The sequence below is a fragment of the Olea europaea genome, chromosome 18, assembly GCF_002742605.1.
Source record: "Olea europaea var. sylvestris chromosome 18, O_europaea_v1, whole genome shotgun sequence".
Lineage (NCBI taxonomy): Eukaryota > Viridiplantae > Streptophyta > Magnoliopsida > Lamiales > Oleaceae > Olea > Olea europaea.
In genome coordinates, this window is record NC_036254.1 from 24,044,650 (window position 1) to 24,116,738 (window position 72,089).

The following is a 72,089-nucleotide window of genomic DNA, read 5'->3' on the forward strand; positions in this document are numbered from 1 at the left end:
CTTTGGCAATTAGATAATATAATTATATTTAAATATTTAAAAAAAAGGCCAAATAAGGATTTAGTATGAAAGTAATTATGACCATTATAGTCAACAAAACACAACCAACCTTTCTCATTCTACCCCATGTCATCATAGCTATAAAACCAACATTGCTCATTCTATTCTATGCTCAAAATTCATAAGTAAAAATCAGCACAAAAGGGTAAGAACTATTGTTAATAAACGCAATTTATCTTATGCTACAGTTTCTCAAAATCTATTTATAAGTTGATGATCACTGTGAAGTTTTTCCTTTTTTATTATCATTTATCTTGATTTGCATTTCAAATTGATTTCTAATATTATGTATTTAATTGTATCACTAACTTTTTAATTTTGAATGACGGCAACATCACAAATGAATACATCATCGTCGAAATCATTAACAGAAATGAGGTTTGATTCATCAATAGATCAACAAAATAAGTTAGGTCATCAATTTAATTTGAAAAATATTAACTTTTTTCCATTTCGTTAATTGTTAATATATATTTTTGTCGTCATATCTTAAATTTGTTTTCATATTTTTAGGATTGATGTCACCAAACAAAAGTTGCAATTGTATTTTTATAAAACAACTAATTGCCTTTGAAGAAGAGTTGATTATAAAAGTATCCATATTCCGAAAAGGTTCCATCGAGATCTACAGCAACAAAAAATGGCATTGTTGAAGTTTTAAAACTAATTTTGTGTGATGATGAGGTATTGCATTATGTTAGGATAATGTTTCTTATAGAATTTTCACTTTAGACGAATAGTTTTTTTTTTTAATAATATTTTTAGGGTAGGAAGATTCAAGCTACGTTGTTTAAGGACACAACCGAAAAATTCTTTCCCATGCTTGAGAAAGAAAAAATATACCGACTTTGAAATTGAAAAATAAGAGCAATCAACCTCCAATATACAAATGTGATTGATGAAACTTCAGAATTACACTTGATCAATGCAATGTTCCAAAATTTAACAGAAAATACAGCTTCTTCTGATTCTATGACACAACATGGAATTCTTTCAACTAAAAATGAGTATGTTGACATCCTCAATGACAAACTAATTGGGTTATTTCCTGGAGAAAGTGACGAATTTATTAGCTTTGACGACGCAATAGATGATACAAACCAATTTTATCCAGAGGAGTTTGTTGCCAAATAGTATCCCACCACATAAGTTAATCTTGAAAAGAAATTGTGTAATGATGCTTTTGAGGAATCTGGACCCATCCAACGATCTTTGCAATGGAATAAGAATGATTTGTCGTGATTTCAAAAAACATATTATTCATGCAGAAATAATTGTCGGACAACATTCTTGAAAACAAATCTTCCTTCCACGCATCCTATTAACTCCAGTAAATGATGAAGGATATCCATTCAAATTCAAGAGGAAATAATTTCAATACGTTTATGCTTTGTAATGACAATTAATAAACATCAAGGACAAATATTGCCTACTGTTGGAATATATCTTCCTGAACATGTATTCTCTCGTTGGCAACTATATATCACACTTTCTCACGGAGTTTCAATACAAACAACAAAAGTTTTAGTAAAAGCAAAAGATAAAAAGAATAAAAGATGTGGGACCTTGACAAAATATTGTGTACAAAGAAGTATTATTGCAATCATATCATTATATTTTAATTTATTAAGCATTTTCACACTATTATTTTAAAAAATAGTATTAGTAATTCAAAAATAGTACATATATCATTCATCGATACATAAGGCGTGCAACGTACGTGCTTACTACTTGTAAATTTAAATTCTTATTAAAAAATTTTGTGATGATAGAATACTACAAAATCAAATTTTTATACTACACTTGGCACATACGTTGCACACCTTATCACATATTGAAAAAAAAAAGTAAGACATTAATGAAATAATTGAATTGTAGTGAGAATAAAACTATCCAAAAAATTATTTTCACTTGATGTGATATTTAACAATAAAGCCATGAGTACAGGAAAAATTTAACAAAACTTACACCAACACTAACGTGGCAAAATATGATTGGTTATTTTCTTTCCTTTTTTTTCTCGTCTTCCAATGATGTCACGCCATCTTTTATCTGTAAGAGTTTTCTATCATATAATTCTGTACTTGTAGCATTATTGGATATTTAATATATTATAAATTATAGATATTACACATCAATTTATTAGTTTAAAACAAATTAAATTCAAATTTTGCGATTCACCATAAATTTATCAACTAATAGATTAATGTATTATGTTGTAAGCGCTTAACGTTAGTCACCAATACCCAATAAATTATTTTTTAGAATGTGAATTTATATTTAAAATTAAGAGAATTTTGTGATGACATATTCTTGCAAATTTAAAAACTTTTATCAAGATATAAAAAATAAAAATAATAAAAATTCTCAAGATTAAAGAGTTTCCGATCCAATTCCTCCACCACCGCGAAACCCAGTTAGATTCAAGCACCAATCCTAAACCATCCCAGAGTCTGTGGGCAGTCGCATTCACAGCCGAATTAAACGGTCGTCCATTAACTTTTACTGTATTGATAAATTTGATTTCTTGAAATGCATATAGTTGAAAGATTTGGTAGTAGAATTTAAATTGAATTTTGTAATAAATTTAGTCCAGTACAGTAAGATGAATTAGTAAGATAAATATAATTCAAATTCAACATAATTTCAAAACGACTTGTTTGGAAAGTATGCAAATTATAACTATTTTTTTTGTCAAATCAATTTTTATTCATTCCAAAAATTCACAAGTATTACTTTTTCATCCACTCCTCATTTTTATCTATTTATAATTATTAACAATTTCCAAACATGCTTAAAAATTTGAATACAATGTAGAAATTTAAATGCAATAATTTTAGGGTGTGTTTAATTGCAAGCATGAAATTTACATGGAAGGAAACTAAATTCTAAGTAATTAAATTGCCTTGAAATTATTTCAATGAAAATTGTCAATTACTATATTTTGATTGATTTTATTTTGAACCTATAAAATGCTATACTTGTCTATTTTTTATTGGTAAGTAGATGTGAGAGAGAGGGAGTATATGAGAGAGGAAGAGAGAGTGAATTATCTGAAAAATAAAAACTACTCTAAAGAAAATATTTTTTTTTTTATTTTCAAGGAAAATGTGGTCACGTTACAAAAAGTATGAAAATATTTTTCATGAAAAAAAAATCAATCAAACGGCACAAAAGTATGAATTTGGGTAGAAAAATGACATTTTTCAAAAAAAATATTGTCAATCAAATTCGCTCTTAAAATTTTACTAAGTATACACCGAGGTTGATAGCCTCTCACAATGGAGGCCCACGATCTTTTTTTGGGCGTGGCCCCCTCTTATGAGGGGTCTGTACAATGAGGTGTCAACTTTGATATACAAACAACAAAACTCATAATTCTAAGTATTAAAATATTTGTACAGACAAAGTGTAGGCCTTAATTGACACTTCTCATGTGTCAAAAATTCAACTTTGGGGCTCGTTTGCTTAGGATAAAGCTACTTTATTAGAATGATTTGACAAAAAGTTTGACATAATTATATATGACAGTTAATAATTTGATGAAAAAGCTAATTGTATTTTAAACTATTCAATTATGGATAAAGCTACTTTATCAGAATGATTTGACAAAAAGTTTGACATAATTGTATATGATAGTTAATAATTTGATGAAAAAGCTAATTGTATTTTAAACAGTTCAATGATAAAATGTTACGTGACATTATGTTAAACTTTATATCAACTTTGATGTTAATGTAACATGATTGCGTTTGCTCATGTCTAAAATCTATACGTGGAGCACAGACCAATTAATGCACGCCAACAAACATAACATAAGAAGCGTGTCAGCAACTTTGTTCCATCCACAAAAGTTGTCGCTTGATCGCACGCGTTTCACTTTCATTTGGTTAACTCTTTACATGGCAATCCTAATCAATCTTATCGGCGCGTTTAGCTGAACCTCGCTGTCCCTCCGCCTTAATTCGTCGGGACAACGCGGAGTTACGAAATTAAGAGCTGCCGGTCCGGCGGTCCGGTTCTGTCCACTTCAACAACACGGCAATATATACACCAGCTGAACATATATATGTTCGCACGTTCTAGTTTCTAGATTTCAAGTTCAATTTCATTCAGTCAAAAATAAAAGCGACTTTCATAAAAATGTTGAAAATTTTCTTCGAAACAAGAATTCGACATGATGGTTTCAGCTCTAAAGCATGTAATCACCGGAGGAGGAGCAGATTCCGGCGGCGGAGAAATGAAAGGTGCCACGTCATCGCATTTCGTACAACAAGCTGCAGAGAATGTGATGCCCTACCTCCCCGATGCACCCACGTGTACTGCATGCAAAATTGTTGGCTGTTTAGGCTGTGAAAATTTCGAATCAGCCGAAAGTTCGAGGAGGAATCGGAAGAAGAAGAAGAAGTATAGAGGAGTGAGGTTTCGAGGGAAGTGGGTGGCGGAAATTCGGAACCCGCACAATGTAAAACGGGTTTGGCTGGGGACTTTTAACAATGCGGAGGCGGCGGCTAAAGCTTATGACAGGAAGGCGATTGAGTTCAGAGGTGAAAAGGCCAAAACCAACTTCCCATTATCTCATTACAATGTTGAGGCTCAAAGTTATGAGAATAATCAAGGCATTGATGGATTAATGGAGAATAGAAGCACAGGCAATGAAGATCACAGAGGTAAAGGTCAGCGGCGGAGCCAGAAATTTTGTTCAGTGCGGGCAAAATTTAATTAAAATCGAACTTTTAGATTATGGATTTAATGATATTATGACAATGTTAAAAATAACATAACGACAATACTAATACGATAATTAATTATCTTCTTCCTTATTCTAGGATCTAAAGCAAGTTGTGTAACATCAAAATTCATTTTATTCGATATCTTCACATCAACATTTTCTATGAAATATTTTCTTTTAAAGAACTCTGCATTGACACTTCACACTAAAATAAACCACAAGTGACAATTAAGTACTAATTGATAAGAAAAGAACTACTAATTTTTACAAATCGGTAGAACACCATAAAATCATTACTAATTGTTTAAATAATTGACAAAAATCAAAATTTCAAGAATCGATCACAAATATTACCAATATTCAACATTCACATAATCAAAATCCTTAATATTAACCAGAAAAATCACATGATCAAGAAAATCTTTGCTGCAAATTTGAGGGTCCAAAAACATGTGAATTTTAGGAAAGAAATGAACTTTGAAAATATTTCAAAACGAGAACAGATTTAAAGAAAATTTTTTAATTTCTTGTTGAGGGAAGAGAGTCAGAAAATGTCGCCGTGCACTTGATGTTGGGGCAAATTAGTGTATGGGTTGGACTTTAAATAAATGAAAAACATACCTACAACACACACACACACACACACACACAAAAAAGATCATGGGCTTGGGCCAAAAGTCCAGTGCGGGCATTTGCCTGCACTGGACTGTGCATGGCTCCGCCCATGGTAAAGGTAGTGTTGGAGTTAAAGATCAGATTGATTAATTATGTTGTGGTCAAAACAGCTTCGGCCCAAACGAGGTATATTCATCCTAAATATGAGGAAATACTTTCCAATAGCATGAAGATAATGAGAATTTGTAAGATTAGACTAAGAAATGAAAACATTTGAAAAATAGTCTTCAGACAATAGATTTTCCAAAAATACCCTTAGTTGAGAAATTACAATCAAAGCCACTACAATGTATAAAAATCTTCAATTAGATCTTCAAAGAAATATAGATCAAAAATCTTTAATAAATTTAAATCCAAATATCATACAAAATTTTATTGATTTAAAAAACGCAAAAGAAAATGAATTAAAATATTTAGAAGAAGATCTGAAAGATTTCTTTACAGAATATTTAGACCCAAAATTAAAAAACAAAAATGTTTCTATAGATTATGAAATAATTAAAATGGAAAAAGATATATATGAATTAATTCTTAACCTAAGAAGAAGGATTAAAGAATTAAATATAATTATTGGAGTAAAAATATTGATAAAAAATAGTGAATTCTATAAATTCTATTGTGAAATATTAAATACTTATGAAAACACTAATTGGCTCAAAAATAACCCCTCCGTTGCACACTCCGACGAAATGGTATCAGAGCCATGTTACGAACCAAAAATTATGATGAATATAGTAGATGAAGAAAATATAATTAAAGAATTTTTGAAAAAAGTTGAAAAACATAAAAAAACCTAGTTATCCCTACCTACCTAAAAACACTACAAATGAAAGTTTTGAGGATATACATAAAAGATTAGAAAATATAGAACACAATCTACAAGTAGGAAATGCTCTATTAGATAAAAATCTTAAAGGAAAAGATAGGATTATAATTAATCCACCTCAAGATTTTAGAGTAGCCCAAAAAGAAAATAAAAGGAAAAAACAAGAAGAAAAATAATATATGATTACAAGTGTAGAAGAAATAGAACAAAAATTCTTAGAATATCTGTTGCGAAGAGTATGAAGAATACAAAAAACAGTTAGAAGAATTAAATGAAAAATTAGAAATATAAAGATGAATATTAATCCATCTTCGAGCCAAAATATAAAAACTCTTAGAACTTATGAAAAATTTCAAGATGATAGTGATATAGAACCAATTGAATATTTTGAAGATCTAAGTAGTGAATGTAGTAGCATTTATGAATTAGATACATCCTCATCAGAAGAAGATTATGAGGAAATCGTGTATATGAATCAAGAGATACAACAATCAGAAATAGAAATAGAAACAACTGAAGAAGTTGAAGACACTATAGAAGGTATAAATCAAGAAATTACCTTTGATATTAAAAAATACGCAGGAATCACTAAGAAGATATTAGATCTACAAGAAAATGATGTATTCCATCAAGGATTCTTAGAAATTTTACCAAGAGTAAATAAAACAATTGTTAGTATGAATTATAAAGAAATGTCTATCAACATAAAAGATACCATAGGAAAAGCAAGAATTCCTATAATTACAAAAGAATGGGTAAAACAAAAGTTATCCAAAATCCCAGAAAATGTAAGAAATAAATTAAAATGTATTGAATTAGGAGGAGTCCAGATAATGGTAAAAGGATTCTTCAGAGAAGGTATGAATATACCAATAGAGATATATTGTATGGACAATAGAATCTTACAAGATCCTATAGATGCTCTATTAGAAACAATTGTAGGAAACTTAGTTTATCAGAAGATAATATTCACGGTAAAACCAAATTATGCAATATCTTTAAACAATGAAAATATTGATCAAAGTTTCAATCTATACTATAGAATTGAAAATTTGAAAATGCTGAGAAGAAGTAAGGCTGTTAGTATAAGCATAAAATCAATTTTTGCTTTTAGTACAACCATCGTAACAATTTTAAAAAAATAATTGATAATATTATCATACATAAAGATTTTTAGGAATTAGCACAATACATACCTCCTAGAAAATATCAAGAACATGAAGTCATTATACCAGAACAAATAATGCTTGATTTCCATAAGCAAGCTAAAGAAATTAATTATGAAGGAAAATTAATAAGAAGAAATAGTGTTAGCTTAAAATGAGATAATCTTATTGCAAGATTTCCCTCTAAACAAGACTCTAAGATGAGTAGATTCAAGAATTTAAGTATTGCTGAAACATCAAGTTTTACAATATTACATTAAGACAAGATATGTAAACCAAGAAGGGTATAAGAAGAATCTTTTTGTCCTCATAGATACTGGAGCAAATAAAAGTCATGTAAATGCTAAATTCGTTAGTCATTTAATAGAGTTTGAAATATCAGAACCATATATATTTAAGGATTATTTAGGAAATAATCTTGAAATCAGAAAATATGTTAAGTTCCCTCTTATACTTATAGGAGAGAATCAGAAATAATATACTAAAGAAATAATTTTATATAAAGATGAATTATATGGAGTAGATCGTTTACCTATTCTACTAGGAATGAACTTTCTTAAGAAATATAGTCCTTATAAAATATGCCAAGGATATTTAAAAATAATAGTTGATGATAACCCAATCATCATACCAAGAATAGATGAAAATATGAAATCATTGTTATCACAGAAAGAGTAATAAGTACTAATCCCATGAGTCCATATATTGAAATTACACTAAATATAAAAAGCTTTTGTAGAATTAAATTTCATGCTTATTTAGATACAGGAAGTACAATAAGCTTATGCTTATCAAATGTACTACCATCTGAATATTGGAAATACAATTCAAAGAAGATAATTCCTGCTACAACAGCAGGTGGGAATAAGGTAATATACAGCAAGTATGCTACTCAAGTACATTTTCTAATTTCCCTTAGAGAAGTATTTGTTGATATAATATACATGTCAACTACAATAGGATGTGATATTTTATTAGGACAAAATTTTCTATTAAAATATGCACCATTTACACAATATATTGATAAATTCACCCATTTTTGAAATTCACACACAAAGATTGAAAGAAAAACCCTTTTTTTCTTTTCTTTCTCTTCACCCTTGCAATCTCTGTTGTTTTCATTTATTTTATAGCCACATTTTTTTACCTAGCAGCCTCAATTCTATATATATTGATATGCAACCACATTTTTCACCAAATGTATGTATAATGTGACCTAAATGTCACTTTTTTTTAAAAAATAAAAATTGTCACTTTTTAATTAAAATAAGTGATGCAATATCACTTTTAAAAATTAAGTGTCTCTTTCTTATTAAGCCCCTGTTTGATCCCCATTACGTATAAAAATTAATGGGGGAATAATGTTTTTTTTTAAATGAGTGGTTGAAAAAGAATGAAAAGTTTTCGATTTACGTATAATATTATTTTATGAAAGATTGTGTGGTTGAAAATAGGAGAGAGAGAAATAAAATGTAATAGAATTTAATGTAATGGGACTCAAACAAGGGCTAAAAAATAACATACAATATTATTTTTTTACAATGTGATGTTTGTCACTAAAAAAAATTAATAGAAATCAATAAGGCGACTGAAAAAAAGTGACAAACATTAAAAAAAGTGATAAAAATAAAAAAGTCATGAAACTCAAAAAAAGTGACAAAAACTTTTTAAAAAATAAGTGACACTAATTCAAAAAATTGATAGAAAATAAAGATAGAAATTCATAATATATTAACCTGGTACTTGAGAGTTTGTCAGCTTTTCCTATATTATGCTGGTTGAATTTGTAAAAGAAGAAAGGAGCTTAACTGAAATCACACTTTGACTTAAGAAGAGACTTCGTCAGGTTCAAGCTTCGATAGAAATGTAAACCTTATGATTGACAAGATGGCAGGTATTAATCCAGATCATATTTGGGATGCGGGTTTGATTGCATTTCGTCAAATGCAGATGGTAGGTTTTAATCCAGATGCCATCTCAATCCTTATTCCATTAGTATCCTTTGTTTGTGCTCGAAAAAAGGGGCCGCGCTGTCTGGAAAGTCGGCCCATGCATTTAGTCTTACGAACCCGCTTCACGTACAGCACTGTACACAGCTTAGCGTACAGTGCTGACGTGGAAATTAAAAAAAAAAAAGGAAAAGTGGAAAAATCGAAAATAAACGATGACCCGGTTGAAACCAAATCTCTTCCAGTGGCCTCATTTCAACCCCAAATTCAAACCCATCCCCCACCGAGGAATTTCCCCCAAATCAAACCCGCGGCCACCATAAAAATTACAGGTGACAACCCACTTCAAGTGCCTCCGGTCGCCGTTTGAACGGTAGGAGAGTTAGATCGTGGAAGTGGAAGGAAAGAGGAAAGAAGGCAGGAAGTTTGTGAGTCGTAATTTTACCTTGTAATTTACTTTTTTTCCATCCTGTCCACTTTATTTTTTCCTAATTCTTGTTCGACGTGAGGTGGGTGTCATATTTCTTGTTCGATGTGAGCTAGGTGCCCGTAAAATTATAGCTGGGTGTCATATTTGTTGTTCGACGTGAGCTGGGTGTCATATTTCTTGGGTTATATGATTATTTCAACACAAAGAATTCTTGAATTTTCTCTTCTTCTTGCTGAATGTAAATTCCCATGAGTAGCAGGCAACTGTACATGATATCATGTCTGGAAACTCCAAGGAAGACAACGCATTCTTTACTGTTAATTTTGTGTGTTATTATCTTCAAGACAACCCAACAAATATAGAATATTTTTTATCATAAGCAAATGCAGTTCCTATAAACTGGTGGCAGTGACATTCATTTTGTCTATTTTTGGCTGCAATCCACTTTCTTCCCGTACCTAATTCTGTTGCTTTGTTTTTATGGCTAATGGGAAGAAAGTGAAGGCAAATGCAGAATTGTTGGGGTTCTTTATGTATATGTTTATTGTTAATCTTATAGCTTCAAAACTGTTATTTTGCGAATGCCTAATAGAATGTAAGTTGGATCAAATTCGATTCGATATCACATATGCTGCTTTTAACTTGGTGCTCAAAACTAATTGATGTTTTATGTGGAATACAAGGATTGGATAAAAAGAATGTGTCGAAGGTGATCATTTTAGTGTGTGTGTGTGTGTGTGTGTTTTATTTAATTTATTTGTTAGATTGTTGGCTAGATAGTTATGCTTCTGTAAATTTTGTGTATCTAATGCTTTTGAAATTATTTGTATAATTGTGCTGTGTTTTCGATAGTTGAGAAACATCTTCTTTGTTTTCGGATTTAATTCGAATTTTGCTGATATGCTTCCATGTTGGTACGGTTGTTTGATGTGGTTGAATTAGGTAAGTTCGATGGCAGGCAAGAATAAGGGAATATGTCATTCTTGTCGACAGAGGGGATGTACGATGCTGGAATGCCCAACAAAGAGAAGATGCCCAAACTGTGGTGAAGGTTTCATCAAATGGATGGAGGTTGAAAAGAACAATGACCATAAAGGGTTGTTGTTTCATTGCTGTACCCGTGACTATAGGTACTTCAAGTGGTGTAACAAATTTCCTGACGAAAAGTATCTGTTGCATGATGATGGTGAATCAAGTTGCATCACAACTGGAGGTGAAGACGTGGATTCTTTGTCGCATATGTTGAAAACGCTTGCTCAGTTAAGCGAGGAGAAAGACTTGGACATTTCTCTTCAAATAAACATGCGCAAAGGGAAACGAGTTTTAGAAAATGAAATGTAGAAGTTTTAGTATTAGGATGGTGATGCAACGGGTTGTATGTGGTGATCGTTCGAGAATGTATATCTAAACGTTTTCTAACTGTTTGTAATTATGCTTCCAGGAATGGTATGCTACTAGTTTGATGTGGCGCATGTGTTTTTTCTTCCAATTGAATGGTATGTAACGACTCGTGTATGTAAAATATTTTTTCTTTTTGCAAACAGAGATCAAAGTCTCTAACATCAAGAGAAGGGTCGCCATTTGGTACAAATGTTTTTCTTCAACGTTGTTGTAATTACATACTTGGCTGAAGTCGAAATATATTTTCTTGAAATATATTTTACGTTTCTATCTAGTTAATCCATATCTATTTGCTACATGAAGTAGCAAATTTCCGTAAGAAGAGTAGATTTTGGCGCTTCAATGAAATTCAGAGTTCTGAAACTCAAAGATGAAAAAACATAGCAGCTGCAATACAAAAGCATCACTTGTTATATCAACATGGGTAACTTGAAATTTAATCAAGCATTTATGTTTCTGATATGAACCAAGAATATCAACGAAAAGCCAGCCAGCTCACTCAGCAATTCGGAACACAGAATTCACTCTCTTTTATGCATAAACTCAAATCTTATGGTATGCAGTTCCATTCATTGACACAAATCTTGTGGTATGCAGTTCCATCCTCCATGGGTCCATCCTTCTAAAATGAAATATATTGGTATACAGTTCACCAAATAAAACTTAAACCTAAAAAGCAAATTCAAAATCATGCACAAAATGCACCCTGCAATCATATTTGACACAAATCTTGAAGCAGTTAAGCTAGCCAGACCTATATGAGTTCCACATCAGAATTTCCTAACCACAAACCTATTAACCATCTATATTTTGTCTCACCTGACTAACCCAAAATCAAAACTCATTACAATATAAATAAATGCAACTATCAGAATCCTATTTTTTATCTAAACTCGACCCAAAATGCTAATGTTGTTTGCCTCTCACATTCTATAATTTATTTAACACTGCAATTAAATCTAACTTAAACAAAATTAGAAGTAATAAATTCATCCGATTTCCATACATAAAAGGATCAAGACATTACAACAAAACAACGGCAACAAATATTCACATTGATGCCGAGAATAACAACACCCTCATCAAGGAACCGAGTCATATTTATAATCAGACATAAACTGAGGGAAAATGGCAGCTTGTTGAAGTGGGAAGAAAATAGTGACCAAGACTATTGAGATGCATCCCACAGATTGGGTGTCACTTCATAAGCCATTCCAGAACTTGGTATATCAACATGACTTGAAGGGCCTTCATCAATAGCAGCCTGAGGATCGGAATGGGCTCCACTGGACATCTAACCTGCTATATCACTGGAAGGGGCAGGTGGTCGAAAGGGCTGCAGTTACATGTTATCGACAGTTAGTTGAAGGACAATTTTACATGACATTGTCATATCTCTTAGTAAAAATACATAGCTTACAGTGTGAAAAAATCGAGGGAAAACACTCGTTGCGGAGGGGGTCAATAAATCCCCAACGACGCCCATGTGCGTTCCACCATAGTAGTACGACTGATTAGTGCCTGAAATAAGCATGAAATGTGCAAGATGTTAACGTTTGATCTATAACATGCTAAGTGCAAGATTGAGACAACTCTATTCCAGATTCTTTATGACTAGTTCATCATAAATTCCATTTTCTCATTTTACATTCTATGGTTTAAGGAGCTTAACCGACATTGTTCATTTTAGAAACAAGGTCGTCACACCTAGAGATGTATTTGTTAATAGAGGTTTTGTCAAAATTATTCCTCTATATATGTATATGTTATGCTTTTGTTTAATACCCATTATTAAGAATCTTGAAAATCGTCATGGATTGCAAAATAAGAGGATAACAACGTTATACTTGCCAACATAAATATTTACAAGTAAAATACTTTGTCAAAATACTTTGGGACCCATATAATTACCTTGCCAACTGGATAATATATTTGAAGACGACATGGGAAAGACTTGCGATGAATACAATTGCTGTGGTAGTGCGTGACGTTCCCCTTTGCCCTGCGTGATAGGAATAAATAAATATCAAACATACGTACAAGACATTGTGCAATATATTCAAATACTTACACATGTAACCTGTGAATACGGGGACGGCGTCGACGTCAAATATTGTGCATGCCTCGAGGTCTGAGTGGTCGGTGCACTGTGTTCAAGATTGCTCTTCGGGCCTCTCGACCTCGCCTACAAGACAATGAAAAAATTCTTAGTTTAAAGGAGTAAGTAAATATTTAAGAAGCTCTTGAGAAAATATTTAGCTACTGAATTTACCTTTGTTTTCTTAGAGCTCAACTCCAATGAGCCTTTAACAAGTAATTTCCTCGGGGCGCCCTTTCTTTTCGTGCATTTAGGATCTTGTATGTTGGCGCTGCCCTTCTAATACGATGCTCTCGAATCTGACCCCAAATGTAAAGTAGGCTGGGAAATGCTATTACTTTCACAGGCGGACTTTGTGGACTCTATGTTTTTAGGTTGCTGTTGAATCCAATCAATTATCGCAGCAGATCGACGCTCGTCATCGGTGGCCATGTTCGCCAACGTAGCGAACAAGCCACACATTGTACCATATCGTAACTGGATAGGAGTGCTAAGTAGACCGGCATAGTTCACAGCGACTCTCGTATGGGCTCTACTAACATCTCGTCTCCATTTCCTCAATATGTACCTATCCCGTAATGATGTGATGCCGTTACGCATCAACGCTGATATGGCATGTCTGCACAGAATTCCACGGAACTCGAATAAGTGACAACTGCAAATAACATCGCACTCCCTTGTACGAAATGTGACATAAAACTTTTTCTTCCTCACCGTCTCTCTGTGAATGACATCCTCCTCAAGCTCATACATCCTCTCCGATTTGTTATCCACTGCAGATATCACATAGCAATATACCTTCCCAGTTATCTCGTCCTGAACTTCCCGAAACTTCGAGATTGTGTAAACTGCTTGAAATTGTTTTTCCATTTCATATTTTGTTGCACAAGGCACCATTTGGGAAAAAGATTTAAAATCTGCCTGAAATTCCTTTTCAACTTTATTTCTTAATGCTCGTTCATATTGCTCAACAAATTGCTTCAACGACGTCTTCGAATGCACATACATATTAAAAAACGCATTCATACTCTCACTCCGTTGCGTTGTGGACACATCCTTGCCCAAAACGTTGTTTTCAAGTAGCATGGCACCCAACGACCCCTATTTTCATACAACCCCGACAACCATTCGTTCTCTTGTAAATTATATGTATCCAGCATAATGCCCCAACCTGCTTCAAATTCTTCAACATGCTGCGCATCTCGTACATTAATGCATGTATGGACGAAAAAATTGAACCTTTGTCAACGTGGTACCCAAACTTCTCAGGTAATTTCTTCATGATGTGCCATAAACACCATCTGTGCCTCGTATTGGGAAAGACTATCTCAATTGCATTTTGCATAGCCTTATCTTGATCCGTAATAATTCCATTAGGATGTCGACCATGCATGCACTGCAACCATGTCTTGAAGAGCCACACAAATGTGTCCGTATCTTCATTTGATAGCACACCACATCCAAGAAGTGTTGACTGGCCGTGATGATTCACTCCGACAAAGGGAGCAAAAGGCATGTCATACTTATTAGTGAGATATGTCGTATCGAAGGTCACTACATCCCCAAACTCCTTCTACGCCAGCCTACACCTATTATCTACCCAAAGCAAATTCTTAAGCCGTGACTCTTCATCCAAATCCATACAGAAGTAAAACCCCGAGCATTGTGCCTGCATTTGTGAAAAGTAGGATTGTATTGCTGCGGCATCTCCATCACCTAATCTCAAACGCCTCACTTGTTCAACATAATTTCGACAGTCTTTTTCCATGCAGGTCATATTCTCATACCCACCCGCTTCGACAACTGCAGAGTTATAACTCTTGTGCAGAGGAATTCCAGCCATATCATTCACTTCAAGCTTCCGTTTGACATTTGCATTCAACTCTCAATTATATCGATACAACCTTGACTTCGATGGACTTGTTTTATGATTGTGTTCAAGACACACTGTGCATATTTTCCATGTTCCATGAATATCTGCCGAAGCAGTGAGCCTTACTTTGCAATCTGTCTGAATTGTTGGTTGCGATTTCAAAGAACTGCTTGTATTAGTACTTCTACGGCCCTCACGACAACACGTCAACGTAACATATGTCACCACTCCATCCTCCCCCTTCCTCGAATTCCGTCTCCTAACCGAAAAACCAACGTTATATACATAGTTCTTATAAAATTCATATAGCTCGTTTTCATCTTTGAACTTCATACCCACCTCTGGCACAATTGTTCCACCTCCTCCCCCCTCTGGCACAATCGTACCATCTTCTCCTAATACGTCATCTTCCATGGTGACTACATTTTCAGTACTACACCTATTACTGGATTGTACAAGGACTTCGTCCTCCAATACTTCAACTCGTTCTTCTCCTACAACGCATTAAATGGGAACATTATCAGCTCCATAATCAAATTAACATCAGCAGCAACTGAATAATAATTTTAGTATTGAAGACTATCGAAGCATATATATAACATAGCGAGAATATGAAACAGAGACCTAAGCATAATTCACCATGCAATTTAACATGACATTTTCCATCTGTGATATTGAAGACTATTGAAGCCTACATATAACATTTGCCATGCATCTTTAATACAGAAACAGACAATCTGGGCCAAAATTTAGTATTCCCACAACCCAACACAAATATTTCCAATTCAACACAGGGATCCAACACACAATTACAGTAAAAAATCTAGCAGATTTCACAATTCGAAACAAATTATTCAAGGACAGTCCCCACCCTTCATTTGCCTGAAGAAGCTAGTATATGCAATTGCGTATTTCGGTGGTTGGATTCCCTATCATTAACATCAGCAGCAGCCCAATGTGCAAGATGCATTACCAAGCATACAGCAAAGTGGAAAACATACCACAGAACCACACAAAAATTTGCAAACTTACGGTTTACATGTCCAAAAAAAGGGCAGAATCATCTTACCTTTTTCTCCGTCGCTTGGGTGGGCTCGTTGCAAACGCTCGTCATCGGCAGAATCGAGCGACTCGCTGCAGACGCCCCGTTACTTGGGTGGGCTGGTGACCCGGGAAATTGCCTCTTTCGTTTGGGTTGCCGCTCGATTTTCCACGCTAGAAATTGTGAGAGTGGTGTGAATTGACCCGGGAAGTTGCTGTTGGAAGAATTTTGTGAATAGAGACGCCAAAAATAAGTATAAAGATAGGGACAAAGTCGAGGCAAGAGTTGGACTCTTTGTCCTTAAGTCGAATTTGCCCCGCAACGGTGCCTACGGATTTCGGCAATCGACTCCCAAGATACAACGGCTACACTTGTGTTTGTAGTACTCCAAAACACAAGTACAACGAACCAATTTAGGCTTATGTACTCCAATGATGAAATGAAAGAAAATCAAAATAAATGAATGATTTTGATTTTGGATAGAAGAGAGGATGAGAGACGTTTTGCATATCAAACTGTGAGGAATAGGACACCCAAAGGGTCCTATTTATAGACCATGAAAGGGTGTGGACGAAATGGTTGGGGCCAAACCATGCACCCTTTTCCAAACAATGCACCACCTTTATGAAAAGGTGTCTATTCACTGATGTTCGTCCTTTTTCGTAATTTCTCATTCATCCGATATTGGTTTTCGAAATGCCAAATATACCCTTCAATACATGACACCACCTTTATGAAAAGGTCGATCCCCGTTTGTGCGCCCCGAAGCGGCGAAGTGGCAAACAATTTTGCTTAAACGGATTGAGTCGAGCTTTTGAGTATTTGGTCGAAGTCGATACGAAGTCACTTTAATCGATTTTCAATTCTCGATTTATTTAACCAATATCCAACAGTTGCCTCTCACGTTTGGGTGGCCGCTCGACTTTCGCGAGAGTGGGTGGCTGCCGTGAGGTGGGTGGAGATGCTAGCAATCGTCAGAGTGGTGTGACTTGAGGGTTTCTCACAATCCGTTTCTCATAAAAACCCTGCTCAAACCCACTGACTTTTATTTTGTTTTGCCGCCAAAATCTCATGCCACATCAGAATTTTTGAAATGCTGTGCAAAAAGCATTTTCCTTAGTCTTAAGCATGGAAGTGATGTGAATCTCAATGCGTCCAATGCACTGTTGGCATTTTACTGTGACTGCAAAGAGTTGGCCTACTCATGTAAGATATTTATGAGAATGGTAGAGAAAAATCTCGTTTCATGGAACGCAATGATTTCTGGATGTGTAGATAATGGAGAAGCAGAGCAAGCAATGGCCTTTTTTCATCAGATGAGGTAAGAAGGTATTCACTTTGACATGATTACCTTAATAAGTATCCTTCCCTCTTGCAATGAGTGTAAAAATTTAGCTTTAGGGTTTACAATTCATGGCTATGCTGTAGAAACTGCACTAACAGCTGATTTCTTTAGCTAATGCTCTCATTAGCATGTATATTAACTGTGGAGAGCTTGACGTGGGATGTTTACTCTTCGAGCACATGCCTAATAAAAGTGTCGTTTCTTGGAACACTCTTATGACTGGCTATCGATATCACGACTTGCAAAATGACATCATTTTTTTTTGTTCACTCGAATGGTCGAGGAGGATCAAAAACCAAATTATGTTACCTTGCTGAATGTATTACCTGCACGCTGCAGCCTTCTTCAGGGAAAATAAGTTCATGCTTATACTTTTCGAACGGGTACCCACTCGATACTCCTCTTCTTACATCGCTCATGATCATGTATGCTAGATTTGAAGATGTAAGTTCATGTTTGATGCTGTTTCATATGGGAGAAAAAGGAATATATCCGAATTTTATAATTTAAGTTTAATTAACTTTAGCGATTAGATTAGGAAATACTTTAAGGACCAACTTGAAATTTTGTACGAATTTTAATATTAATTTGTAAAATTAGTCTGATAATTAGATATAGTTGAGATTCAATTGAGAAAACAGAGAGGGGATCCAAAGGATAATGGAACCTAGCAAAATGGTGGTCCAAGGGAAGAAAAGAAATTGAAACTAGGTTTGATTACTTCAACTTGAATTTAATAGCCCAATTTAATGATCTGACTGCTTACACATGAAATTTATACCCCAATTGTATCTAGTCCCATGTAATTAATCTCTTTTATTTTAATTAACGGAAAATATTGATTTTATGACTATCCTACTTGTACATAAAAATGGTACCTAAAGAATTACATAAAATGATGTCAAGGAAAAAAGTTAGATGAAAAAGTCGATTGTGTTTTAAACTGACAAATAATATAATGACATGTAACATTATATAACCAATTATATAAGCTTCATGTACATGTAGCAATATAGTTTATTTTATGTTTGCTAATTAAATAATTTTTATCAATTTGAAAGATAGCCGACCATTGAATGGTGAAATTTTGAAGTTCAATGTGCATATCAAAATTAAATTAACGCTCAGTTACCAGTATTAATTGAGACGTTTCCAGAATTTAAATGGACACTTCAGACAGTATAGATTTGTCTGGCATTTTCAGTATAAGCACGTTGTGAAATTTGAGGGTGGACTGTTCATTTTCATACAAATAACGGCTGGATAAAACTGGCAAAGACTTTTCGCCTACCACTTATTTATTCAATAAAGTAATGAAAAGAAACATTCAGAAAATATCTCAATGCAAGGACAACAGACCACGCGCCATATTTAGGCCACGTTTGGTGTAATTTAAAATGTTCTAGCAGGATAAGAACAAAATCCAAGTACATTGCATATTCATAAAATAATTTTCACGTTTTTTGAATGTTATAGAGTTAATAATTCAATTTAAAATAAATAAGAAATTAATTTAAGCTACATAAGAACAAATTATATAGAAATTATTTTATACGTTTTTTGTACTTATAATTGTTGAACGAGTAGTGGTTACTAATGAAATGCCTCATTAGAGTGACTCTTCCGTATTCAGGAGTATAATAAGTCAATTTGTACTAAATCCTTATGTAAGGAATTACAAAAGGATGGCGCACGAACGGTGTACTCCGGTACCGGTGGTGAGCCCAAAAAGCGGGAGGGAGAGCTGTAATTAGAGAGCAGCTCAAAGAGTGAGACTGCTGGATGTGATTCCAAGAGCCGAACGAGATCGGGTTATACTTAAAAAGTATTCCTTTTTTTTTTTTTTTTTACTCATTTATATCTAATCTATTTTTTCTGGCTTGGTATCTCTCTTATATTTGTCTTATCTTTGACGAAAAAGTGCATCTAGTGGCTGGCCAAAAGACCCTGATTGGCTACTTCGTTGGCCAAAAATAGCATTTTTCGGTGGTGAACTCGATTGCGGGAAGGAGAGAACGAAGGGGAAGGGAAAGATTCCTGGTTGTACAGTGGGACCCCTTTCTCGGCACCTCTTGCAAGATTCATATTCTTCCCAGCTCCCAACCTGCCCTTCGCCAGTTGGAAATGGAGGCAAGAGTTCGCATTGATCGGGTGAGATCGTGACGGTAAATGGCTCGCCATTTCCATCCACTACCCTCTCGATGACCGATCCCGAATTCCAGGAACATTTGGAACATTTCGTTTTTGAGCAGAAGAGCCGTTTGCAAGTAGTGTTCGATCAATTACGTATTAGTCAATATTCGATTAATTGGTCTGAGGTTATCGACAAAAAAGATTTGTCTAAGCCACTTTAGTACAATTCCCGCCTTAGGACCCCTACTGTGACAACAGCTACTACGTAATGACAGAAGCGAGAGAGCACGCAAAAAAGCGATCCAGGAATTTGCCTATGATTTTTTCAACTGATATTTCGATATAGAAAGATCTCTTTATAGGGGCGACCTTCACTCTTCTTCTTGCTTCCTAACCCTAAAAGCTCACTTCTTTTTTCTTAAGATTTTCGTGTATTTTATACTCTCCTCAGCTTGAACTCTTTACCTAGAAGATTCATGATTTCTTCGAGAAAAAATTCTCTAACAATTGATAAAATCAGATAAGTTTTAGAGGCCTCTGCCCTTCCATCCCTTGGATGGATAGAGAGGGAGGGCAGAATTGCAAAAGTCTTTAGCTTAGGGTAATTAGGTTGTTTCAGGCGAAAAAAAGGAAGTTTACAATGTTTAAAAAAATCAAATTCATATCAATATTATTTAATACTATATTAACTTTTAAAGTTAAATTCATATTATTTAAGTTGGAACTCACGGAAAGGGAATATAATAAATTTTGCAAGAAAAATAGCATTAAAGATATTTAAAGAAAAAGTACATATTATGCATATTAGTCAAAGTTGAACGTGTATTGCACGTTTTCTGAAAATGTTTTATTAGTGCTGTAAAAGTAATATTTGATGCCGATTTATTGGAAGTATTTGACGAGTCTTTAATGAATTAAAGAAAATAAAATTTATGATAGAAATTTAAGGAAAGGAAATTGTATTTTCAAAAATTAAAACTCAACTTATATGATTCAATTTTTTTTGTAAAGATGAAATACTACAAATGAACAACATTTTTATACTATATTTAACACATAAGAATTAATTGCTAATACATGAATTTAAATATTCATTAAAATTTTTTGTGATGATAGAATACTACAAAAACGACCTTTTATACTACATTTGGCACATAGGAATTAGTTGATAATATATGAATTTAAACACCCATTAAAATTTCTAGATATATAAATAAAAATAAATTCATCTATAATAATTCTAAATTTATGTAGATCAAGATTCATCAAGTCAATGATCATTGAATCTAGATTAATATGACTGTTAATTAATTTAGAATTGATAACACAAAATTTATACATGACAAAACTTTTAATAGTGTTTATTAAATATTGAAAAACGAAAAGTAAGATGTTAATGAGATAATTGAATTGTAGTGAGATTAAAATTGTCCAAAAAATTATTCTAACTTCATATGATATTTAACAATAAAGCCATGAGTATAGAAAAAATTTAACAGAATTTGTTCTAACACTAGCGTGGCAAAATATGATTGGACATTTTTTTTTTCTTTTTTTCTCATTTTTCAATGATGTCACGTCTTGTTTTGTCTATAAAATTTTTCTATCATAAAATTCTGTACTTGTAGCATTATTGGATATTTAATATATTATACATTATAGATATGACAAATCAATTTTTTAGTGTATAACAAAATAAATTCAAATTTTGGGATTCACCATAAATTTATCAACTAATAGATTAATGTATTATGTCATAAGTTAAGCACCAATATCCAATAAATTATTTTTTAGAATGTGATTTATTATTTAGAATTAAGAGAATTTTGTGATGACATATTCTAGCAAATTTAAACAGACAGTGTAATAAATTTCTATCAAGGTACAAATTCAAATAATCATAATAATAAATAAAAATTCTCAGGATTAAAGAGTGACATGCCCATAAATTTTAACAGTATTGATAAAAATTTGGTTTCTTGAAATGCATCTACTTGAAAGATTTTGTAGCAGAATTTAAATTGAATTTTGTAATAAATTTAGTCGAGTAGTACAGTAAGATAAATTTAGCCCTCCGTTTGGTACCCATTTTTTTTAAAATGTATTTTTCTCTCTTCTTTTCAACTACATATTCTTCATTAAAATAATATTACAAGTAAATCAAAAAAATTTCCTTATTTTTCAACCACACATTTCCCATCAATTTACTATTCCAAAATGCATTTTTACATAAAAATGGCTCCCAAACACAAATAATTTCAAATTCAACATAATTTCAAAACGACTTGTTTGGCAAGTATTTAAATTATAAATTATAAATATTTTTGTCAAATCATTTTTTATTCATTCCAAAAATTGACAAGCATTACATTTTTACCCACCCCTCATTTTTTTTTATCTATTTATAATTATTAACAATTTCCAAACATGCTTAAAAATTTAAATGCAATAATATTATGGTGCGTTTGATTGCAAGCATAAAATTTACATGGAAGCTAAGTAATTAAATTGTCTAGAAATTATTTTCACGAAAATTGTCAATTACTGTATTTGTTTGATTTTATTTTGGACCTATAAAATGTTATACTTGTCCATTTTTTATTGGTAGGTAGATGAGAGAAAGATAATATATGAGAGAGAAAGAGAAAATGAATTATATAGACAATAAAAACTACCATCCTCAAAGAAAATATTTTTCTTATTTTCAAGAAAAATATGGTCACGTGACCAAAAGTATGAAAATATTTTTCATGAAAAAACATATCAATCAAACAGTACAAAAGTAAGAATTTAAACAGAAAAATGATATTTTTCAAGAAAAATATTAAATATCAAATGCAGTCTTAGGGTCCGTTTGATTGCAGAGGTGGAATTTGGGTGGAAAGAAAATGAATTTCAGGGAATTGAATTGATGAGAAATTGTTTTCCTGAAAATTGTAAATTATTCTGTTTGATTGGTATAATTTTTCACCTGAAAAATGTTTAAATTAAAGTATTCTTTTATGTTCGTTTGACTTTATTTTACATGAAAATTATCAATTAAAGGGATAGAATTTACTGGTATTGGGAATGAAATTTGTTTCCATTGCCAAAAAAAAATTCAAGAAAATCATGTATCTTTGGGTGTTTGTTTGACTTTGTTTTACATGATAATTGTCAATTAAAAGGAAATATTTTTTTACAATAAATCTTAGCATTTGTTTCCATTACCAACAAAAAAAAAAAATGCTATAGTAACATGGAATTCCAATTCTCACAATTGGTTTTCCTTAAAAACCAAGAAAATGCAATTTTATGGAAATAAAACCCTATCAAACACTATAAAGTTGGAAAATTGAATTCTATTCCATTTTTCATGGAAAATTTTGGTGTATCAAACACACCCTTAGAGTTTTCCTAAGTATACACCGAGGTTGACAGCCCCCCACAATGAAGGCCTATGATTTATTTATTTTTTGGGCGTGACCCCTCTCTTGTGAGGAGTTTGTACACCAAGGTGTCAACTTGTTGTCAACCTCAATATACAAATAGCAAAACTCATAATTTTAAAGGCCTTGATTGACACTTCTCATGTGTCAAAAATTCAACTTTGGGGCTCATTGGCTACGGATAAAGCTACTTTGTCAGAATGATTTGAAAAAAAACTTTAACATAATTGTATGTGATAGTTAATAATTGGATGAAAAAGCTGATTGTATTTTAAATTGTTCGATAATAAAATGTCATGGGATATTATATCAAATTTTATATCAATTTTGATGTTAATGTAGCATGATTGGATTTGCTCATGTATAGATTAACAACAAACATAACATAAGACGCGTATCAGCAACTTTGTTCTTGGACGTGTCGCCTGGTCCCGCTTTTCACTTTCATTTGGCGTAAACTCTTTACATGGCAGTCCTAATAAATCTGTACCCTCAGACTTATTCAAATCTTGTCGGCGCGTTTAGCCGAATCTCACTTTCCATCAGCCGTCATTCGTCGTGTCAACGCGGCGTTACGAAATTTAGAGCTGCCGGTCCCGTCTGTCCCCTTCAACAACACGTATATATATTCACCAGCTGAACATATCTGTTCGCTAGTTCTAGTTTCTAGATTTCAACTTCAATTTCAATCAGTCAAAACGAAAAGCGACTTTCATAAAAATGTCGACTTTCATAAAAATGTCGAAATTTTCTTCGAAACAAGAATTCGACATGATGGTTTCAGCTCTAAAGCATGTAATCGCCGGAGGAGGAGCAGATGCCGGCGCCGGAGAAATAAATGGTGCCACGTCTTCACATTCCGAACCACCAGCTGCAGAGAATGTGGTGTTCTACCTCCCTGATGCACCCACGTGTACTGCATGCAAAATTGTTGACTGTTTAGGCTGTGAAAATTTCGAACCAGCCGAGAAATATAGAGGAGTGAGGCAAAGGCCTTGGGGGAAGTGGGCGGCGGAAATTCGGAACCCGCACAATGCAAAACGGGTTTGGCTGGGGACTTTTAACAATGCGGAGGCGGCGGCTAAAGCTTATGACAGGAAGGCGATTGAGTTCAGAGGTGAAAAGGCCAAAACCAACTTCCCATTATCTCATTACAATGTTGAGGCTCAAAGTTATGAGAATAATCAAGGCATTGATGGATTAATGGAGAATAGAAGCACAGGCAATTAAGATCACAGAAGTTAAGGTAGTGATGGAGTTAAAGATCAGATTGATTAATTATGTTGCGGTCAAAACAGCTTCCGCCCAAACGAGGTATATTCATCCTAAAGATGATGGTTCTAATCGTCTTCCATATCTATTTTCCTCTTAGCTATTCCAGGAGCATAATCACAAGATCAATGCCTCTGGCAATAAGACGTCGAGAAAACTCCATGACACGTAAAGTTTTGGGATATGCTGGAAGAAGAAAGATCTGGAGTAATATATTTTGAAGTTTTAGATTTTTTTTTTTTTTTTTAATCCATGTATCCCATCTTACACTAAACTAAATTCTCGACCCCCAAGACCTTTGCCCTTAGAACCTTAGGGGATAAATCGCGGGTTATACCTCAATTGGATCGCAGGTTCTCCCCATCGTCTGTATACTTCTGCGCACAAGAGATCCTCCTCCAAAGTGATTGCTCCATACCAAAATGTTGGCTGCAGGTTCCCACCAGGATTCGAATCTCCACCCTGTCGCTGAAAGCAAGACAAATGTTGATTGATCCACCAGTTGAGTTATGTTCCGGAGGCTTGAAGTTTTAGTTTAGTAGTATGTAACATGGGCGTTGGCGTGATTTTATAACTTTATTGTAAAATTGCTGGGCAATTTCCAAGAATAATTCGCAATCCAAGCAAAAAAACTAATACGTAGAAAAAAATTGTTGGGCAATTTGATAAAATACCAACAAAGCAATAAAAAAATAACACACCAAATTTATGTGGAACAATTGGGAAAAAACTGTAGGACAATTCTGGTCAAATCCACTATAATAAAATAGAGTTTACAATGCTCAAGTTTATGCTTAGCAAATTGGGAATACAATAATAATCAGTCTCCAAGACAACAAATAAACTCATCACAAACCTACAATTTGAAAAAATTTGTGAGATACCTACTTTGAATACTATACCTTTACCCAAAATATAATGCTTAGGGCCTGTTTGATAGGGGTGGGAATTCCATTTCCCACTGAGAAATTTCCAATTTGTACTGTGTAGAGAATTACCTATGTGAAATTCACATACAAAGATTGAAAGAAAAACCCTTTTTTTCTTTTCTTTTTCTTCACCCTTGCAATTTCTGTTGTTTTCTTTTATTTTGTAGCAACACTTTTACATCCAGCAACCTCAATTCTATATAGTTCCCGTTTGGCCCCCATTATTTGAATTTATAATGAAGAGAATAGTGTTTTTTTTTTTTTTTAAGATTGTGTGGTTGAAAAGTTTTCGATTTGAGCATAATATTATTTTATTGAACATTGTGTGGTTAAAAGTAGGAAAGAGAAAAAATTAAATTAAATTGAAGAGTTTAAAAAGGGGTCAAAGGGCGGCATATATTGATATACAACCACATTTTTCATCATATGTACATATAATGTGACCTAAAATACAATATATAATGGATTTGGGTCATTTATCTCCTCATGAGTTGGAAGGCCATATAACAAAAACAAATTTTATATAGGGCAACTTACAAAAAGACCCTTAAAATTAGGAATTTTTTGAAGAATCATATGAAAAAAATTTTGGAAGTAAAAAATATTGTATGATATTAAGAAGTGACACAATGTCACTTTTTCTTTTTCTAAAAATAAAAATTGTAACTATAAAAAAAAAAAAAAGTGACGCAATATCACTTTTAAAACTTAAGTGTCTCTTTCTTATTACAAAATAAAATACAATATCATTTTTATTAAAATGTGATGTTTGTCACTAAACAAAGTAATAGAAATCAATAAGGTGATTTAAAAAAGTGACAAACATTAAAAAAAAGTGACAAAAATTAAAAAGAAAAAAAAAGTGACAAAACTGAAAAAAGTGACAAAATTAAAAAGGAAAAAAAGAAAAAAGTGACACTAATTCAAAAAAATTGATAGAAAATAAAGATAGAAATTCATGATATATTAACCTGGTACTAAAGAGTCTATCAGCTTTTCCTATATTATGCTGGTTGAATGTGTAAAAGAAGAAATGAGCTCAACTGAAATCACACTTTTTAACTTAAGCAGAGGCTTCTTCGGTTGCAAGTTTCGATAGTGGTGTACACCTTTCAAAACAACCCCATTAAACATATCTATGAGACAATAAGTGTTCATTCTGTTTCAATTACATTTCTTTTCTCAAATTTTCCCAGACTTCAGGTCCTCTAGGATGAGAATTTACACAAGTCCTAACAAATTTTTTTTCTCTGAGCATGCTAATAGAGTGCTTAAGGCCAAATTTTTATCTGCTGTTTTTTCATCTACGAGCCATTTGTACAATGAAAGTCTAAGCTTCATCCTCTCAATTGTATAAGAGATATGTGATGGAAAAGGTATCAAAGAGGACACTGGGTAGCCCAATTCATATACAAGATAATCAATTTTTTATTCAATTACATCCTTGGATTGGTTGAGAATGAGGAGAGGATTTTAGCATCTTTATGACTTCCTCATGTTTCAAACCAGCATTTACTAAACAACCAAATCTCTCTTGAAGTTCAACACCTTTGCCTCGAAACACTTTGAGAGCTCGTTCTATTTCACTCAATTAGTTTTATCATGTTTTGAAGGTGCTTTCAAGATTAAACCCTTGTTTGATGCCCATTACCTGAAAATGAAAATGGGAGAAATAGTATTTTTTAGAAAAATAAGTGGTTGAAAAAAAAGGAAAAGTTTTCGATTTACGTATAATATTATTTTATGGAAGATTGTGTAGTTGAAAATAGGAGAGAGAAAAATGAAATGTAATGTAATTTAATTTAATGGGGATCAAACAAGGGCTAAATATCGTGTTTTACTTGAAATTCTTTTTCATGATATTTGAAGAAATAAATAATTATTAAAATAATATATTTTTGTCATGTAGTGGTTTTATATACGACTAATTAATAATTAACATTTTCTTTTATTCACGCCTCTCAATTAAATGAAGGAGCACTATTTAAAATTTCTTACCGGCTATTGAAAACCTCATGGCCGACTCTGGATACCTTATGATTCGATTAGTGCTAAACACCAATTTAAATATATTGGACATTTTAAAAGAAATTTTATCCCTTAATTAAAGATGTACAATAACTTAGTTAATACCTAGAAGAGTGCTCAGCACTAATTGAATTACATAGCATTATTCTTACTTCTTTTAATTATACTAATCGTTTGCCGGTGCTAAGTTAGTTTGAGGGTAAGGTTACTGTGTTAAATATGTTGGATTCTTGTGAATGACATGCGGTAGTGAATATTTGTAGAACCTTATTATATGTACATTATGGTGTACACATTATTTTATATTTTGTCACGTATCATTATTCTATTTGACAGTTTAAAATTTAAACAATTTTTTCATTCAATTGACACTTGACAACAATGCAAGTGTCAAAAATCAATATACAAATAGCAAAGTTCATATTTATAATGGCTACAATGAAATCGGCTTTTCAATATTCAGCATGTAATAAAATGTCAAATTTTAGTGAACATGATTTGAACATCTTAAATGACAGAATACGTAGCTATGGATAAAAATTTGGGGTTTCTTCTTGTATTGATATAACCATTGCAACAAAGAGTAAGTTTTACATCGGTACATTGATGAAATTAATCTACAAGGTCCTAAAGTAATGAAGCTTGGTTGTTTTTCTTCTAAGCATGGAACCACAAACACCAAGAATCTCCAAAAGAATAGATAAACAGTAATAAATTGTTCTGAACGAAGAATTTGCAAACACCAAAGGAAAAAAGATTGCATTCACAGATTCACCTATATGTTTAAAATGAAGAATTCTCACTTGATTATTGAAGTATTATATCGGACATCTCCTACAAATGATTACACTCATTCAGACCATATAGTGCAATAATGAAAATGAAAATGAATATCTACATGCGAGCCTAAGTTTCATAATAATGAATAGGGATGGACAAAAATCGACTGGACAGACAAAACCATCCAAACTGAATCGACTCGACCGATTTGGATCAGGTTTATGGTTATTTTTAAGTGGTTTAGTTCTGTGGTTGTATTGGCGGATTGGGTCGGGTTGATTTATGGGTCAAACCATAAAAATCGAAGAAACCCGTCCGGACGAACCCGCCTACTTAAAAAAAAAAAAACGAAAAAGAAAAACAAAAGAAATAAAAAAAAATCAATATCTTTACTCGTCATTCATACGACTCATAACCAAAAGAAAGAAGCCCTAAATGGCTAAATCTCTCTATTCCTTCTTTATCTCGTACTCCTGCTTGAAGCCTCAAATCTTCGACAGCGTCGACAGCCATCTTCATTTTTCAATTCCCCAAGCCGGTCATCGGATGTCCGGTGCTAAAAAACCCACAACCACAAGCCAGGTATATTATTTCTCTAGTCATTGACTCATTGTTCTGCTCTTGTTTATCTTCCATGTTTACTTCCACGCCAGCACTACTTAATGCATTTCTAATGCAGTCTTACTTCAAAGTTTTTGTAGAAAAATTTCACATAATATCTCTTCGGGAGCTTAAAATTTATCCACGGCCCTAATTTCTAAATGTTTGTCCAATAAACTTTCGGTAATTTGCTAGAAAATTAACGGATCTCAGTTGATTGATAAAATATCTGAGAGCTGGTTCAGTATATAAGATTCATCGATGTTACTAGGATTTTTACATGGTTTTCTGATTGCTGGTTGGAAATGCAATTTGACGAAATTTTTAGGGTTGAAAATTGAAACACAGAAATTGGAGAATATGTTGGTATATTGATACGTGTCTTGCAGTGGTTGATTGTAACCTTTTGAAGAACATTCTGCTATTCCTTGGAATCAAATTTTGGCTGTGGCGCCGGTTAGCTTTATCCCTTACAATCAACTTTAGGCTTTATTCACTAATGTTTCCTTTTTGTGTTGGTATTAATGCAAGTGGAAATATATGTTGTTGTTGTTTGATATTTGGAAATTGGAGTCAGAAGATAACTTGCAGTCGCAGACTGCACCATCCTTAAGCAAATGTATTCAGGTACAATGTTCTTCCTTTCTTGTAGACTGTACTGCATTAATAATTGTCTGCAATGTAATATATGTGTTTGGTTTATTCATAATCATAATTTCGGTGAAATATATTGGTAGATACGGATGTATATAATGAATGTGGCACAGAGGTTCCATCAAATGACACAGATTTGCAAAAAATCCCATTACACCAACTTTCAAGATGTTTTTGAATGACCCTTAATTGCAATACATATTGAACGGAACATATTTGATGAAGATGATTACTTCATTCTTGGATAGTACATTGTACAAGCATCAAGTCATGGTTCAAAAATTTACACAGGTTCTGAATAAAGTGGCTAGTTTTGGGCTTTTGCATGTAAATGTTCTTACTTTCTTCGATTTTATGTAAATTTTAAGAATAGGAGTAATCCTTGGCTTCTTCTTCTTCCTCCTGTTGTTTCTGTAGTAACATCAGGAGTGAGATTTAGCTATTTGTTATTGCAAGAATAGGAGAATAAAGAGTCTTTTGCCTTGTTTCATAATTTATGGTATTCTGAAAATGGAAAAATAATCTGATCTTAACTTTCAAGTTTTTAAGATTTTAGGACAATGTTGTTTCCTATTTAAGTTCCCATCAAAATGGTAATCCACATTGCAGTTCTTTTTGCCATGGAGTCTGCGAAGAAATCTCCTCAAGCATCTATATGATGTCTAGGACAAGGTTCCAGGATCCATATTTTTATTGTAGAAGAATATATTTACCCATGTTTCAATTTTTTGTAATTTTAAATTGCTGGCTACGAAAATTTTTCTCATTCGGTTCCATTTCCAAGTGTAAATGAGTGAAACAATGGGGGGGTATGAGTTACTTTCCTGTACCACTTAATATGAAATCGACTGGAGTCTCATTCTCAAATCAAGCCCTTTACTGTGGTCATTATTACTTGAAATAGTTCACTCACAAATTTTGTGTGTAATTTGCAGGGTCTTCATCTTCTGTTGTGAATATTAAAGACCTTGAATTGACTAAAATTCTCAAGGCTGCTTACAATGCTATTTTCCTTCTCTTGATGTGTCTTATTTTGAATCCAATTCAGCTATTCTTCTTCTGCAGCCTCCAACAGTTTCTAACAACAGGTTTTAATGTTTTTTGCACAACTTGAGGTTTGCCAACAGATTTTTGCCTCAGTTTTGTAAATTTGTAATTAAATATGTAATTGGTATTGGATAATTATTTTGATGCATATTTGGTGGACTATACTATTGTATATTTGAAATTTTTCTAATATTGGAAGACTATATTAATGTTGCTTTAAATTTAGTATTTTTATTTCTTTAATATTTGTGGACAGGTTATTCCGAACTAACCAACCTAATCCAACCCAACCAATTCAATCTTTACATGAGTTGGGTTGGGACAAAAATCGACCTGACCAGACCCTACCAGACCCAATCCAACCCACGCCCACTCCTACTCGTAATGATGAATAAAAGGATGAGAATTAAAAATGATACATGAACTTTAAGATATTAGTACGAAATACTAAAAAGAATAGAAGAATACATCAAGTCAACTTAGAAGAATACCAATAACAAACCTCTGAACCTGCAATCATCTTTGAAAGCAAATAAATTCTATCGCACTGAGGTGTATAATACAAATTCAAAGAAACATAATACAATTGTTTCCTAAAACAATGTAGCCACTAGAGTAAAAGATAGAACCGAATGTGAATATTATAGATAGAGTACGGAGCAATGTACAATAGAAATCTCATTTAATTGAAAAATCAACATTTTAGACAACATAAATTCTCGCTTCATTAAACTATTATTATATTTAATATCTCAAAGAAAAGATTATACTCATTTAGAACGCACAGCGCAATCGTTTAAATGACAGTGAATATTTGTATACGACCGTAATGTTCACATCATAATTAATAAAAAATAACAGATTCCGAACAATCAACTTCCAAAGTTGGACAATGTTTGATAGAAGAGAATACAATAACCCTAAACGAATGAAATTGTTGATGAATAATCGGAACGGACCAAAGGTAAAAAATTGAGGATAACAAACACACCAGATGAAATAAGATCTCACACAGAACATAGAACAGACCACAATTATATTAAGAAGAAAAATGAATATGGAAGAAAGAAGATTGGAAATAAAAATGAAGAACAATAAAGAATGAATTAACGAATTGAAATTTATTCAACAAATTGACATGTTCAGTTGTCAATAAATACAAGACAACAAATTAGAAATTCAAGAACTGAATGGGAAGGAAAAAAATATACATTACTTGGCAATAAGAAATGAAGAAATTGTTCTTTAGCTATAGCATGTTTGAAGCTAACAACGAATTTGGGAGGTGAACGAAAGAAAGAAATTAGAAAATTGTGGAAGAAACTAGTTCAAGAAGTTAAAACAGAATTATTTGTTATTTCCCGTACTCTTCAGCTTATTGTTCAGCTTCACAAGAAGCAAGAGGTATAGACCACGTTTCAATTAACACAAATATGAGGAAAAAAAAGGGATGAGGGCTCATGTTTTGGGAAACGAAATAGAAATTAGTTTCTATCATAAGATACTTTGAAGTTATAGATGAACTTAAAAGGCATGAGCCTTAAATTTCTGGTATTTCCGTAAGAAGTAGATAAATGGGCAAGTGAGTTCGTATTTCAATGTAAAGAAGGTATTTTTGTTCCTAAGATAGTACATAAATCTTTTAAAAAATTTGCAAACAAAGTTCGACAATATTCCATTTCACCATAAAGCATTATCAGAAAGATGAGTTCCAAAGAAATTGAACATCTCATAGCATTGGGTATTAGATCCAAAAATGCACTGTTTTCATAGAACGAAACATATTTGACAGCAGTGGCGGCTGCCCTAGCTGGCTTTGCCGGGAGGGAGTGGTTGGTTTATTTTTCAGATTTGGTCTGTCTACCGTCGTTCAGTTGCTTTGGTTGTTGGCTTGGGTCAGTTGGGTGTTGGGCGGTTGGGCCTCTAATTTTTTTTTTATTTTTTAAATCAGGCCCAATTACAGAGGCCCAAATGAGCTTTCTCCATATTGATATACGTGGAAATTACAAAATTCCAAACATTTGAAGATTATAGTGCAATAATCAAGTGAAAAGGTTTTGAATTCAAAATTCAGGTATTGATTTAATTATTAATATTAATAATAAAATATATCATACCAATCTAATTTGAAACCCTAAATTCAAATTCACGTCACTCCATTTTCTCTCCTTACTCTCTCACTCAACCTACACTGACGCCGCCTCCCACCGTCGGAGACCACCGCCCACATCAACAATGCACGTCGAACTCATAGCACCGCGCGACACCGCAAGTAGCACAGGTGCCACGACGAGCGTTGGTTTCACGACAATCGTCGATGTCGTGGCTGCTGCAAAACCGTCAAATGTTGATCTGAGTGCTGCTGTGAGCATTGAAGTTAGTGCTCACTGAGGTGATGCGTGGCGCCGTCGTGGCTATGTTGCGCGGCAATGCTGGTTGACGACAGTGTAGTAGCGCTGCCACGATAGAAAAATGTTTGTTGATTTGTGTAATTTCAGTGTGTGTGGAAGTGTATTGGTGCGTTTGTTAGTTTTTGGAGTGGTGGTGGATGCGATGGTGGTGTCGGGTGGGTAGGATGGTAGGTTGGATTTCAACTTGAAGAAGTTGAAGAAGAGGTCGAATGAGTTCGAGAGTGAGTTGGGCGAGTTCGAACAGGTGTAGGAGTGAATCAGCCAGTTTCAGGTTGGGAAACTTGCACGGGTATGTTGAAGGGTGTGTGGTGGTTTTGATGTTGCTTATGGTGGTGGTAATGGTGGTTTAGGGCTGCTACGGTTTTCAGTAGGGACGACCTCAAAGTGTAGTGGTGGTGGTGGTTTGGGATTTTTGTGGTTTTCAACAATGGCGACATTGGGGTGTGGTGGTGGTGTTGATGCTCCTTGTGGTGATGGTAGTGTGTGGTTGGATACGGTGGTGGTGTGTGTATGCTGTGATTGCGGTGGTGTTGGTGGCACTATCGGTGTGTGGTGTTTGACCAATTGTGGTGCAGATGTAGATTGTGGTGTGTTGTGTTTGTTGGAAGAATTTTGTGAATAGTGACGCCAAAATAAGTATAATGATGGTGATAAAGCCGAGGCAAGAGTTGGACTCTTTGTCCTTAAGTCGAATTTGCCCCGCAACGGTGCCTACGGATTTCTGCAATCGACTCTCAAGATACAACGGCTACACTTGTGTTTGTAGCACTCCAAAACACAAGTACAAAGAACCAAATTTAGACTTATGTACTCCAAGGATGAAATGAAGAAAAATCATAATAAATAAAATGATTTTGATTTTGGATAGAAGAGAGGATGAGAGACGTTTTGCATATCAAATTGTGAGGAATAGGACATCCAAAGGGTCCTATTTATAGACCATGAAAGGGTGTGGACGAAATGGTTGAGGCCAAACCATGCACCCTTTCCAAACAATGCACCTTTATGAAAAGGTGTCTATTCACTGATTTTCGTCCTTTTTCGTAATTTCTCATTCATCCGATATTGATTTTCGAAATGCCAAAAATACCCTTCAATACATGCAGAGAAATCAAAATTCTCTTTCGGGGGCGCTGCCCCCTCGACCCCCGCGACCTGACCGGGCAGGTCAATCCCCATTTGTGCGCCCCGAAGCGGCGAAGTGGCAAACAATTTTGCCTAAACGAATTGAGTCGAGCTTTTAAGTATTTGGCCGAAGTCGATACGAAGTCACTTTAATCGATTTTTCAATTCTTGATTTATTTAACCAATATCCAACAGTGTTGTTATTGGTGGTGCTGGATCGAGCTCGGTGGTGTGGGTGTTTGGAATCTATGACCAACTATTTTGACGTCTGTGACCAACTATAATTAAACTATGGTGATGGTGGCGAGCAATTGGCAGTGGACCAGTGGTGTTGGTGGCGGAGGTCTGTGACCAATTATTTGGTGTTTGTGACCAAGTATTTGATAGATTGCGACCTAAAATTTTGATAACTTATGATCGAAAAATAATATGTGACCAACAAATTTGAAAATATGTGACTGATAGAAAAACTGTAACCTATAATTTTCGGATCTGTGACCAACGAAATAAACTGTGACCTAAAAAACTTTTGATTTGTGGCATCGAAATAATCTGTGACCAATTAATTTGATAATATGTGATCAATAAATAAATTGTGGTCTATAATTATATATATGTGACCATTAATTATATAATTGTGACCTTGTTATATTTAGTTAATAAATATTTTTAATTAATTAACAAAGAAACCTGACTTTTGCATTTTGTAAACTTAAAACCTAATTTGTGAAGTCTCTATACTTAAAGCAGGATTTGTGAATTTTTCTCTTGATATACCCAGCAAGTTCAACCCAGCGAGTCAGAGACAGAGCCCTGGATTTTTCCCCAAATCGGCACCACGCACGCTGCACGCCTGCACGCACCAGTCTACCTTCACTCGTCTGCCGACTACGCCACTACCACAAAGGGCAGACGCTCGCAGATCGCAGTAACCAACAGACGACACTGCCACCGTGAGAGTCAAGAGGAGCAGGCGAGCGTCGAGCAGCACTCCAATCCAAGCGTCCAGCAGGCGGCCTGCACTCAGTCTCCGCACCGCAGCCAGCAAGCTTTCCTTCTCATGTCAAACTACCGGTTTTGAGGTTAAGCAATTAGCAAACCCTTTGTGAATTGTGACTTGTGAGTTCTTGTTCTTCCCCAGTTCCCCAATTCCTTCTCGGCACAGTGTCAGTATTCGGTCCTAAATTTAATGTTTAACTTGATACAATGATATTAATATGTAAATTTGAGGATATGTGTTTTGAGTTTTGAACTGGATGTCTGGATCGGAGAAGGGAGAACAATTCTCAATTTCTTATCTTAAAGTTGAATCACTTATTTATTAGTCATTACTTCAAAAATTAGGAATTAGACTATTAGAGCATAAACACCATCTGTTAGAGGCTATTACGGGATGGAGGGATCTGCAAATAAGGTGTAATTTAGGATAATTCGCTGGTGATTTCTGTGCTTTATTCCGAAAGCCGAAAGGATTCCTACTTTCATGCGGGGATTAATTGCTTTCCATTTAAATAACAACTCCTAAAATTATGGGGCTTTATTTCAAAATACATAGATGTGATTTAGGCATTTAGCTTAGAAGTTAGAATGTTATTGGATTCCCACTGCTACTATTGCCCATCGTAGTCATATCATGTTAAGGACATTTTGATCACTTACAAGTTTCAAGTGGTAAAAACAATGAAGAAGACATCAAAATTGAGTGTATTCCCAACATTGACAAAAGGGACAATCAGCCTAATTTCTGAAATCGAATTTGGACTATTTCACATTATTTCAGTATCTGGTATTAAACTATATTTTCATATGTATATAATTTTCTAGATTTTAGTGCATTTACATATATATCGAATAATTTTTAATATTATTTAATCTAATCTTAATAAACGATCGGCCGCCGACCGGATTGGGCTTTTACGATCGTTGATTGTTGATGGTCAATTGTCAAAATCAACCTCCGCCCTAGTTGAACGTTGATGCTAAATTCGCCACTGTTTGACGGATGAAGATAGTTATCTGAAACTAATTTTATGATATCATGTGCAGTTGAACCATAACTTATAGTATTACTGCAAAATCTATTGTTTTTATTGAAGAATTTATGATGAACAACAATTTTTTACTTAACCTGAAAGCTGTTCTTTAGGATTTCCAATGTAACCTTGCCGTTAGGGAAGGATGAACTACTCAGTCCTGAATGGAAGCTCGACATTCACTTAAATGTTTAAACCAACTTCTTTCTTTACAAGTGGAAACAACAACGATGATAATAATAATATGTGTGAAAGACTAAACAAACAATTTGATGTGATAAACATTGCGTAATTAAGCTTAAATTTTATTTCTTATCTTTCACTTAACTCTATCGTCTATGCAACGAACTTATTCATTTTATAGCTAAAATGCTTAAAATTTCCCACCATAGTTCGACATGGGAAATTTAGAATACCCTCAGACCACTAATACAAAATCTTCAACGCTAATAAAATCAAAATAATTTATGTGTAATATGGTCAGTAAAAGGAAAATAAGAAATTGAAAGAAAGCAGTCGTAAATTTACAGGAAAAAGCATGCAGCATTATCTGGGAATTGGAAAGACAATCACACCCGCACTTTAACAATTAGTTTACCGAAAATACCCTTCATTTAATTACTTGATATGAATTTCCATGAATGTTGATGATAAGGGTAAATTTGGAACTAAAAATATTTACTTGCAAATATACCACATAAGCCAAATTTTTTCAGACAAATATCATCTGCACAATTGCCGTCACCAAGAAGCTACAGTGCACATATGTACATATGTACGCATTAGTTCATAAGTAGAAAATGAAACAAATGAAAACCAATTGATTTCCCATAAGCAAACAACTACAGTACAAATATGGAAACATGCCTATGCAAGTGGAAGAAAAAACCAAATCCAAACTAGTGAAACCACAGTGTACATATGGAAGCATGTCTTTACACATGAAGCGAAAAACCAGATCCAAACCAGTTAGGTGTGAAATGGATATTGCTGGGCCATCCTCTCTTTTTATAGTATTAGAGGATAGGTTACAATCCTAAGAATCTAGTGTTCAAATGTAGATTTCCAGAATCTTTAAGATTCTAGTGTTTGAATGTAGATTTCTTGAATCTCGGCTCGTTGACCTACTTTGATTTGTTCAGATGTAATCCCAGCAGGTTCAAGTGCCTGAAGAGCATATTTATTGAAACAAATATGATTACCTCGATAAGATATCCCCTTCATTCTTCCTCTATGTCGTTTACGGAATATAATTCTTTTGAGATTATAGTTGATGGTTGTTTTATAGGAAATCTCTACTACAAAATTGGATGTGAGAGTTTTTTCTCATCTAGCTCCTCACGAATAAAAGAATTAAAAACACTTAGCCCCCTGTTTGACGCCTATTAATTTCCATTCCGTTACATTTTATTTTTCTCTCATATTTTCAATCACACAATCTTCTATAAAATAATATTACACGTAAATCGAAAAATTTTCCTTCTTTTTCAAGTACTCATTTAAAAAAAATTATTTTATTCATTTTCATTTCCACAAAATGGGGAGAAACGGGGGCTTAATTGAATAGATTCTTGACTATTGACCAAGAATTTGACTATGTTCTTTAATTTGCAGAGGAAGTTCTCGTGGGCCCATATTATCCCAAAGAAAAAGGGTTTTCTAAAGGTTGGGTCGTTGGCCCATTTTAATACACACAGCAATATATAAGCCCACTTTATGCCCATCTTGATAAGGTCAACTTACAAAAATACCCTTAAAATTAGGGGCCTTTTAAAAAATCATATGAATGTTTTTGGAAAGTAAAAAATACTATGTAAAATTAAAAAGAGTGGCACAATGTTACTTTTTTTTATAAAAATTGTCACTTTTTTAAAAAAAGTGACACAATATCACTTTTAAAAGTTTAGTGTCACTTTTATATTAAAAAATGACATACAATCTCATTTGTATTAAAAAAAAGGGAAAATTGTAGCTGAGATATCAAACATTTCGTTTATTAGCAGACTTTGTCCAAACCTTTAGTTTGTGACATCCACAGTCCCAAACCTTTCAAAAATATGCACCGAGGGTTCAAATGGATGGAAACCGTCCGTTTGACCGTTAGTTGACCAATAAAATTGAATTTTGACCAACTTAAAGAGGTAGAAAGGTAAATTCGCTATTTAATTCTATAATAAAACAAATAAACTAATATACCAAATAAAAAAAACTACTATTCATCTTCTTCTTCCCCCACCCATCCCACCCTTACAATTTTCCCATTAAAAAATGCTGGAAGAATTGGGCTTCTTGCTTCCAAAAACTCAAAGAACTGGAATTTGGCAACAAAGGACATGAATTCAGTCGGGATTTCACAATTTTGAGCACTTGACCCACCCAAAGGTACCACAGACACGCCACTTTCACTAACCTCAGGTACCTGACTACTTGAATCAGAGAGGTTCAGCTTAGCATCCTGCTGCGAAGAGTCGTCGTCATCCATCTGTGTAGTTGAATCTTCATTCCCGTTGTTTGTTTCGTTGCTATTTAAGGGTTACACATAAAATGCTGTCACAAACTCCAACCTCTTGACCATGACATTGGTTTCCGAATTAGTAACCTGCTCCCTTTCACCCCAAGCACAATCACTTCCATGGATTATTTCCTCTTCTAGTTTTCCTTTATCCAGTGTCCTTAATATCCTTAGCTGTTTCAGAAACAAATGGTTCATTTTGATACATAAAGATGACCACTGGTCCCATTTTGATAACTCGGTGAATGCAGTTTCATTTGGGTTTGTTGCCAAATTCCAGTTCTTCGAGTTTTTGGAAGCAAGAAGTCCAGTTCTTCCACCATTTTTTATTGGGAAAATTGCAGGGGTTGGGTGGCGTAGGGTGGGGGTGGGGGAAGAAGAAGATAAATAGTAATTTTTTTTATTTTTATTTGGTATATTAGTTTATTTATTTCTTTATAGAATTAAATAGCGAATTTACCTTTCTACCCTTTTAAGTTGGTCAAAAATTGGTCAGAATTCAATTTTATTGGTCAACTAATGATCAAACGAACGGTTTCCATCCATTTGAACCCCCGATGCATATTTTTGAAAGGTTTGGAATTGTGGGTGGCACAAAGTAAAGGTTTGAACAAATTCTACTAACAAACGAAAGGTTTGGTACCTCGGTTGCAATTTTCCCTAAAAAAATGATATTTGTCACTGTAAAAAAGCGATAGAAATTTCAAGAAAGCGACTAACGAAAGTGACAAACACTTAAAAAAGTGACAAATTCAAAAATAAAAGTGACAAAAATTAAAAAAAAAAAGGTGACAGAAATTTAAAAATGTCACACATTTAGAAAGGAGACAAATGTCACATTTAAAAGTTTAATGTCACTTTTATATTAAAATATGAAATACAATCTCATTTTTATTATAAAAGATGATGTTTGTCGCTAAAGAAAGTGATAGAAATTTCAACAAAGCGATTGAAAAAAAGTGACAAATACTAAAAAAAGTGACAAAAATTCAGAAAAAGTAAGGAACACTAAAAAAAAGAAAAAAATTCCAAAAAAAGTGACAGAAATCTAAAAAAATAACAAAAATATAAAAAGTGACACAAATGTGATGAACAATAAAAAAAAGTTATACATCTCTCTCCACATCGACCATTTTGAAAAACCAAGATCTGCTAGTTGCTCTTTCGATACACATCTCTCCACCTCACATTGTATAGCTCTTCCAACAATATTTCCATCCTCGTTGCCCTAATACCTTGAAACTACTCACAAGAAGCACTTGAATTTCTACACTCTCTGCTGCCTTTATTGATGGAGAAGGGCTTGAAACAGAAACCATGACAACTTGCCCTATCCCCTTACCTTCCACTATATATTGCCAAGCAACAAAACCAGAAAAGCTAACCTTAAATACCAATCTGTCCAATTGAAAAGAATAAGTTTTCGATCAGGAGCATATAAATCACACATTTAAATTATTTGTGCTAAGATTTCTATCTCCGAAACTATCCAATTGAAAGAATAAGTTTTCGATCAAATACTAGCAAGTGATTTTCTGGACCTTAAATACCAAAAGTGCAAGCCTTTAACATATTCCATTCAGCATAACAAAAGCATGGAGTTTGGACATATTATGGCAATTAAAGAGATTAACCAACCAATTAGCTAAGAATAAACAACAAACAAAAGAATTATCGAACATATGCAAATTACAGAATACAACAATACCCAATTCTTGTTCCATGTAAACTTGGGGTCAGTTACATGAATTCCTTGTTGCCATCGCTCATTCAATCCAAAACTACCTCTTATGAAATGTCCAATGAAATTAATCTGTCTCATTTTTGCCAAAAATAGAAATCTGGTTCCTTAATGACTGAAAGTGGAATATATAGTCAAATTCCTTATAAAGTTCTGAAAAAATTCTTTCCTTCTTCTTCGAAGATGCTTCTTCATCAATAATTATTTTTATCTTCAACCCATTGTCTCCAGCTATTGTAGAATTCAGAGTCAAAGTTTTTTATTTCGGAGTATGAATCAAGTGCGGGTGTTTGTGACTAGCGATTTTTTTATGACTCGATTTTTAAGAGATCCTTGAAGAGGAAACGGAGGAAGACAATGGAGCTGCAGGGATGGCATAGATGAAGGTTTTGCAATGAGAGATGTAGGAGAGAGAGACGAGTCTCTGTAATGAGCAGCTTGGAAAAGGGTTGAGGTTTGGGGATTTTAGTAAAGACGTAAATAATACGGTTTATACAAAGTTTAATTTTTATTTAGGGCATTAATCTAATCTCTTAAATTTTAAGAGCATTGGGCCTAATTTTCCCTAAATATTTTGCATATGCTGAAGCTGGCATTTGGGCCAGCCCTATGAGTGAAGGGTTAAGTTTGGGTATCATCCAAAGGCCATCTTATCAATTTCTAGTTTCTTGCAATTTTGGGAAGAATTATTCTTCTTGTACAACCGGGGTTGATAACACCGGTTGTACACATAACACAACCGATTTTGGAAATATCCCATATGTTATCTATTTAGAGAGTATCTTAATTTATTTAAATATATTAATTCTCCCCTATCGTTAGGACATGTTCTGCTCTTGCAACTTTATCTCATAGACACCAGACGAAATTCGTATATTTTTTTTTGCCACCTATTAATAAATTTTTTTGTTAATTTATTGTTGAGGTATCAAAATTGATAAGCAAAATAAGATAGTTCGAAGTGGCACAAGAGCTCACGTGAAGTTTCAGCATCCATGCTTGCCCATTCCCAACGCAGCACCCCAACAACTGGGCATAATTTTGTCCAGTGGAAGGGGAAAATAGGGACAGAAAAATAGGGTTGATGAAATATGGTCCCTATATTTTGTGATAACATTGTTAGGTTCATTTGGTACCGTTTAAGAGTTAGGGAGCATTGCATATCCCTTTATGTGGCCTATTTTTGGCTTTAAAATGAGCACCTCTGGCCAATGTGTTTGTATGGAAAGTAACGCGTTATGATATTATTGGATGAAACTATTTTCTCCTCATATCTCGTCTTAAAAACCGAAAGATTATGTTTGTTGAAGTAAGGTAGTTACATGGTGGATGAGAAACAATATCGACAAAAATTAGACACCTCGCTAGAGACAGAGAGAGAAAATCAAAATCTTATTTTGGGGCTTGGACAAACCTTTTCAAGAAATGGATTGATGTTCCTATCATATTTCCCAAACTATACTTGTTACTATTTACCATATTTCTTAAAACTTACTGCATTCATTGAATCCTTAAAAAAAACATAAATTAGTTTTGTAACATCTTTCTTTAGAAAAAAGGGATTTTAGCAAGCAAGGAATTACTACTAATTCTCGATCAATCAAAATAATAAAAGAAAGAAAAAAATTAGTCTATTTGACGGTACAGAATCTGAGCAGCTTTCTCGTAGGGTTTGTTACCCACATGAAATCGCCAACAATATATAAGTGAAGTAAAGTTGTAATAGTACTATGTAGTAACAAAAAAATTGGCTTCTATTACACATGACAAGCACTGAGCCACCTTCCACCCTATACACCTGTTTCTCCTACACATAAACATAGAGAGAGAGAGAGAGAGAGATGATTCACGGGACAGTGAAATTGGACAATTAATTCTGAAGGCAACTATATATCTATGTGGATATGAGATGAAAAAGAAGCTCAAGATTTTAATGTGATTTCCTTTAAAAGTATTATCATACACAGACATACCGTGAAAAGTAAGTTAATTTATGGCTCTAGTTGTGGACATTAATTTTCCCAAAGTCAAAGGCAGCTTGAATGAACGTTTCTTTTCAGACCAGCAAAGTTCTACGTTTCAAAGCTCCCGGCCAAGTTTGTCCATCTCCGAGGTTACCAATTTATTTCCTAGTACTGTTCTTGCTTGATGCTTGTTAATTTATTCTGTAACATTCTGCTCTTTTACTCTCTCTACCTTTCAGGTGATTGTAGAGATCAAACTGCTGTACGCCCTAACTTTTCCCATGATCATCACTGGCCTACTGGTCTATGGCAAATCTTTGATATCAATGCTTTTCATGGGGAGATTGGGGAAGGAGGCATTGGCCGGCGGGTCCTTGGCCATCGGCATAGCAAACATCACTTCCTACTCAGTTATCTCCGGCCTCTCCATGGGAATGGAACCCATTTCTTCTCAAGGATTTGGAGCTAAACAATTGCCTCTAATGGTCCAAACCCTACAAAGAACCATTATAATTCTTCTGTTTTCTTGCATTCCCATTTCTTTTCTGTGGCTAAATATTCAACCAATTCTTCTTTTTTGTGGCCAAGATCCCACAATTTCATCCATTGCTTCTACTTACCTCTGTTATTGCCTTCCAGATCTTCTATTTCAATCCCTCATCAATCCTCTTAGGATTCATTTAAGGTCACAAAACATTACATTTCCTCTCATGTTTAGTGCCGCCGTCGCACTTACTCTGCATGCACCGATAAACTATTTTCTTATTTATTATCTTAGTCTTGGCATTAAAGACACTGCATTGGCAGTAGCAATAACAGACTTCAGTATACTTTTAACTCTCATGCTTTATATATTCTTATCGGGCATTTACAGAAAATCGTGGCTAGTTTTGTCTGTGGAATGCTTTAATGAATGGAAACCAATTCTCAGCCTTGCATTGCCTAGTTGTGTTTATGTTTGCTTGGAGTGGTGGTGGTATGAGTTGATGATACTCTTATCGGGGGTCCTTACGACTGCGCCTGAGGCGGTGGCCGCCATGGGGATTCTCTTGCAGGCAACTTCTTTAGTGTACATTTTTCCTTCGGCCCTGAGCTTAGCAGTGTCTACACGTGTCGGTAATTTTTGGCATACACATTTTTCTTTTTCGATACTGTCTAATATTGCCCGGTCGAGCTTAACAAACAAACTCGCGTGTAGGGAATGAGTTAGGTGCAAATCAACCGAGCAAGGCAAGAACATCATCCCTCGTAGCAATGTTTTGTGCCATTTTGACAAGTGTCATTGCAATATCATTCATAGCAATGACAACGAACATGTGGGCTCGGGCTTTTACATTGGACCGGGCCATTATGTCTTTGACGGCGTCGGTGATGCCGGTGGTTGGACTCTGTGAGCTGGGAAACTGCCCACAAACCAGCGGTTGTGGGGTGTTGAGGGGCAGTGCTAGGCCAAGTCTAGCGGCAAATATATATTTGGGCTCATTTTATAGCGTGGGTTTGCCCGTTGCAATATTTATGGGCTTTGGAATGAAAATGGGATTATTGGGCCTATGGTTGGGCCTACTTTCGGCCCAGACACTTGTGCATTTCTAGTAGTGTTCTCAGTCCTCAGGAGAACAAATTGGGCAGTTCAATCAAACAGGGCCAGGAAGCTTTACTGGAGTCGAAGTTAATCAAGAAAATCAGGAGGAACAAAATGGAAGATTATTGCCAAACATTTTTCAAACAGAGATAAAGAGTTACTGTAAATAATTTGATTTTGAGTTTGTAATTATGCTGCATAAAAGTGAGTTGAATAAACTTCTTCGGGGGACAGTGATTTATAAATATAATGCTTGTTTGATGTAGATTTTTTTTGGAATGGATTTTGGGAAAAATGATTTTTCTTTAAGAATGTGGTGGAAATATAGGGAAAAATTTATGAATTCAAATGTTAAATTATTTTATTGGAATGAGTTTTGAAAAAATTGTTCCATGAGCAAAGTAAAAACCCGTAAAGACAAATTACTTTAGCTTGATCACAGTGGAGTAGATATGTTCATAATAGTAATCTTGAAAACTCCAAATTGTCCAATCTTTGTTCCCATAGTAACAAGTTCTTAAATGGGATTCATGGTTTGAACTTGTTTTAAACCCTAATTAAATAATATTGAAAATTATTCTGAAAAATAAGTTTATACTTTAACATTATTACCTCGACTTTTATTCTTTATTTAGTACTAAACAATATTTTAAAACCAACCTACGAATTTTGCTTGCTCTATTTAAATTTGTCATTTATAATATTTTTTGTTGTGTCTTTTGAATAAAAATCTAGATCTCGTGAAAATTGAACATTTATGTCTAGAAATGTAAAACATACATTGCTCATCCTATAAAAACATTTCCGAATTGATATACCCTATTACTTGTTATTAGGTGCCTTTTATTTTTGTGAGGAACTTAGGGACCAAGGAGAAATTTTAATTTGAAGTAGGCAAGTCCTATTTTTTATTATTATTTTTTTATGCAATAGTTGTAACTAGGAGGTTTTGCAAATATCAACCGAGGAGGACGGTCTCAGCATTATTAAATTTTGGCGAGACCATATTCTCTATCGAGAATGTTGCACCATTTAAACATGAAACAAAACCTAATCACTTACTAATTTAATCGTAAAGCTTAATTGCCCAAAAACACAGAATCCAAAAGCATCAAAAGTGTGGTTGCAAACCTGTCCACGTTTTTGCCCGTAGATTCGATGTCAATCTTGAAATCAGTGCATGCAATGCATTGCCCGATGCCGAACTTTTGATACGGTGCACTCTATAACAGTCGCATAGCATGGAAGGTTCAATGGGTGAAGATCCAATTCGGAAAAACTATAAATATTTCTAACAAATAATTATTAACATTAAAATTTTAAAAATATTTAAATGAACACAGATTATTTTTTTTTTTTTAATTCAAGTCGTTAATTTGTTTTTGTTTTCTATATTTTAAAATTAATTAATTTTAATTTTTAGCGAAAAAATATTATAAGATTTGCCAACTTTAACATGTATACAAAACTCGATATTATATTAATATAAAATTATTCTATTTTTACGAAATAGTCAAATTTAATGAAATAAAATATCACAAACAATTTTTCAAAATTTCAAATCAAATATATTTTCTAGTTTTTAGTTTTGAAGAATAATTTTTCAAAACAACAAGCTAAACGCATTTTTAGAAATCTTAAAACAAATATTCAAAATATAAAATAAACTCAAAATTTAATTTAACAAATGTAATTATTTGATGTGATAAATAGAAAGTTACTCTTTTGCCCCTGACAAAATATTAAAAATGTGGTCAAAATTTAATTTTTGGTCAACTAACGAAATTATTGATGGAAACCATCCAAAAGAGCCTCTGTCGCAACGTTTCGAAAGGTTTGAATTGACGGTTGCAATAAATCAAATATTTGCGAAAAGTTTACTAATATTTTAAAGATTTAGGACTTCTGCTGCAATTATCACTAAAAAGTATGATCGTGAGTCACAATTTATTAACTTGTGACAAGAACTAACTTGTAACTATTAATTTGATAGTTATGACAGTAAAATAAGTTGTGATATATAAGATTTGAGATTTATGCCCAATAAATAAATTGTGAAATTTAAAAATTTTTATTTGTAATCTATAAATTTTTTTATTTGTAACCGTGAAATAATTTGTAACCTATAAGATTTTTTATTTGTAACTGAGAAATAATTTATAACTACAATATATAGAATTGCGAATTTAATATATTTAATTAATAAAATATATATTTAATTAATTATTTCATAAATAAAATTTAACAATATCTAGTTTTGAAATTATTTATAATGAACTTCTTTGATATAGAATTTTCCCTACTTTCTGTACTTTTTAGGATAACTTTTGGCCTAATTGTGTAATTGACCCTAAATTCTTTCTCTACTTTTTATATTTTAGTGCTAGTCAAAGTGAACGTGAGATGCATATTAGATTTTTTTTAAGTGTTAAAAAACATAATTATAGCTAATTTTGGAACAGATTCTGATATTATTGATTGATTTGGGCATATATACTTCGACTTTCTTGTGTAATCTTAACCCAATTTTACTTAAATTTTAATTTTCTTAAAAATTTTATGTAAATAAAATAGACTTAGTTGGATCTTTTACTCAAAATACAAAACTTGAAAAACATAGCAAGTCTCAATATTTATTGATGATATTGCGAAAGCGAATAGTTAAATAAACTTGAAGGCTCTTGAAATTATTGACAAAAAATGTCCATTGGTAAATTTTGTGTGTGTGTGTGTGTGTGTTTGTTTGAACTCATAAAACAGCTATATTCATATATAGTTATCATACTTAGCATAAAGTTGATCTTAAGTTTCCTTTATATTAAATAACCCTCATGAGCGAAAAACTTCCAAAATTTTGTAGTAGAGATTACAATATAGTCAAGTGTTTAAGTATATTGTCATCATCTTAGTCATAAATTGAATTTCCTTAAGATACATAGACAACTAGAAGATACTATGTTTATATAGGCACCTTAGGTTGCAATAAATATACGTTACCCAAGTCATTTGCATAAGCAAACATTGAAAACAATTACCAAAAAAAAAAAGGCAAAGGAAGAATGACAAAATAAACCCTAAAAGATAAGTCGTTCACCGACTCTTTTTGTTGTTTACGTACATAATTAAGATCAATACATCATGTACATAATTAAAATCAAAACCCGTTATCTATTTTTGAGACATATTGCATGCTATTTATTAATTATCTTCCAAGAACAAAAAAGCCTATTTAATGTTCTCTTGAATATTTGCAATTTACTATAACGATAAGAACCTTCTACATAAATCTCAATAAATTACATTTGTGTGTGTTCTTCCTAAAAAGGGGATATCCTTACATACATTCATGGAGCTTTTCATATAAGAAAAATATATTGATGGAGCTTTTAAAATAAGAAAAATATATTGACACCACAAATTTGTTAAGTGCACCACATTTTATTTGCCGTAAAAGTTATTAACATTAACATATTGTTATATTTATATCCTCATGCTCTTTTTTTTTTAATCTTATAGTTATCCTAATCTTTTATTAATCAGCATATCTTGTCCATGATAATGTGTTCTAGTCAAAAAAATCGTGCTATAAAATGAAGAGCAAATATGCTTGTTTAAAATATTTAGGGGGTTCTCTTACTGGGATATTGGGATAGAATTGTCATGAGGTATGAAATGTGCTACTTAGTAGGAGATTGATGATAAAAATGTAATGAAAAAGTTGAGGACATAAATATAATAATGTATAAAAGTTGCGAATATTTTGCAATTAATGAAAAATGTGATGTCAATAATCCACCCATTAATATATTATATCTTGGGCCTGATTTGTCAGGACCCTAAGAAGGATTGGGCCTAAAAAAAACATACTTTTTCCGGCAAATAATGTTCACAAGACAAAATTTATAGAGAATTAGCATGCACTATAATTTTCAATTTTTTTTTGGAAGAATTTAAGGTATTTTAACTATTGAAAATTAATTTTCTATAAATACTGCGATATGCATAGTATTCAATATATTCCACCTAATTATTTGCTCTAAACCACCTATTTGAAGTTCTTGAATTCACTAAGGATGTGTTTGAGCCCCATTATTTGACATTATAATGAAATGAATAGTATTTTTTTTGAAAAATGGGTGATTGAAAATTTTTTAATTTACGTGTAATATTATTTTATTGAAAATTGTGTGGTTAAAAGTAAAAGAGAGAAAAATTAAATTTAATGTAATGAGAAATAATGGAGACATAATGTGGAAGTTAAGTATGCGTTTAGGTTAGGTAATAAACAACACAGTAAATGAATTTCCCTTTTTTTTTTTTTGCCCCCTTTTTTTTCCCCCCCCCCCCCCCCAAAAAAAAAAAAAAAAAAAAGACAAAAATTTCTAAACATACAAGCTCCTTTTCTCTCTCCCCAGCTACCCCAAATCAGCTCCCCTTCAACCCATTTCCTCCCAAAAAAGAAAATCACACAACGGGAATTCTAAACGGAGAGGGAAAAATAGAATTGGGGCGGCAAAACATGAAGCCCTTTTTGCTACTGCCGGCCAAGGTGCATGTTTTTACAAAGAACCTGGCATTGAAGCTCCCACTCCTCCAGTCCATCTTCTCCAGTCCAGCCTATTCTCCATCTCCGGCACCGGGTCATTACATTCTACGAGGAACCCGGCATTGAAGCTCCCACTCCTCCTATCCATCTTCTCCACTCCAACTTATTCTCCATTACTAGATCTTTTTGTGACAGATTTAGTTAGCATTATTGTATATATACTACAAGCTTGTATCATTTCATACATAGAAAAATGTACAGAAATTTTGATCCATCTTTATTTTTTTATGTTCAACTCTATTTGTGGATAATGTTGGGCATTTTCTGAACTCTGCTTTGCAAATGGGTAAATGTTGAAGGTTTAAGGAGTTTTTAGGGTCTCAATAATTGAAAACAATAACCTTCTACCATCATCCTTCGAGTTCTGCTACCCGTACAGGCCACACACAAATACGGGGGGCGGGGGGGGGGGGGGGGGGGGGGAGGAGCGAGTAGACTGCTGGAATTGAGCGACTGCCGGAGATGGGATGACGCCGGAGGTGCGAGGACTGTCGGAGTAGAGCGGCTACCGGAGGTTAATGCTTCGGAGAGGAGATGGGTTTGAGAAAAAGTGTTTGATTTGGGGAAAATGGTGGAGAAACATGATTTTGGATTTTAGGTTTTAAAGTTTTAAAGATTTTATTATTATTATTATTTTTTTAACATTAGTGCCACGAACCTGCTCTGTGAACCCACTTTGTACGCCTAGCGGGATTGACCAAATCAATATCTAGGACGTAGGCCCTAGCTGGGGAAATTAAATATTTTAAGCCTTACAACATCGATGTCATTCCACATACGTCCAAATTGTTGTACCAATTTTAATTGCATTAAAGATTTTTATTTTTTATTTATTATTATTTATGTTTCAAACTTATTTTTGTCACAGTTTTATTTCATTTTACTAATGGGCACATATTTTTCATGATGATGGTTTCTTTGCAAAATGTCCGTTGGAATGACGTAAAAAAACTGTTGCCTCTCATATTTTTAAATAAAAAATAAATAATTCCAAAAATGCAAAAAAGGGTATTTGTTTCTTATTTTAAAGTGCACAAACAAAATATTTAGACGTGAATGGATGAACCATTATCAAAGATTACATGAAAAAATTACGGATAAGAACGTGACAAAAAAGACACATAAACGCGACAAAAAAAAAAAAAGAAAAAAGATTAGCAACCTTAGTGTAGTATCAACACAATTAGAGTTGATTCAATCCAGATTGAGGAAATTGCTCAAAAAAAATTGAAGAATAGTAAGTTAGAAGTCAAAAAATACAACAATATTGATGGCTCAATCAAAAATTTTCATATTTGAAGGCATTTTGTCTTTCTAATCTAATCTAGCATTTAGAAATATCTTTCTAATCCATCTTTCCAACAAATTGCTCGACGTGTGCATAAAATTCATAATTTCAGCTACAAGTTGGAATTCAGAAAATGGCACCAGTAATGTCACAAAATCAATTTTGAGAATTGATTTTTTGACCGTTAGAAAAAAAGTTGGGTCCACCTGTGAAAGAAAAAGTCAAATATGACGATCGAAATAGTGAAATAACGATCAAAAAATTAATTTTTTTGAAAGAAAAAAATCACTCCCAAAAAAGCCGTAAATTTATTGGCCAACCAAATCTTAAAAATCTTTAATCTTTCAATAGAGTGGACCATATTGCATGAAGATTTGATCCAAAAAGAGTGCTGCACAAAATGCCGTGCCTGATTTTAGCCGCTATTTTTCCACTATTGGATGGAAGTGTTTACTTTTTTTTATTAACTTCAGAGCCTCATTGGGATCTCAAATCATTACGGTACCATTAGGTGTATCTTTGAGCACGTCCTTCTTATCCATTCTAATTAATGCATATCCTTTCACTTTAAATAGACGATCGGCACACACCCACTCACGTGCTTGTCATCATTGTGCCTTTTTTTTTTTTTTAGTCCATATTTCATATCTAGGGGTGTTTGAGCCACATTATTTTGGTAATAATGTATTTTTAAATAGTTTATTGATGGAAAATGTATGATTAAAAAATAAGAAATTTTTTTTAATCTGTGTGTAATATTTTTTTATTAAAGAATGTGTAGTTGAAATGATATCAAATCACTGCTTAAGAATGTATTTTTTTGGATAATGTGGCTCAAACAGGCCCTTAAACTAAATTAAGTACATTTCTAGCCTTATCACGTGAACAAGGACGGTAATAACGTAGCGTTGATCAATAATGATATATTTTCTCATCATGCATGTTAGATTAATTAGGTGTTATGATATTTCTATCGAGCGTCAATACACCCATTGAAAAATTGAGCCAAATAAATTTCAATTATATGTTACCATAAAAACATGTTGATACTAAACTACAGACAAAAATCATTGCACTACTAGAGCATTAATCTCGATGAAAGCCAATATGGTCCAAATGGTGTCCTATTTGGTGTTATCGGGATTACTTTATATACGTCATTTAGTTAGTGTGTGTGTGTATATATACACTGTTAATTAGTATTCTCCGTACTAAAGTTAAATCACCTACTCTACTCCACACTATATTATTTACAAATATCGCATGTAGAATCTATATATCATAAAAAATTGTTTCGCTTTATACATATATAAAACGATCGCATTAGGTGGAAAGATGCCTATAGACGTATTAGCAATTATGTACCGAATCAAATCGGAAGATGCTTGGAATCTGGTGCATGTGCCACTTTCTCCTCTCTTTCTGTTACCACATTCCTAATCATTATTTCTTGCTCTCGCACTAACATCTACATGTGACAAACCCTTCCGTTCATTTACAAATCCCAATCAATAACTTACGGAGGTGTTCTCAATTAAAATTTTTATGAATTTTAAATAATTATAAATTCTAATGAATTTGATGAATTTAAATAGATTCTTACAAATTTCATAAAAATCTCATCAAATATGGTGAAATTTCAAAAATTTTACTTATATGTATTTTTAATCTTGAAATCCATCAAAATATTTTAAAATCCTTCTATTAATGAAATCTTTATAAATCCACTAATTATTGAGAATACCTAAATTTTAAAGGATTTCATTAAAATTTCAATTGGGGACACCTAAATTTTAATCAATTTAATTAAAATTCAAAAAAATCTCAATTGAAGATACCTAAATTTAGAATGACTTTTAAAATCTATTGCAATTTCAATTGAGGACATCCCCTAAATTTTGCTTTATGAGTTCACTGAAACACTCGCCACATACAAATGTTGGTGGCCTGGGCTCTATTGTAATATAATTATAATTGCCTTCCCCATCTATTAGCATTCGATTTTAATCTAATGTGTAGACTAGAAAGTTTAATCTTTCACTAACGACATTTAGAATCGTTTAATTCGAAATTAAACCACAACAAACAAGGAAACACCCACAGCCATCATTTGATTTTGAAACTCTGTGAGAGTCACTTTTGATGTCAACATAGATAGTCAGATATGAGTTCATCCTGTTCAAGTCTTGGCCTACCACCCCTTCAGCCGTCCCTTTGGAAAAATCAGGGACCACCACTCCACACCACGAGTTTATTTTTCCTTTCCTTTGTTAGAAATTAACAGTTCCAGTACCACTCTTGTGACTTGCCCCTCTCTGTCTTAGATGGCTACATATTTCACACAATCCGTATAAACTGGCTTCTTGTGGTTTATTTATATTTGTAAAAGAACATTGTGGAAGTAATAATTTCACTGTAATATTGTACTTTATAATGCACTAAAGTAGGGTTAAAAAAATGAAGGAATAGGTCCAGTCCAGACTCCAAACCCACGCCCACATGGGACCAGGTCAGCTTTCCCAATCTTCAACACATGCCCGTAGCTTACACGGCAAGCTCTTTTCTTCTTTAGCTTTTTACCACTCACATACTTTCTCTGTCACTCGTTCAATGAATCATTGAATCACCCTCATTTTCGCTCCAAATTCCAAATCCCACCCCCAACATATTCCACTACCAGAATATGATAATTTATGGCTCTGAATATGATAAATAAAGAAAGGGGAAGAGAAAAATGAAATATGGAAGATGCACAGAAATATGATTGGTATTGTACAAGCGTCAGAAAATTGCGGTGCAGAGAAATGACAGGCATGGAAAAATAGGACTAAAAACTAAAAAGAGCTTTTGGTTCTTCAATGTTTTCCCTTAAAGGGGATTGAATTTCCATTTTATTGCTGCAGAAGATTCTCCTCTACGAACTACAGTTAACTACTTGCAGATAAATATATGCAGACAAGACTAGAGAACTAACTATACATTCAAGAACATTGAAAACATGGAATAAGATTTAAACCAGTACTTACTAATACTATTACTTAAATAAGAATTGTAGCAGTTGAGAAGATAGCCAGTGTAATAATCTTCATTCCTTGCGGGTTGTAAAAAAATTTCTGTCTTCTTCTGTTCTTCATGGCTTTACTTAAAGTTGAACCCACACATAGCGCCCTTCCATTGGCTTGTCTTTCACTATGTCATAGTTATACCTGCATTAATGTATGATTTATGGCCAACGCTAAGAATCCAAAGGTGCTTTTACTATGTGAGGAGAGAAAAATTACTTGTGAGCAAATTTTTTCTGAAGGTCCTTTTCGGCGGCGGTGAAGAATTCTTCCAGCTCCGCTTCTGATGGCATCTTCTCCGCCTGCGAGCGGTGGCGAGAACTCGCCTCGTGTGGCCTCGCCGTTGATTCCAGATCGCCTGACTCGGACTGTAACTCGGAGGATGGGGTCTTCTGTTTGCTGAAACAAGAAAAGTGTACTTGTTTTTTTGAAGGAGAAGTATTCTTATTCATGACTAGAAGTGAGAGAGAGAGAGAAGGCGTGTGAAAAATTTTGAACGGAAGAAATTAAATAAAGTGAAGCCGTTGAGGTTCAATTCATCTGGAGATTTAAATTTTGAATTGAAGAGACGTATAGAGAAGAATCACATTTGTATCGAAAATTTAATATTTACCTCTCATGGCAATCCAACGAATCACCAGTTGATGTTGCAATCTCCTCCACACTCACTTCATTCTCATCCTGTATTAGAAAACAAATTCAAAATTCAAACCTCAAAACATAACAATCAAAGCAGCTGAGACAAAATTCAATCCATTTTCTGTAGCTTCAATGGAAATTAATTATAGAAGCGCTTTAAGATCGAATTAAATTCTTTCAGAATACCTCCAGATCTAGGAATTTGGAACTCTTTTTATCCACCTCTCTCATTCCATTGCTTGAGCAGCAAGATGCTAAAACATGATGGGAGCTAATGCTCGCGCATGACAAATTTTCAGAAGTCGCCGACGAAGCTGAATTATCCGGCACGGTGGCAACACGACGAGATTTTAGCTGAACTGTGGACCTGGATCCCTCTAATTCTCCTTCGCCTACTTTTCTCTTTCTCTCTGTCGCCTCCATAGCCTCAGCCTTTGCAGCCGCTAGGGCAGTTCTAGCTCTGGTCATCCTTAAGCCTACCTCCGCAACCTCCACCAACGAGACTTCTCCATTCCCGTTACACTTCCTCATACCTTCTAAAATCAAATTTTTTCGAAAGCAGCTGATGTTCTATGTTATTCAGTCTCCTCTCTCTAAAACATGCTCAAATTTTGCAATGGCAAACCTGTGAGAAGAGAATTCTCTTCATTCTGAGTGTACATATATCCAAATGTGTACAAACGAAGGTTCTGGGAATTATCAGCTGTTGCGGCACTTTTTCTGTTAGAAAAGTTTTAGAGAGAGAGAGAGAATGAAAGAGCGGGTGAGTGGGTGATGATGATGACGAAGATGCTAATGTGCAGACTTCTTATTAGCGTGTCCATTCCATCCTCCGTTAACGGTAACGGGATTCGTGACGGCTCCGTTTGACAGATCTACTTTCAATTTTTCCCAGTTGAGTACAGTAGAACGAAATTTGGCGTAAAAACTAAGAGTTTGACACGTGTATTTTGTTACAAGCTTTACCGGGTGTTTGCCGTATGATTCGAAGTTTGTTGGATAAATAGCAGTGGATTAACTCTTTCTTTTTCAGATCGTGGCCTTTAGTAAATGGTAACAAACTGTGAATTTTTAATTCTAAAAAATAAAAAATAGTTCCATAATAGTGAATTTTTTGGAGAATATATATTTTTATTAAAAGAATTTGTGAGTAAAAATGAATTTCTTGAGACGGTAGATCAAATAGGGACTTGCATTCATGGATGCCAAATGTAGATAGAACAGAGTCAGCACTGAACTAAAAGAAAATTTTATAATGGACCATGGCTTGAGTTTTCGAATCATCCCCAAACATAGATTATGATATTCATTTAAGGAGCTTAATAATTGGCATAGAAATAATAAAGAGAGTTTAGCCCCTCGGGGCACAGCTCAACTGGTGGATCAATCAACATTTGTCTTGCTTTCAGCGGCAGGGTGGAGGTTCGAATCATGGTGGGAACCTGCGGTCAGATTTATTTGGTATGGAGCAATCACTTTGGAGGAGGATCTCTTGTGCGCAGAAGTGTACAGGCGGTGGAGGGAACCTGTGATCTAATTGAGGCATAATTCGCGATTTACCTTCTCCAAGGTTCTAGAGACAAGAATTTTGGAGGTCCAGAATTTAGTATAGTGTAAGTTGGGATACCTGGATATAAAAATAAAAATAATAATAATAATAATAAAATAAAGAGAGTTTATACTCAATAATACATGACATCAATATATTTACGAGATCAACTTTTTTTCGTGTTTTAAAGCTTAAAGCTTTCTTTGTATAGTGGTATAGCTTACCTACTTGCCTCGGAAAAGATGTTTATTAGACAAGACAATTGCACTAACATTCGCTTGCGTAACTAATTATTATAATATGGACATTCCCTTTCTTTTTCCCGTCTAAAATCATTTATTGAAAAGAATCGAGTTTTACAGTAGAAAATAATTCAATCAGATTTTTCCCTTTCTACGTTAATGTGCATGAAAAAAGATGACAGAAGAAAGAACCAATAAAGTAAAACTTAAAGCCAACCTTTTTCTTTTGATGTCGTTGCCAGTTTGCCTCTCTCTTTTTACAACTTGCTTTCACTCTCAATTCTTCCCAGTTCCCTCCCAAACCAGAAAGACCCAAAGCTAGTATTTAGTCTACGTAAACTAAATTTATATTAATCACAACTTTTTATTTTCAATTGAGTTGACTCCGCTACTAAATCTTGTTCTCTTTTTTCGTTCATCTTTTTCGAGTTTCACATCTCTCTCCAGTAAAATATAAATAAATACGAGAAATGAACCTTTAATGAGATTACAAACAATTATTACGTATTACAGTAAAAATCCAAAGAGCCATAATCGGAGTTCCTATAACTTGTCGAGTACTTGACTTATGAGTTTGTGCACATAATATTTTCACACTCATTTATCTAAATTTCGTATATGGATCATGTATATTTCTTTGGGTACCGTAATTTCCGATGAAACTAAATTGATTAGATATTACGGTTTGAATTGACGATAGAATGGTTCGTAGGTGTGATGTTTATAGTGGGATGTGGATATGGGATGCATGGTCATTTAAGTTAGGGGATAACGGCACCCCCTGTTAGGTGAGTAATAATATTAATGCTTCAATATTTTTTGCGAAGTTTTCTATATGCCTCAAATTATTGAAGCTTAATTTGTATTTTCCAATTAGTAATATTTTATTTTTGAAATTTTAAATATATTGTATATTCATATGAAGAATTAATTGTACTCTCTTAAAAAAATAATTAGGAAAAAATGTGGGCCATTGTCCATAAATTAAAACTTGGTGGTGGTATATTGGAATTTATGGGTATTGTATTACCCAAAAAAAAAAATAGTTTTGCTATAATTACAGAAAAAATTGACAGAATTTTTACAGAGAAACACTTGACAAATTTTAATTGATTTTTGATACAACAAACACAAATGCTGTCGGCACAACACCTATATCATTTCTGTCAATAATTCTCTGTACGTATGGAATTATTCCAAAACCAAATGGTGCCCACAATCAAAAATTGCCATCTACGGTCCATCCATTTGGTGTCCTAATGCTTTTTTCTTTATTTCCCTTTCAATAGTTTTTTATCAAACTTATAATCATATGCAACAAAAGCTATAGAAGAAAAGAATATCTGAATATCAGCCTTCCTTAAGTCTTTTCAGAAATTCTAGCTAGTGAAAATGTGGACTAAAGTGAGACACCAATATTTTATCTCGCCATCTTTAATGACATTATAGGTGGTTGATAAAATATTTGAAAAATTGCCCAACAAAAAACTTCATAATTTTTCGTTTACATAATAGAATGTGGAAATTACACAAAACCATATTTTAACTATTCAAAATTCATAAACCAGATGGGAAGTTTGACATTTCAAAATTCAAATTTTTTTAATTATTTAAATAAACAAATTAAACCCTACCCACAACCCAAACGCAGCCCCCATCTGTTCCCTCTCCTTCGCTCGTCTCTCTCTACCCTTCAGTCTCCAACAACAGCAGCTGCATCTTGTCCCTCTCCATTGCTCGTCTCTCTCTATCCCTCACCTCTCAACCTAAGAGTGTCGTCGCCAAACTGAAGCTACTCGAAGCCACTGGACCGAAGGCACTGTTATCCATCTTCGCTATCAATCACTATAAACGGCGAACCCATCGCTAACGGCGCTTGAGTTTGCTGCCTACACAGACGATCAGAAATTCGGCCGCGTGCAGCGAGGTGGTGGTTGTGATGTGGTGGTATTGTGTGTGTACTGTGGGTGGTGGTTGTTGCGTGGTGATACGAGTGGCGGCGGTTGTTGACACGGGTGGTGGGATGGGGGTAGAGTCCAGGGGCAGATTGGGGATTTTTTCTTGTGGGGGTGGTGCGATGGTGGTGGTGTTCGTGGGGGCGGTGCGGTGGTTGTGGTGGTTTTGGTTGTGCTAGTGGTGGTGTTGTGTGGTACGGTGGTCGTGGTGGTAGAGACAGTGGTCGTGGCAGTGGGTGCGGCGGTGACGGTGAGCTGTTGGTGGTTGTGGTCTCGGATGTGTTGATTTGTTTTTGGTCGTGGTGTTTGATGAAGGGTGATGGTAGTGCCGGCAACGGTGTTGGAGGATGATTGTTTGGTGGTGGTCACAGATTAAATTGTTAATTGTGACCATTAAATTGGTTAATATGTGACTAATAAATAATACATGACCAATAAGATAAATTGTGATTTAAAAAATTAATAATTTGTGACCTATAGTATTTATGATAAGTGACCTATAAATAAATTATAACGTATAAATTTTTGATTTGTGATCAATGAACAAATTGTGACCTATAATTTTTTTGAATTGTGACCGTGAAGTAATTTGTGACATAAAATTTCTAATTAGTGACCAAAAAATAATAAGTGATGAATTAAATTGTTAATTTGTGATCTAAAAAATTAATAATTTGTGACATATAGTATTTAAGATTTGTGACCTATAAATAAATTGTAACGTATAAATTTTTGATTTGTAACCAATGAATAAACTGTGACTTATAAATTTTTTGAATTGTAACCGTAAAATAATTTATGACATAAAATTTTTGATTTGTGACCAAAAAATAATAAGTGATGAATTAAATCGTTAATTTGTGATCAAATTATATAAATCCATGACTTAAATATATTAAATTACTAAATTAATTAATTAATTAATTAAATTATAAATAATTTTTAATAAAAATTTGATTTTTGAAATTTGAAACTTGTTTTCTTGTTTTTGAAATGTGCCATAATTAATTTCTTAGTTATGAAATTTTCCCTAATAGAATTTGATATTCAGTAAATAATATTCTTTGATATTAAATTTCTTAAAAATTTTAGCTCTTGCAAAAATTATAAATCTTTTATAAATGATGAAAAACTTCATTTTCAATTGCACATTTCAATGAAAAAAAATTTCAACTAACTTACACCCAACTATTTTTTAAAGAAAAATCAATTGTTGATGGATTATTATGCGTACCCACCTATTATAACTTAACATATAAAGTTATTTTTCTCTAATTTAAATAAATTTATTTAATTATTAATGATATATGGGTAGTCATATAAAAGCTGCTATTTTTTTATTTTTGTTTTCTTGCTCAATAAATGAAAATGGAGCGGGGAGCGAGGGTAGGGGTGATCGTCCCTCTTTTCAACCCTAAAAATAGGGTCTTGAATATTTTCACAAAAGAAGTATACTTCGATTATGTTGAAAAATTACTAATACATACCGTGATTGGAGTCGTAGGAGTGATCTTTCCTCTTTACAATCCTAAAAATAGGGTCCTAAATATTTTTGCGGAAAGGAGTTCACTTCGATCATTGTGAAAAGTTACTAATATACGTTGTAAGTTGAGTCTTGCAAGTGCGTGTTTGGCAGGGCTTGACTTTTTCTAAGCTAATTAAATATATTTTTATCCAAGTGGTTTCTAAGTCAACAACTTATTACTCATTGTCAAAACATTTCGTAGGACACACAATTAATAAATACTTCAATCTTCACCAAATATAGCACAAATGCTTTTAAGTCCTTGAAAAATGAATATTCAATGAATTAATAATCTCGCAATTAAATAAATATATCGATCTGATTCCAGTTTGAATCGATTCAGTCCCATTCTTAGAATCAAATATTTCTTGTCTATTTCTCGTTTATAGCTACAGAACTAAATTTTGCTTTTGTTACAAAAATATTTTTTTAATAATCTTTAACTAAAATCGCAATTTACATTTTCATATACATATTCTGAATAATTGAGAGTTTTATCTGTAAAGAGTAAGGCGTGGAATTACACTTTAAAATTTATTTTTTAAAGCATAAAAGAAATTGGACAAGAATCATTGAGTCTACGGGAAAAATAGGGAATGGTTCGGTTCGGTCTGATTCATTTATAGTATGTAGAATCAATAGTTTCATTCTTTTTTTTAATAATCATTGAAAATTAGTTTAGTTGAGTCATACCTGAAACGATATATTCGATATCCATCTCTAAGGACAATTTTTTTTTTTTTTTTTTGAAGAAATAGTCAATAAAATGCAACTATTTGAGTCATAATCATTTTTGGTATGCTTATCCTGTGCTTTGACACTTGAACAATCTCTTTTTTTAGTACATTATTTCGTCATGGTATCATTTTTACTAGGATAATAATTATAATGCAATAAGCGTTCGACATTCATTACATTCTTACAGCATTGTGCTACACGAGCCACGACCTATCCCTAGTAATAGATTTTCTCGATCTCGACATAATTAATTTACGGAGATTTTATGGTATCATTACCTTTATTTTAAACTATGTATTTTAATGAATTTCCCGCTATTGCTTTATTGGGTTTTGTACCGTCCGATTCGAGAGAGAGTAGTTTTGTCATGGTTAATTTGGTAGGCCTGTCCCATGAATAAACTGTGACTTATAAATTTTTTGAATTGTAACCGTAAAATAATTTATGACATAAAATTTTTGATTTGTGACCAAAAAATAATAAGTGATGAATTAAATCGTTAATTTGTGACCAAATTATATAAATCCGTGACTTAAATATATTAAATTACTAAATTAATTAATTAATTAATTAATTAAATTATAAATAATTTTTAATAAAAATTTGATTTTTGAAATTTGAAACTTGTTTTCTTGTTTTTGAAATGTGCCATAATTAATTTCTTAGTTATGAAATTTTCCCTAATAGAATTTGATATTCAGTAAATAATATTCTTTGATATTAAATTTCTTAAAAATTTTAGCTCTTGCAAAAATTATAAATCTTTTATAAATGATGAAAAACTTCATTTTCAATTGCACATTTCAATGAAAAAAAATTTCAACTAACTTACACCCAACTATTTTTTAAAGAAAAATCAATTGTTGATGGATTATTATGCGTACCCACCTATTATAACTTAACATATAAAGTTATTTTTCTCTAATTTAAATAAATTTATTTAATTATTAATGATATATGGGTAGTCATATAAAAGCTGCTATTTTTTTATTTTTGTTTTCTTGCTCAATAAATGAAAATGGAGCGGGGAGCGAGGGTAGGGGTGATCGCCCCTCTTTTCAACCCTAAAAATAGGGTCTTGAATATTTTCACAAAAGAAGTATACTTCGATTATTTTGAAAAATTACTAATACATACCGTGATTGGAGTCGTAGGAGTGATCTTTCCTCTTTACAATCCTAAAAATAGGGTCCTAAATATTTTTGCGGAAAGGAGTTCACTTCAATCATCGTGAAAAGTTACTAATATACGTTTTAAGTTGAGTCTTGCAAGTGCATGTTTGGCAGGCTTGACTTTTTCTAAGCTAATTAAATATATTTTTATCCAAATGGTTTCTAAGTCAACAACTTATTACTCATTGTCAAAACATTTCGTAGGACACACAATTAATAAATACTTCAATCTTCACCAAATATAGCACAAATGCTTTTAAGTCCTTGAAAAATGAATATTCAATGAATTAATTATCTCGCAATTAAATAAATTAATCGATCTGATTCCAGTTTGAATCGATTCAGTCCCATTCTTAGAATCAAATATTTCTTGTCTATTTCTCGTTTATAGCTACAGAACTAAATTTTGCTTTTGTTACAAAAATATTTTTTTTAATAATCTTTAACTAAAATCGCAATTTACATTTTCATATACATATTCTGAATAATTGAGAGTTTTATCTGTAAAGAGTAAGGCGTGGAATTACACTTTAAAATTTATCTTTTAAAGCATAAAAGAATTGGACGAGAATCATTGAGTCTACGGGAAAAATAGGGAATGGTTCGGTTCGGTCTGATTCATTTATAGTATGTAGAATCAATAGTTTCATTCTTTTTTTTAATAATCATTGAAAATTAGTTTAGTTGAGTCATACCTGAAACGATATATTCGATATCCATCTCTAAGGACAATTTTTTTTTTTTTTTTTTGAAGAAATAGTCAATAAAATGCAACTATTTGAGTCATAATCATTTTTGGTATGCTTATCCTGTGCTTTGACACTTGAACAATCTCTTTTTTTAGTACATTATTTCGTCATGGTATCATTTTTACTAGGATAATAATTATAATGCAATAAGCGTTCGACATTCATTACATTCTTACAGCATTGTGCTACACGAGCCACGACCTATCCCTAGTAATAGATTTTCTCGATCTCGACATAATTAATTTACGGAGATTTTATGGTATCATTACCTTTATTTTAAACTATGTATTTTAATGAATTTCCCGCTATTGCTTTATTGGGTTTTGTACCGTCCGATTCGAGAGAGAGTAGTTTTGTCATGGTTAATTTGGTAGGCCTGTCCCACAATTTCGACATTTTCAAAACCTTTAAGTATCTCTTATCATGCATGGGGTAGCACGTAGTACTTTATAATTTGAATTTTTGTGACAAATTTTTTCAATCCTTAATTCAACTGTGTGTTAGAATTAAAGGTGTACATTTTGATTGCTATAGTGCGTCCAAGGTTCAGTGCCATTTTGAATAGGTCCAATTAGGAAGAAAATAATGTCAAGTTTAGCATTCTTCTCTTTTGTGTCTCTTTCAATTTTTCTCTACTGTGCTCAGTGGCTTAGAAGGATATGATTCAGGCCTAACACAACCAACGCAGCTTCCTCCCATACACCCCAAAGGCAAGTTTAGTAGATAAGCAACCTTAACTTAGAAAAGACCAAAAAAATAAAAATAAATAAATAAACTGTTTTTGAAATAATTGGTCTAGATATTGTCAACACATACTTTGTAAACCAAATCTGTCAACCTAATTTGTAGAAATAGCATGATTCAATTGTTAACTTTATAGTATTTTTAATACTCCAATAGTTAACTTTATAGTAAAAAGAGAAACAGCTATAACTTATAATTATGACTAATTCTATGATAGAGTTTAAGTACAATATATTGGCATAGTAGATATGACCACATTGGGTGCAAAGGGAAAAAGCCAATCCAAATAATATACAATTATCAAGCTTTAATCATTACTTGGGTACTAAACGAACTGACATCTAGTTTTAAATTAAAGGTGACAACCATTGACAATACTATGTTCATATTAAGGTTTAATAAAGCAAGATTCCTCTTAAGTGCATTACCGAGGGGAATGGGAAATGGTCACTTTGGGCCCCGTTGGTGGATATGGAAAATGGAACAATTTTTTCAATTTTTTATAGAGTTTGTTTAGCAAGGGTATATAAATATTTATCAAAAATCGAACCACTTGTCATGTATATATTTCATGAAACTCACAAATACTAATTCTATCAATTTATAAATTAACACCTGCCAATTAACATACATGTTATCATACAATAGAATCATGCAATAGAATTAATGTATGGTACAGGAGAATTATATTACCTAATAAGCAAAATTTTACCCTTTTTTGTCGTTGTTTATAGAAAAAGGTGTAATGTTTTGTGGTTTAGCTATATTATTCATATTTCGTACAGACATTTTTTATTTTTTATTTATTTATTTATTTTTATGTCAATGCTAATCAGCATATGAGTCCGGATGGGTCAGTTTGAGGTCGATAGAAGTAAAATAAAATAAAATAAATAAATAAATAAATAAAATAAAATTACTTTGACAACAACTTAATACGCTTAAACTGGCAAAATCACGAACTTGTCAATTTATATGAATTTTCAAACCAATTTGAGTCATTAAATTATTAAAATTAATACACTCGACCTATGAATCAATTCACATGGCAGTTAGTTAAGCAAAAGCCAAATAAGAGGCCCAACACGTAAGGTCTGCATTCTACTTTGTATCGCCTCTTCCATGTGTGCCTTTTGAAGCGATAAGATCATATCATTGGATATCTCGTCCAAAACGATGTTATTGGAGGCAATGGACATCTTCTGTGATGGGTATCATCCACAAGTCTCGTCTCGATCATGTCACTTGCAGAGTAAATTTAATTAACAATGATGATAGCTTTGCAACGACACTGTTCGATCGGACAACTTTTCAGTCTATGTCAAGCTATGGAGACTATTTTACAGCCTATGTTCAAGCTATAGAGGCCACATAACTATGACAACTAGAGATTGACACAATTGACATAATGGAACTTGACAAATGAGTAGTAATCTCTTTTGGCTATAAACAATCTCACGTAATGATATTCAAAGTAATGCAATTCTAAATGAAAAGTAGAATTAAAGATTGGTAATTCTTTGTTCAACCCCACACTCGTATTTTTGTCAATTGTTATCTCTTCCACTCTCAAATACATTTTTCGCTGTTTGAGTTGAGCATCTAAGTGCCAATGTCGTCGGAGTTACATCCATGTGTGCAATGTAACACACATATTGACAAAAGTGAAGCCGAGATCTATTAATAGTTGGATCTCGCCAAATTTGAAGATCAACAAAAACCAATAGAATGACAAGTTGTCATTTAAAATAAATACTAATACATCCACTTCTAGTGAGAATAGATGAAACAATTCTAGTTTAATACTAACATTAGAGTAAAAATGATAGCCACTTTTCTACCACCTGCACAGACAGTCAGACACAGAGAGATAGAGAGAAGTCAAACTTTAAACAGGTGGTGGATCCAAGAGAAAGGCACAGTATATTGTTACAGATCAAAAGAGCTAAAAGATTATCTTTATTCCCTATCATTTTATGGCACCAAACATCAGAAATTTTTTTAGAAAAATGTGATCTAAAGACTAAAGTTTGGAAGAGATAGAGAGAGAAAATAAAAGAAAAGCTAAAAAAGTGAAAAAGTCTATACCTAGAAGGAATCTTAACATTGAGAATTGAAATGAAGGTAAATTTATCGGATATGAAATAACTTTGTAGGAATGGATTTCATTTTCCATGTCCACGACATGTTTTCCATTTCTAAAGCTTCATTGGACCATTCGGATTTAAAGCATTTTCTTTTTCTTGAAAATAATTATCTTTTAGCCTTGAAAATCTGACAAATTATGAAAATGACTTTTGTGCATGTGTCCCCATCGTTTTCTTTTTTCTCAACGTTCACAAACTATTAGGCTTCGTGGCCATTCATATCAGTCTATGTTTATAGAAAGCCTACCAATTCACATTTAAATAGGATCTTCTAGTTTATATTTCTTTTCATTATTTGAACATTTCTTGACTTGATTAAAGTCCTCCTTCCCCAACCCCCTATAGTCTTCGTGTATGCATTGTCTCAGCATATTCAACATGCTGAGGTGCTTGTTTGCCCTAGATAAATATGTGAATGTGACCCAATAACAAGTTCCAAGGCGAGCATGAGTGCCCTATGAATATTTCGCGTTTTACTCTATGATTTAGTAATGAGTGCCTAGACAAACCTGTTTGCACTTGTACATTATTCAATTCCTTGGGTCTGTGTCCAAGGTTAATGTCATTATTATAGGATTTAATTGCTTACTTATGGTCTTGAGCATGTTATTTAGGGTACCATTATTTGCATCCACAATTTTTATATATGCGTCACACTTTTTATACATTCCTATTAAAATTTTAAAAAATTATTATTTTCATCCATGTAAAATTTCAAAATTGTTCTTATTAAATTCATTTATTTAAATATTATAGATCCATACAAATTTTATATATTCATCACACTATAAATACATTCCTAATACAATTTCGAAAATCGCTATATTCATCTAATTCTTACTTCTTATTTTCTATATAATCATGTCGGCCCCTTAATATTTAGATATAAAGGTTAACAAATCTCTCTCTCTCTCTCGAATTTATAGGATTCTTTAAGTATACTCCTCACGCAACCAAACAAATCCCTCCTCGAATCATATATTAATTTATTTTATTTTATTTTATTTTTGCTTGTGAACTCATAATTTTGGTTATTTATATTTCGATTGATGATTTTAAATGTGTTTCCTTTTATAATGTAAGAATAGTTGGACAAGTATTGAAACTTATTTTGAAATTTCTCTTATGTTTTCATTCGTCAAATCAATACTTAAAAAAAGCATAAAAAATGATTCTATTTATCCTATCATGAAGAAATTATAACTCTAATGATGTGTTATTTTTTAATTTTTTTAATTTCCATTGAAGATGATATTTTATGATTAGGTTTTTATGATTTTAGTTAAAGATAATGTTTTATGATTATTAGAATTTTAGTTAATCACTGTTTAAAAGAATTTATGAAAATAAACATTAGTAGATAAATTTAGAGCAATATATTTTTATTTAATTTTATATATGTCTATTTATGTAAATTTACTTAAGGTCAAAAAATATAATATAATTATCTTTTTAGAAGTGGATGTATATATAAAAATTGTGAATATAAATATTGGTACCCTGTTATTTATTGGCAATGCGATGGTTAACCGTAGCATTTATCACTTTCTACGTCAATTTTGTTATTTAGATAGTATTTGTCAATTAATGAGGGGTTTGTTAGAAATATTAACTTGATAAGATGAACTTGATATATATTTGTGAAAACAAGGTTAATTGGATGCTTATATAAAGACTCTTCATCAGATAGTTGTTCTCGGACGTAAGCGCTCCCTTGGTTGGGGGCTGTGCTGCCCTACCTTTCGATCAATTCATAGTCGAAAAGGCAGATCACGAACACTACATGTGTGGGAGTGATACTGGTCCATCTGGTGATGAAGAATCCCCAATCGCTTCATCTTCCGCTGCCCTTTCATTTTCTTCAATTGTCACTCGACAGTCCAACAAAGAGGCGAAGTACTGTATCTTTCTTTCCATTACGAACGACATGCTTCCCCTGCTTCCTCCCCATGTCCGATCGCTTTGGGAGAGTCACGGGGGAGGAAGATAGAAGGTAACCCATGACACAAAAGGAGTTACACTTTTATCCCATCTTTGCTTTGCGGATGGGACGAGGGCGAGCGCAATCTCATATGGGCTCTTGGCAATTGATTCAGTTATTCATGTAATGAAAAGACATCATTTGAGTATATTATGATCGACTATTTTCTCATGTACACAAAACATTTTATTGTTACACATAATTTGTATATTAGTGAGGTATGTACTTTAACTTGAAGTTGCTCGTATTTTAGCTCACGTTGAAGGGTAGGAATAGTTTGCTCCGGCTCTATGGATTAATTAAATGTAATGAGCAAAGAATGAAACCCGAAAGAAACAAAATATTAGGCCTTGGCCATGTGATCGATCACATGGTTAATGGTCCATGCTATAGACGAATAAGCTCAACACATGGAAGTGTGATAACAGATGTAGAACTCTTAATAGAGATTGAAACTAGCTATTGAGGACCATCTGGATTTTTCCATCAATGTGGCTAAAAGACTTGAGTTGTTGCACTTTCATGGCGGGGTCCAATTGTTAGCTACATACAGCCGAAAAGGTCCTCCACAATATGTGCCCGTCTTGTCATTTATTTACATATACGTGTGTTTCAAATCATTTTGTAATGGATGGAGGATTAACCTGTATATTCTCCTCTTTTTTTTTTTTTTTTTTTTTTTTTTTTTTTTTCCATAAAAAAACAAAACTTTTTTTTTTTTTTTTTTGGTAGAGTCCCATAAGGACTGATCAGGTCAAATTTTGGGCCAATAGAAACCCCAAATGGTCACTGAACTTTGCTGAAAGTCCTCAAAAAGGTCATCGAACTTGAAAACGTCTATAAGTAGTCACTGAACTTAGCTTGAAATCTCCCTAGAGGTCACCGAATTTAAAAACGTCCCTAAATGATCACTAAACTTTGCAAAAAATTCTTAGGGGGTCACCAAAGTTTGCAAATTATTGAACTTTGCAAAGATGAATGGGGTCCCAATCTGCCAATTTTGGTGACCCTTTAGAAATTTTTTGCAAAATTCAGTGACCATTTAAGGACGTTTTGAAGTTCGATAACCTCTTGGAGGACTTCGAGCAAAGTTCAGTGACTACTTAGGGATGTTTTGAAATTCGGTGACTTCCCAGGGGTCTTCGACAAAATTCAGTGACCATTTGGGGTTTTCTCGAGTTAAGCTTGCTAAATTGGTTCTCATTGCCATGTCGTCATTCTTGCACATCTTTTTGATTTATCGCACTGCTTTTAATGATCTAGCTGAGAGAGACTGTGGCACAAAGCCAGTGAGTTTAATATTCCCTACGTCTTACAAAGACATATTTGTTTATATTTTATACAAATTAAGAAAGTTTAAATAATATAATTGGAAATATAATTTTTTTCTTACATTTTTTCTAATATACTTTCTCCATTAAATAATGGTTTAATTAAGAGTAATACATATTTGTTGATAACAAGAGACATTAAATATGGGTATATTAGAAAACTAAAACTCACCTATACTTCCTACAAGAAAAGTGATATCTAATTTGGGATAAGCAAAAAATGAGAGTAAGATCATCTTTATGGGATAGATAGAGTAGCTTTTTAGCGCCCGAAGGACCAACATGAACTTGTTCTTAACCGAACCCAGCTCATTTAATTTAACTTTCTTATAACCCTAGTTAAGATCAGAACAAATATTCTAGGTGATTCCAAACTCGATTTCACTCCTAATAATAAATTTAATAATTTTAGCGCTTGTTTGTTATGATCTTTGAAAAGTCCAAAGTTATTTTTGAGACTAAAACCTGCTTTTGAACATGTTTTAATAATTTTCTAAAAGTTCTTTGTCGAGCTATAACGGAGTTTTCTATAAAAAGTAGAAATCCTACCAAACGGACCCTTAATTTGCTTAAAAAACAATGCAATTAATTAGTACCATTCATGATATCACTTGAGAAAACCGAATGGACACGAGAAGGGGGGGAAAAAGGGAAAAAAGAAAAAGGGATTTACAATGACTAAAAACAAAACCCTTAAAACGAGAAATGGAGAATATCAACTGGTTATTCTAGTTACAATGTCTGCAACCTATGAAGCATAAATCAAATTGGTAATCATATGTAACAGTGCTACACTACAAATTGTGGGCTTTCTTGTCAATCATCTTACAAATATGTGGTTGGACTATAGAATGTAATGCCATCTAGGAGACTAGGAGTGCAACTCTTGAAATTACTAAAAGTTGTTGATAAATGGCTAGATTTTTTCCATAGACAACGATTTTCATATCGTGCACGTGACAATGTCTAATCATCTTAGTGCTGGTGGACCCTTATGACTAGAAACATTACAACTTATTGTATGACCTATTATTTCTGGTACTTGTTTTTTGTATCAGACTTTCTTTTACAATTTATAAAGTTTTTCAAGATATAAGTTTTATGAAAAACCTAGCTCCTATTCTCCAAGTTGTCTTAGATTGATTGTCCACACGTTAATTTGCTCACTCGAAATCAGTAAAACAGATTCTTGTTTTCTCATAATTTTTTTATTTGGGTAATTAGCACAAAACGTCCCCACCTTTCATGATTTTTTGTGAAAAACGTCCATACCTTTCGTTTTTCGATGCCTTTCATCCCTACTTTTACTTTTTCTTGTGCAAAACATCATTTTCATCATTTTTCTCAATAAAAAACTATAAAATAACTAACATACCCTTCTATTTAAATAAAAAAAAATAAAGAACTAATTGCGATTATAGTCTCAATTTTTAAAAAAGTTCAAAAGGGTCCCAAATAAAAAAATAAAATAAATTCTCCACCTCCACCGCAATTTATAGCCGAGTATGAATCTCTAAAGCCTAATATACTACAGAGTCTGAGTTTGTAGTAACTATTATTTCAAGCAAAATTGATAAATATAGAATGAGAAAATGCGACAAAAACCATGGAATTTGAAGCAAAAATTGCATCAGTACAACAAAAGCCCTCAATGGATACTCCTTTGGTACTACCATGTGGCAAATCCTGAGGAGTCCCTCAGACGATTCATTAGTGGGTAGAACAATTTTTCCATTTCATCACAAATCCCATTTCCATAGTAGGAATTACGGGATTACATGATGGGTATAAAGCAAATAGATTGAAATGGCGCTTAGCAATAATGGAAGAGAAAGTAGTGTTGAAATTGGGAGAGAAATTCAAGAGCTTGGATGGAAAAGTAAAGAAACAGTGCTTAGATAAAGATACTGCCATTGTTGTGTTCCTGTAAAGGTTTAATGCTTAGAAAAGAAAAGAAACAGTGCTTATAATTGTGGTGTTATGGGGGTTTTCCACCACCACCACTTTTTTATTTTTTTATTTGGGACTCTTTTGAACTTTTTTAAAAATTGGGGTAATAATTGCCATTAGTTCTTTATTTATATATTTTTTAATTTAAATAGAAGGGCATGTTAGTTATTTTATAGCTTTTTATTGAGGAAAATGATGAAAATGATATTTTGCACAAAAAAAGGTAAAGATAGGGATGAAATACACTAGAAAACGAAAAGTATGAACGTTTTTCACAAAAATCATGAAAGGTAGGAATGTCTTGTGCTAATTATTTTTTTTTATTTTTTTATTTTTTTAGAGAGAGAGAGAGGAAGTTGATTGTGGTTTCAGGGGTCCACATATGGGCCTAGGCCTAGTGTCCAATCAGGAGTTAGCCTGACAACTTTGGATTCCCTAACTTTCCCACGCCATTTAAAATGTCGGAAATTGACGGGTCAATTTGGCTTGGACTTATTTGGCAGCAAGTGATAGAGTAACAGTGTCGATTATAATTAAATAGAACTAAAATCTCCCCCTGAATTATTGAGAGCTTTTTTTGTTTTATCATCTTCTGCGGTCGTCTCCTCCTGATTAGGATTCTGACACGGTCAGTTTGTGATTCAATTTGGACAGTATTCATTCATTTTGTTTTGTATATTGCTACTCAAACGGCCTTTGTCACAGAGCCCATCAAAAGCCCTGTTTGTATAACATTGCTCTTTTATTTTAGCATTAACTTGAAAAAATGAAAAAGAAAGTACGACCATTATACCTCCACCTCACTTGGAGGCATAGTTTCCTCCACGTGGAGACCCTGTGCATGTGTTCGACTCAAGCTCTCCGTAATTAAGTCTAGGTTGGCGACCGAGGAGTCTATATGACGGAGTAAGCATATTCGAATATAACAAACTTAAGTTTTAAACTTGAGACCGAAACTTAAGCCGAGGCCCAAGCCGAACCTTGGAGCCTAGCATAGCCAAAGCTCCATACAGGCCCCAAGAGTGGAAACCTAAAAATTTGATGCAAAAACCGAAGGTCTAGGACTAAGCTGAGGTCGACACCTTATGCCCTATAAGCCAAGGATGGGCTGACCCAAGTTGTTGAAATACAAAGCCAAGTGTTTCGATGCCTAGGCCAAGGCTAAGGCTAGCCCATCCGAACACATGGAGGGCTTTATTGGATATACAGAAGAAGAACGCAAGTTGATAAACATGGGAAAGTGAGACAATTTATTAAATCGTTCATTTAAAAATTTATATTTTTCAAGTATAAGCTAGATTTACTAAAATGAATAATTGTGTAGAGTAGTTTTCGTGAGATGATAATCCAAACTCAATAGGTTGACTTTACTGCTTGTCTAGTAATATTATTCACTTGCAATTTTAACTCCTCAGTAATCCACAGAGCCAAGGATGTGAAATCAAAATTTCCTAGCCAAAAACCTGTCAACCTATTTCCCCACATCCAATTTTTTCTATCTTGATTGTTTGAGTGTATATGATCGTCGTGACTCTTATCAGAGCAATGATCTTGCATTGTAATGTTATTTAAATAGACAAGTACCATATAAGTGGGCAGAAAGGCGACCAAATTCGGTAGACTTAGGAGTCGATAAAATTTTGAAGTCAATACGAAAATTGTTTTCATAGATTGTGTAATAGTTTGTAAAAGATGTGAGATAAGGAGAAATTATGAGTTAAAGAGTTCATGAAGAGATAGATCAAACCAAATAGTGTTGATATATTATAAATTTATGTATGAGCTGTTTATGATTCTTGGTTCGTCCATGTGACTTGGATATTTTATGTTGGTGGGTTGGGCCGTTATGGAGTAGTTGCTTGGTTTCTCACTTGTTCTGGGCTTCATTTGTTATCTCATTTCCTTGTCTTTTGCATGTTGCTGGAACTGGGCTTGATCTATTTTGTGCTTATTTATGTCTCGTTACAGCCCTTCCCAACTTGTTTAAAATCGCATGCACGAGAAGAGATAATTCGAATATATGTTTATCTAAGAATAAAGTCGCTTATAGGGTATCGCGATATTGGTTAAAACAAACGCGTTTTTAGAGTTTTCGAAAACGAAAAATGGAAAATGGCCCGAAAACGGCAAACCAACCGCACCCTTAGTCTTTGGAACCACAGTGCACGGGTTTGAAGATGCTTAAAACAATACGGGATACCTCCCACTCTGGATTCATATTGCTGCAAAATTTAAACCCAAAAAACATATATATGTTGTTTTTGCTGCAAATACTATTGTCTTTGCATTGTTCTAATTCATATACATTTTTCTGAAAGTTTTATTATCATATACAAATGCTATTAGTTTACAAATGCTATTAGTGAAGAATTGCAGCTTTGTGAACCAAAGAACTTCTAATCTTTACCCACAGCTTGCTCTTCCTATTTTTTCTAGTTTTAGCAGGGATCTTGATCTTTATTAGTCTTTTTCGTTTGAGATTGATATTTGCATTCAAAAGTGTACCAGTTAATTATCTAAATGAACTTTTTAGATCGAGCTCCTATATAGCCATACTAATAAATTGGGTTTTATT

General features: G+C 33.3%; 4 protein-coding genes, 3 long non-coding RNA genes and 1 pseudogene across 9 annotated transcripts in view; 6 read left to right on the forward strand and 2 right to left on the reverse strand.

Annotated features, from left to right (window-relative positions):
* Nucleotides 1-4,240: 4,240 nt before the first annotated feature.
* On the forward strand, nt 4,241-4,786 carry LOC111366893 (ethylene-responsive transcription factor ERF109-like). The gene has a single exon (XM_022987576.1). The coding sequence runs from the start codon at nt 4,241-4,243 to the stop codon at nt 4,784-4,786; it is 546 nt and encodes a 181-aa protein (XP_022843344.1).
* A 4,843-nt stretch (nt 4,787-9,629) lies between these two features.
* LOC111367861 lies at nt 9,630-11,429 on the forward strand. The gene is made up of 2 exons (XR_002697897.1): nt 9,630-9,836; nt 10,781-11,429. It is a non-coding gene; the product is annotated as an uncharacterized LOC111367861 (long non-coding RNA).
* Nucleotides 11,430-12,224: 795 nt separating this feature from the next.
* On the reverse strand, nt 12,225-16,456 carry LOC111367862. Of its 3 annotated transcripts, none has more exons than XR_002697900.1 (6): nt 16,280-16,456; nt 13,512-15,704; nt 13,320-13,424; nt 13,151-13,241; nt 12,660-12,760; nt 12,225-12,575 (listed from the first exon to the last, which is right to left on the reverse strand). It is a non-coding gene; the product is annotated as an uncharacterized LOC111367862 (long non-coding RNA). The 3 variants fall into 3 exon arrangements; XR_002697899.1 differs by having other exon boundaries at nt 13,311-13,424; XR_002697898.1 differs by having other exon boundaries at nt 13,151-13,424.
* Nucleotides 16,457-23,896: 7,440 nt separating this feature from the next.
* On the forward strand, nt 23,897-24,530 carry LOC111366894 (ethylene-responsive transcription factor RAP2-6-like). The gene is made up of 2 exons (XM_022987577.1): nt 23,897-24,380; nt 24,457-24,530. The coding sequence occupies exons 1-2, from the start codon at nt 23,897-23,899 to the stop codon at nt 24,528-24,530; spliced, it is 558 nt and encodes a 185-aa protein (XP_022843345.1).
* A 4,060-nt stretch (nt 24,531-28,590) lies between these two features.
* LOC111367863 lies at nt 28,591-30,689 on the forward strand. Its single transcript, XR_002697901.1, has 2 exons — nt 28,591-29,394; nt 30,357-30,689. It is a non-coding gene; the product is annotated as an uncharacterized LOC111367863 (long non-coding RNA).
* An 11,594-nt stretch (nt 30,690-42,283) lies between these two features.
* LOC111366895 lies at nt 42,284-44,092 on the forward strand (annotated as a pseudogene).
* Nucleotides 44,093-52,540: 8,448 nt separating this feature from the next.
* LOC111367864 (cyclin-dependent kinase inhibitor 7-like) lies at nt 52,541-54,220 on the reverse strand. The gene is made up of 4 exons (XM_022988938.1): nt 53,618-54,220; nt 53,406-53,473; nt 53,012-53,191; nt 52,541-52,936 (listed from the first exon to the last, which is right to left on the reverse strand). The coding sequence occupies exons 1-4, from the start codon at nt 53,960-53,962 to the stop codon at nt 52,873-52,875; spliced, it is 657 nt and encodes a 218-aa protein (XP_022844706.1). The 5' UTR covers nt 53,963-54,220; the 3' UTR covers nt 52,541-52,872.
* Nucleotides 54,221-69,386: 15,166 nt separating this feature from the next.
* Nucleotides 69,387-72,089, forward strand: part of LOC111366896 (methionine aminopeptidase 1D, chloroplastic/mitochondrial-like) — an 8,006-nt gene continuing 5,303 nt past the window's right edge. The window contains exons 1-2 of the mRNA XM_022987579.1: nt 69,387-69,490; nt 72,048-72,089. The exon at nt 72,048-72,089 is cut by the window's right edge and continues 90 nt beyond it. Of these exons, the coding sequence (XP_022843347.1) occupies nt 69,387-69,490; nt 72,048-72,089 (146 nt within the window). The remainder of the gene's footprint in view (nt 69,491-72,047) is intronic.

Bases quoted from the DNA above. Each gene is read 5' to 3' on its own strand.
- LOC111367864 (XM_022988938.1), bottom strand. From the start codon at position 53,962: ATGAGGAAGTGTAACGGGAATGGAGAAGTCTCGTTGGTGGAGGTTGCG. The intron at 53,192-53,405 runs GTAAATATTAAA...TTCTTGTTTCAG, and splicing joins TCGTTGGATTGCCATGAGAG to CAAACAGAAGACCCCATCCT. The intron at 52,937-53,011 runs GTAATTTTTCTC...ACATTAATGCAG, and splicing joins CAGAAAAAATTTGCTCACAA to GTATAACTATGACATAGTGA.
- LOC111366894 (XM_022987577.1), top strand. From the start codon at position 23,897: ATGTCGAAATTTTCTTCGAAACAAGAATTCGACATGATGGTTTCAGCT. The intron at 24,381-24,456 runs GCAATTAAGATC...CGGTCAAAACAG, and splicing joins AATGGAGAATAGAAGCACAG to CTTCCGCCCAAACGAGGTAT.
- LOC111366893 (XM_022987576.1), top strand. From the start codon at position 4,241: ATGGTTTCAGCTCTAAAGCATGTAATCACCGGAGGAGGAGCAGATTCC.